Raw genomic sequence first — 72,089 nt, 5'->3', positions numbered from 1 at the left:
CAGCTGGAGGCTCTCTGGTTGGGAAACACTGGTAAAGTATATGGTGTAACATTCCGGGAGTTGAAGGATTGGTTGGATAAATACCGTCCATGCTAAATACTGGCAGGGTGGCCAAATTACCGTCTATGCCGGTAAAATACCGGCCAGGTGGCAACCCTAGGCAGCGCTAGAGAGTCCACATAAGTCAAAGTCATATTCTTTCTCAGAGTCAAAGAACAAGTCAGTCTTTACTTTAATCAGGGAGAAATTCTTGTCCTGGGATAGACACGGCTGCTGAGTCCAAAAAACTTCTGTCTGCTTCAATGGGTGGAGGGATCGCTTGGTGGGAGGGAGATCAATCTGCAACTAATGCAACAGCTGGAGGCACCCTGATTGAAAACCACAGGTCTTTTGAATGGATGCAGCTCATTTATATTTCAATGGGTGGGGTGGCTGATCTGTGGGAGGGAAATGGAATTTTAGGATTTGTAGTCAAAAAAAGAAAAGTCAAACAGGAAATACCAGTTCACAAAAAGCTAGCCACAGTGTTATGGTAATCTCACAACATAGCCATTCAGCCCCAGGTACCTACTAAAATCACCTTATGGTGGATAACCCCTTTAAGTTTTCAAAGTAAGGGTAGGATCATACGTAATAGATCCGCAGTAAGTAGGCCAGGGGATGGGTTGGATTCGGCAACAGGTGGAGGCACAATATGGATCGAGTCTGCGGCTGATCCGCAGCGTAAAATACACTGCGGATTAATTACGTGTGATCCTACCCTAAAACTGCGTTGCACAGCCCATGTCATTTCACCATATAGTAGCAAAGTAATATGCAATATCCAAAATAATACTTATTTGAAGACCTTATAACACTGCCAAATGGTTTTCACATATTACTGAAATTCGAAATTTTAAAAAACTAAAATGCTGCCATCTATCACTAAATGAGGCTGGGTAATGAGATAGTAGCAGCAGTATACAGATAGAGCTGGGGTCTGTGAGCAGCCAGAAGGGATCTGGTAGAAGATAATGTCATCCTGTAGTTCATATGAAGTCAGCTGACACCTTAAAGGGGTACTCCCATGCCCCTGACTTCTGAACTTCCGGTTCAGAAGGCTTGGAGCAGCGGCCGCGGTCGCAATGTCGCAGCCATGTTCCCTCATGATGTCACGCTTCGCACCCTCCATTGATGTCTATCAATGGACATTGATAGACATAGACATCAATGGGGTGTTTATAAGGCTGGGGCATGTGAGTACCCCTTTAAACTGTGATTATCTATGGGTCAAGCTGGTGATCACATGACTCAGTTACAGTAATGTAATGCATGGAACAAATGATGCTGTATGACTAGCGATGGTGAGTGTGTATGATATGGGCAAAAGAAATAAAAATAAAACATAACCTGGAGTGCTTCTTTAAAGGGGTACTCCGGTGGAAAACTGGTCATCTGGTGCCAGAAAGTTAAACAGATTTGTAAATGACTTCTATTAAAAAATCTTAATCCTTCCAGTACTTATCTGCTGCTGTATAACACAGAGGAAGTTCTTTTCTTTTTTAATTTCTTTTGTCTGTCCACGGTGTTCTCTGCTGACCCCTCTGTCCATGTCAGGAACTGTCCAGAGCAGGAGAGGTTTGCTATAGGGAATTGTTCCTGCTCTGGACAGTTCCTGACATGGACAGAGGTGTTAGCAGAGAGCACTGTGGTCAGACAGAAAATAAATTCAAAAATAAATGAACTTCCTCTGCATTATAGAGCAGCTGATAAGTACTGGAAGGATTAAGATTTTTAAATAGAAGTAATTTACAAATCTTAAGCCACTAGAAAGGGAGAGAGCACACCGTGCAGCTAAACATGCAGATATACGATACCGCTGGTGTACACTGGCAGCCTCCGGACCCGATAAGTAACAACGCAGCACCTGCGGGGTGCACACACTAGATAAAGTATCAAACAATACAATGTAAAGAGGTAGCGTGCACTCACCGTGGGTTAACAGCTGCAAGCCCGAGGTCCGGGATCACCACGACATAGACGGAGACAGTAAGGGGCGCTCAGAGGCTACGCCGGCTGTTTCGGACGTAGGAACGTCCTTCTTCCAGCCGGAAGAAGGACGTTCCTACGTCCGAAACAGCCGGCGTAGCCTCTGAGCGCCCCTTACCGTCTCCGTCTATGTCGTGGTGATCCCGGACCTCGGGCTTGCAGCTGTTTACCCGCGGTGAGTGCACGCTACCTCTTTACATTGTATAATTTACAAATCTGTTTAACTTTCTGGCACCAGTTAATAAAAAAAAAAAATCAATAAATAATGTTTTCCACCGGAGTACCCCTTTAAGGCTATGTTCTCACTTCATTTCTTGTACCCACTTTCTGAACCATTTTACAGATTAAAAAACAGGCACAAGATGTATTTTTTACTGTTCAGCTTTATTGAACCGTTTCATACACATTAATTTTTGTAGCCGTACAGTGTTGGGTCCTTTTTTGGGACTGTCTTCACCCTTATTTTGACACATATTTTGGGTTGTTAATAGGTCAACATACCGTATTTTTCGCCCTATAAGACGCACCGGCATATAAGACGCACCCAATTTTAAAGGTGCAAAATCTAGAAAAAAAATATTCTGAACCCAACAGTGATCTTCAACCTGCGGACCTCCAGATGTTGCAAAACTACAACTCCCAGCATGCCCGGACAGCCGTTGGCTGTCCAGGCATGCTGGGAGTTGTAGTTTTGCAACATCTGGAGGTCCGCAGGTTGAAGACCACTGGTATAGGAGGTAATACTCACGTGTCCCCGCCGCTCCGGACCCGTCACTGCTCGTCTCCGCTGCCCTGGATGTCGCTCCATCGCTGTCGACGCGTCCCCGTAGTGTCCCCAACACTCCGGACGTCTTCTTCCCCGGGATCCACACTCTCTGTCGCCGTCACCATGTCGCTACGCACGCTGCTACTATTGGATGACAGGACGGCGTACGCGACGACGTCGAAGGAGAGCGCCGGCCATGCAGGGGATCCCGGCACAGAGCAGACACCAAGGAGGCAGGTAAGGTCCCTCCCGATGTCCTGTAAGCTGTTCGGGACGCCGCAATTTCACCGCGGCGGCCCCGAACAGCCCGACTGAGCCGGGTTAGTGTCACTTTCACTTCAGACGCGGCGGTCAGCTTTGATCGCCACGTCTGAAGGGTTAATACAGGGCATCACCGCGATCGGTGATGTCCTGTATTAGCCACGGGTCCCGGCCGTTGAAGGCCGCAGGGACCACGGCGATAGGTGTGCATTTGCCGTATAAGACGCACCAACTTTCCCCCCCCCAGTTTTGGGGAAGAAAAAGTGCGTCTTATACGGCGAAAAATACGGTAAGTATTGAATAAAAAAAAATAATATATATATATATATATAAACATTTTTTAGGCTAAAGCTTTTGCAAATACATCTGTAATTTCCATTTTTTTTAATTAAAATAACAGCTGTCTTCTGAGATTTATAACTACGTCTCAAAAAATGGTGGTTGAGCAAAACATTAGGGGGTCAACAGATTCATGGGCATTTGTCTAGTTGTCTCCCCCCCCACTAAAATATCTCAAAAAGTTGCATTGTAACCCAAAGTATCTTATGAGCGTCCATCCTTCATTTCCTATGGCTGGAAATGTGATTGGTTGCTAGGGGCAGCCGTGAAACTTTTTGTCTGCACCGGGCCAAAAGTTTGCATAGCCAGAAACTACTACGAACTAGTAAAATTGTAGTTTTGGGAAGGAACGGCCATAAAGCTTTATAAATAAACTTAATAGTATGTAATTGTTGTCTGCAAGGGAAAAGAGACAGGTTGGTGCCCCTTCTATTACCATTCCCCCTGTCTCCACTATTATCCACCACATCCCTCACTCCGATTATCACCAGCAAATCACACCGATAAACATATTATTTAGTCCTAAGACTCAGACGTAAAACACAGACTTCCCGCCTGTATCAAAGTCATAGAACGGCCACAGCCTTTAAGGAAAGAACCCGAGGAGCTGACTCTCGCCTGTAATCAGGAACACTCGCTGGATGGTTATCTGGTAACTAGAACCTTCTATTACTGATCTCAGACCTCTGACTTCTCTATCCAGGAACGACCATAATTCATCTGAGCCGTATCTAGTACAGGGGGAGAAAAGAAAGAAAAATGTATGGAATATCTTAAAGGGACAGTAAGGCTAATATGGTACAAACCCTCATCAGGATAGATTCTAAGAACTTCCTTTCCCCGGTACTGGAGTTCAAAGACATACCCAAAACAAGACAAGTCCTTTTATAGATGCCCTAGTCAGAAGGGTTGTTCCCCCCTTACCCTCTTCTTATAACCTCTGTGCCTGTCTACCTTTTATTTTTTAAAGTTTGTCTGGCTAAGGTTCTCACTTGAGATGAGCGAACTTACAGTAAATTCGATTCGTCACGAATTTCTCGGCTCGGCGGTTGCTGACTTTTCCTGCATAAATTAGTTCAGCTTTCAGGTGCTCCCGTGGGCTGGAAAAGGTGGATACAGTCCTAGGAGACTCTTTCCTAGGACTGTATCCACCTTTTCCAGCCCAACGGAGCACCTGAAAGCTGAACTAATTTATGCAGGATAAGTCATCCACTGCCGAGCCGAGAAGTTTGTGACGAATCGAATTTACTGTAAGTTCGCTCATCTCTAATTCTCACCAGGGGCCCAATAAAGCCCCATAGTCTGCTTCTTCTGTTACCTTTTCCCCTTCTAAAAGAAATTCTATTTCATTTCTTCAAATTACTATATAAAACACTTGTACTGATTCAGATTGATAGCCTGTGTTATAGTCCAGAGCTGCAGTCACAATTCTGCAGGTTGCAGAACTGGAATCTCCCATCAGATCCTGGTGGTTTGATGTCTTCAATAGATAAACGTTTAGATGCCCCCTTACACATGACCATTTGGCACAGCTGAACATTCATGTGTTCACAGTGAAGGTAACTTATTCTAGAATTGTTCCTTCTGTTGATAAAAGCAAGAGAATTTTTAGGGTACCGTATATATGCGAGTATAAGCCGACCCGAATATAAGCCGAGGCCCCTAATTTTACCCCAAAAACCCAGGAAAAGTTTTTGACTCGACTATAAGCCTAGGGTGGGATATACATCATCCCCCCATGTAATCATCCCCCCCTTCATCATCACCGCCTGTCAATCCCTTCATCAGTGGTCTTCAACCTGCGGACCTCTAGATGTTGCAAAACTACAACTTCCAGCATGCCCAAAAAGCCATCGGCTGTCCGGGCATGCTGGGTGTTGTAGTTTTGAAACCTCTGGAGGTCCGCAGGTTGAAGACCACTGCCAGGCCATCTATGCTGCAGGGGCCGTCCAGTGGGGATGGCTAGTCGTTCCGGGCTGTCCATTTTCACCGGGGGGCCTCTTCTCCACGCTTGGGGCCCGGACTATTGACGTTGCTTTGACGACGACGCACAGGGACGTTGCGCATGAACGTCCCTGTGCGTCGTCGTCAAGGCAACGTCACTATTCCGGGGCCGAAGCGCGGAGAAGAGGCCCCCCCCCAGTGAAAATGGACAGCCCGGAACGACTAACCATCCCCATCGAACGGTCCCTGCAGCATAGATGGCCCGGACCAGCTCACCCTAACTTCCCGCCGAGGGGGGGGCTGGATGATGACAAAGGCCGCAGTGGTCTTCAACCTGCGGACCTCCAGAGGTTTCAAAACTACAACACCCAGCATGCCCGGACAGCCGATGGTTGTCTGGAGTTGTAGTTTTCCAACATCTGGAGGTTCGCAGGTTGAAGACCACTGATGAAGGGATTGACAGGCCAGAGAGTTCACTCGAGTATAAGCCGAGGGGGGCGTTTTCAGCACGAAAAATCGTGCTGAAAAACTCGGCTTATACTCGAGTATATACAGTATACAAGATATTTTCTATAAAAAAATAAAAATGTGCTCAGGCTCTTGTTAAATAGGAAAAAAAGAAATATTTGTCTTCTTCACTACCCCACCGCCACTTCTGTCACCATGTAGGTTTCCACTGCACAGTACTTCCTTGTGTTGATGTTGGTACAATGACCTGCCTGCTCAGCCAATCATTGGCTGAGGTGGGACACCACTGCAGCCAGTGATTGGCTGAGCAGACAGGTCCTTGTGCTGCCACAGACTAAAGGAATTACTGTACATGACAGTGCCGGCGGGAGGTGAGCAGGGAAGGTAAGTATATGTTGTTTTTCTATTTGACAGGAGCCTGATTCTTTAGAAAAAAAATATCTGGGAAAACCCCTTTAAAGTGGCTAATATAAAAAAAAAAAAATAAATAAATAAATAAATAAAAAAAGTTCATACAGTTCACAGGGAAATTAACAGCAGCGGTCTCTGTACTAACCTGCTGGTACTGGCGAATAGTGCGGGTGACGCTGATCACAATGGGCCTTTTCCTTTTTCTCCCACGTTGCATGGTTCTCTTTGGTGCCCTGGGGGGCATTCCATAGCCCCATGGTGCACTCCTATGCCCACCCGGCTGGTCCCTGATGAATGCCCTCCAATTAATATCCATAACGTTCTTCTGCTGCACATAGCAGCTACGCGCTCCCTAGGAAAGTTCTACATATTTATTACAGACTCATTTACATGTTAGGAGTTTTGGGGGATATTTTGGGAATGGCGCAACATAGGAGAAAAAGTTAAAGACCCTTGTGATCTGCATCACCCACCCTATTGGGCACTACCAGCAGGTTAGTGCTGGTGATGCGGCTGTCCATTTTTAACTTTACTTGTTTGTTTCTTCAGACACACTGCTCAAAAATATAAAGGGAACACTTAAACAACACAATGTAACTCCAAGTCAATGACACTTCTGTGAAATCCCACTGTCCACTCAGGAAGAACACTGATTGACAATCAATTTCACATGCTGTTGTGCAAATGGACCAGACAACAGGTGGAAATTGTAGGCAATTAGCAAGACACCCCCAATAAAGGAGTGGTTCTGCAGGTGGTGACCACAGACCACTTCTCAGTTCCTATGCTTGCTGGCTGATGTTTTGGTCACTTTTGAATACTGGCGGTGCTTTCACTCTAGTGGCAGCATAAGACGGAGTCTACAACCCACACAAGTGGCTCAGGTAGTGCAGCTCATTCAGGATGGCACATCAATGCGAGCTCTGGCCAGAAGGTTTGCTGTGTCTGTCAGCAGAGCATGGAGGCGCTACCAGGAGACATGCCAGTACATCAGGAGACGCGGAGGAGGCTGTAGGAGGGCAACAACCCAGCAGCAGGGCCGCTACCTCCACCTTTGTGCAAGGAGGAGCACTGCCAGAGCCCTGCAAAATGACCTCCAGCATGCCACAAATGTGCATGTGTCCACTCTATCGGTCAGAAACAGACTCCATGAGCGTGGAATGAGAGCCCAATGTCCACAGGTGGGGTTGTGCTTACAGCCCAACACCGTGCACTTCACAGATGAAAGCAGGTTCACACTGAGCACATGTGACAGACGTGACAGAGTCTGGAGACGCTGTGGAGAACGTTCTGCTGCCTGCAGCATCCTCCAGCATGACCTGTTTCCAGTGTGACCAGTTTGGCGGTGGGTCAGTAATGGTGTGGGGTGGCATTTCTTTGGGGGGCCACACAGCCCTCCATGTGCTTGCCAGAGGTAGCCTGACTGCCATTAGGTACCGAGATGAGATCCTCAGACCCCTTGTGAGACCATATGCAGTTGGCCCTGGGTTCCTCTTAATGCAAGAGTGTCCAGGAGTTGGCGGATGCTTTAGTCCAGGTCTGGGAGGACAACCCTCAGGAGACCATCCTCCACCTCATCAGGAGAATACCCAGGCATTGTAGGGAGGTCATACGGGCGCGTGGAGGCCACACACACTACTGAGCCTCATTGTGACTTGTATTAAGGACATTACATAAAGTTGGATCAGCCTATAATGTGGTTTTCCACTGTGATTTTGAGTGTGACTCCATATCCAGACCTCCATGGGTTGATACATTTGATTTCCATTGATAATTTTTGTGTGATTTTGTTGTCAGCGCATTCAACTGTAAAGACAGAATATTAGTTTTTATTATTAGTTCATTCATTCATTCAGATCTATGATATGTTATCTTAGTGTTCCCTTTATTTTTTTGAGCAGTGTACATTGGCACAGATAGCTGAAAGGGAATCTGTCAGCTGTATTTACTGCTAAATGCTGATGACTCCATTGTACAGCTGTTAGGGTATAAAAACATATATTACCTTTTGTAGCCCATACGTCATTCAAGGAAGGGCTGAATGGTGAGTTCAAGAGCCAGGCTGTGGTGCTTGAGCAGCTTAGTCCCGCCGCCTAGACACTTGGCTGTGAAATAAAAAGGTAATCTTGTAAGTTTGCAAAAGGAAGAGAGGATATAGGGTCCCACTTACCAGCCTTATCCCCCCACCCAAAAAAAATCTTTTGTCCTGAAGAATCACCCCCCCCCCCCTTTTCAGCGTCTGAAAAAAAATGAATAAATATCTTTGCAATTTAGTTATTCTATAAACAAAGTAAAGAGTATGACGAGTACGAGACAACGATCACTAACACAGTAGGACCATCCAAATCCAGCCAACCATGGTTCCCTTCCATGTTTTCAGAAAATGATTCCATTCCTTGTGACTTCCTTGTCTGGCGCCCTTTCCATTTCCTTCCACTGCTCAGTGTCTTGGGGTTGAAGACAGAGTCCTTCTATCCCACCCAATGTTGACTGACTCCATGTTTTATGTCACGCAGGTAACGTGTAATTAGATTGGAGGTTCATGCTCCTTTTTCTCAATGGAGGATTATGAGTGGAATCTGAATTGTCAATGAGTAGAACATATTTTTCACATTAATGCCATACAAGGTTCCAACCTGAGTTTCCTGGAATCGGTCTAGAAGTTTCTGCTCCGATGTGGACAACTCCTCATTATCTAACGTCTACTACCTGGATGACGTCTGAAGCGTGACACGTGAAGCCTAGGAAGTCTTGTATGAAAACAGAGCTGCTTCATTCAGCAGTACTTCCACCTCCGGGAATATGCCAGCTTTAAGCTTCTAGGTCTTACATTGTAAAATGGAGAATATTTTATCCAGATGTTCTTTCGGGAGCAGCTTCTGAGACAAAATAAACCTTTCTCACAGCAACTGGACGATCAAACACATCTGCAAGACAAAATGAAATGTCTTCATTCTCTGGAAAGCCTGTAAATCCAATGTGACGTGATATCTGAATGGAGAAGTCACATGAAAACAATTAGAAAAAAACTATTATGCTTCCTGGTCTTACAGTAGAGCTTCACAAAAAGTGTCTTCAAGATGCCATCTATAGAAGCCTGCATTGTGTTAGTGTACAAAGACTGATTTAAGGGAGGGAGCATGGGTACCCATTACTGGAAACCATCATGACCCCTAATTATACTCCCTGGTAGGCTTTTGGAGACCAGGCCCAACCAAGAAGATCCAACAACAAAGAAGACGTAGGAAACGGCACTCACCTTCCAGGTAGATGCTTTAATCATGGTAAGTAGGCATCACAAGTACAGGCAGGTACAAGAGCATGAGCGAGGATGGGGGCACTTACCGTAATTAAAGCATCTTCCTGGATGGTGAGTGCCGTCTCCTACGTCTTCTTTGTTGTTGGATCATTGCACTTCACTTGACCGAGCACCACCGTACCTGAGTATTCCCGGTCGGTTGGGACTGTCCCCTACACCACGCTCATCTACACTTAGTTACGTATGTGCCAGAGTTGCTTTTCTATACAGCTACCAACCAAGAAGATGTTTATCTCACTGGCTCAGCCATTCACATCACTTCCATAGACTTTATTGGAGAGGACTGTGAGTGAGGCCATGTTCACATGTCTGGAATTTATGTGCGGAATTCCACATTGGAATTCTGTCGGAGATTCCGCAGCAGCAGAGTCCCATTGTATTCAATGGAATTCAATACAATCTGCGCTGTGCACACAGTGGAATTTCCGTATCCACAGAAAGAATGAACCTGTCCATTCTTTCTGCAGAATCCACATGGAATACATTGCTGTATATGAGACGGTGCATTCCCATGCAGCCCTAGCACTGTCATATTATGCCGACACCCGCAATCTGCGGAATGTCCGCGCAGGGACCTGTGCGGACATTCCCCAGACTGCAGGTGCCGGCATAATATTCTGGATGTGGGAACATAGCCTAACTCTTCTGCGTGTAGCTACCAAATGGCGGTAAATAGGATCTAAGTTCCAGAGGTGGTATGAGGGGCCCCCAAATTTTTGCCCAGAGACTTCCACCAACCTTAAAGGGGTACTCCACCCCTAGACATCTTATCCCCTGCGATAAGATGTCTGATCCCCTGTGATAAGATGTCTGATCGCAGGGGTCCCACCGCTGGGAACCCCCACGATCTCCCGGCTGCAACCGGTGTTCGTTTAGAGCATCAGGTGCAGCGTCGAAGGCTCGTGACATCACGGCTGCACCCCCCCCCCCTTGTGATGTCACGGCCACGCCCCCTAAATGCAAGTTTATGGGAGGGGGTGTGACGTCCATCACGCCCCCTCCCATAGATTTGAATTGAGGGACCATGGCTGTGATGTCACGAGCAGGGCGTGACGTCACAAGCCTCCACCCTGCATCGCCAGTCATCCGGCATGGTGCAAAGTTCGCTTCATGCACCGGATATCTGAGGTGCTTCAGCCGAGACCGCGGGGGTCCCCAGTGGCAGGGGTACTCCGCCCCTAGACATCTTATCCCCTACTGGGATAAAATGTCTAGGGGCGGAGTACCCCTTTAATCCAGTCTTCTTGGCATATAATGAGAACTGTTGGAGGTTGTCTATGTTTGGTGTAAATGTGGCCAACCCCGCAGCTTGCAGCAGGATTGCCATCAAATGTGTATGGTGGCTTTCTGATGGCAGATGTTGGGTTAGAGAACACATGTTCGATTTTAACATGCTAGATCAGTTTGTTCTTGGGGAGATAAGCCACCCCCGGAGGTGCTTGGCAGTGACTTTCTCCCCTCTTCCTATTCAGAACACATACATGCTCAGATATGATAAGGGAAAACTGCTATCTGAGCAATCATTCAGCCAAGTGCATCACCAGTTTACTTCATGGCTCTAGGGAAATAGAAGGAGAGTGACGACCCAGCTTATTAGAGTAGGTACTCACTCAGTGGTTAAGGGGGTGTAAGTTTTTCCTGTCATTTGGGGCCTTATCGACCTTCAGCAGCAGGGGTGTAGCTACAGGGGGTACAGAGTATAAACCATTACAACCAAACCAGGTGTATGATACAAATTTTGCATTGTGGCCCAGAAGATTCAAGTTATGGCACTGGGTAAAGATCAGCTGCCTCTATTTCTAACATTAAATAGGTGTACTGGCAAATTTACCCACACAAATAACATCTTAAATTAAAATGCATAAAGTTTTATTTCTGTGATCAATTTTATTTTGTTTTTCAGATTTGACTTGGGGTGTGTTAGAAATTAAAAAAGAACCGTACTCATCTGCCCGGATCCCCCTTCACTGCGGTTCTGACGGGTTCTGGTTCCCGCTCCTCTATGCTTCTTCTTCTGATGTGGTGTCCATACAGGAACTACCTGCTCAGCCAATCACTGACCACTGCAGTGACCTCCTTGATGGGCTCAGTGGGGAGGTCCTGCAGGGTCAACACAAGTGCAGCAGAGATTGGGAGCCATCGGAGGGGCAGTCGCAGGGAAATGTGGCAGGTGCATATGGCTGTATCTCTATTTGAAAGCATCTCAATCCAAATGTTTTTAAAGCATCCCGATCCAAAATATATATATATATAAAAAAAAATAATAATTTCTAGATCAACCCTTTGAATCTCCAACTGGCACTCTCACCCAGCTTTTCCAGACACCTGAACATTAAATCCGTACTGATGATTCTTTGTATTTCAGCCAGTATCATAATGTTGCCATATTGAATGGCAGAATTTTAAATAACTAGAGTCCTCCTTAATGTACCATGGCAAACCTATATCTGCTTGTTCCCTGCAATAATGGAAAGCCCCACGGCACTGTGTAAAGCAATCATCCGAAAAGTAAATGAACCACTGTGTACAAAGAAGGACACCGACGGAGAACAATTTGGAAGACGTGTCGGCAGGATGCAGCTGTGTGTTCCTTCAGGATTTTCCTGATGTTTTTTCTTCGCTGTTAGAGGAATGTTAAGTTCATTTTATAGAACCAGCTCCAGTTATAGACTAATGCGTCAATATTATACAGTTGCTAATTGTGTTTCCAATTTCATGACTGTCAGCCTTAGAATTTCCTTTGTTCGATCCAATTTTGTTAGAAGGGTTAAATAAGATGATCACAGGGACCTTCAGCGATCGTTGTGATCTGTGAAGGAATCGGGCAACAAGTGTTCAATTTCCTCACTCTGCCACCACAGGAGAACTGAAGTACTACAGGCGATCACAGAAAATACAGCGGGTCCCACAAAATCTGCACATTAGGATGATGAAATGGCACGGGGGGCTGATGAACTAGCATGGGGGGGGGGGGGGGGTAAAGAAATGGCACAGAGGGCTGATGAAATAGCACAGAGGGTGATGAAATGGCACAGGGGTAAAGAAATCACACAAGGGGTGATGAAATGAGAGAGGGGCTGATTAAATGGCACAGGGGGGAGGTAAAGAAATGGTACAGGAGGCTGATGAAATGGAACAGGGGGCTGATGAAATAGCACAGGGGGGGGGGGGGGGTAAAGAAATGGCACAGATAGCTGATGAAAAGGCACCGGGGGAAAAGAAATGGCACAGGGGGCTGATGAAATGGCACAGGGGGAAATAAATGGTACAGGGAGCTAAGAAAATGGCAAAGAGGGGGGTTAATAAATGGCACAGGGGTAAAGAAATGGTACAGGGGGCTGATGAAATGGCACAGGGGGTAAAGAAATGGTACAGGGGGCTGATAAAACGGCACAGGGAGTAAAGAAATGGTACAGGGGGCTGATAAAATGTCACAGGGAGCTGATGAAATGTCACAGGGGGCTGATGAAATGTCACAGGGGGCTGATGAAATGGCATGGGGGGGGGCAAAGGAATTGTACAGGAGGCTGAAGAAATGGCACAGGAGGGTAAAGATATGGTACAGGGGCTGATGAAATGGCACAGTGGGGTAGAGAAATGGTACATAGGGGTTATGAAATGTCAAAGGGGGCTGATTAGCTAGCACGGGGGTAAAGAAATGGCACAAGCAGATGATGAAATTGCACAGGGGGTGATAAAATGGCATAACAGGGCTGATGAAATAGCACAAAGGGTGAGCTATCTCTAAAAGCTATGACAGATTGTTTGCGGGAGTGGGCAGGATTGAATACGATGCAGGAGCGGGGGGTAATGGTTAAAAATCCAGTGGAAGCAGAATTAAAAACAGTCCCATGCTGGGCTCTATCCGTTTTCCCTATTCCCAATTTGAATTCCATAGAGACACATATCTCTTTTTTTTTCCAAAAAAATTTCAAACTGAAGTAAGCTGACATGGAGGAGTGATATATATAAATTTTTTTTTTTATTTTTATTTTTTTTTTGCATTTCATCCAATATTCTCAGGAATTTCTTATTCTGAATATGTGTTCCTAAGAATTATTTCTAAACACACAGCCAAAAAAATTAACCATCGCTAAAGTCCTGAACAATGTCTTTACTTCCTAAAAATAATAATGGCCGTGTAGCTATATGCAGAACCCCATCTGTGAGTATAGTTAGTAAAGTTGCTATCCTGCCTTATCTAGGTCTCCCACAGTAAAATAGTAGTATCATCTATCGTTAAATCCTGGTAATGAGATGACTCTGCCGACCCTGTTCCAGTATGTACAGCAAAGCTGAAAAGAAAGCTGTACAGGACAGGAAGTGTCAGAGTTAAAATCACAGCATTGTAGGATTTTCCTTTTAGTGAATGGTTACAGACACAAAAAAAAACAGCTAGTCTGCTAAACACTAAAATAGAGAAAAGAAAAATAAAATCTTGATTTTAACCCCTTAAGGACACAGCCCATTTGGGCCTTAAAGGGGTACTCCGGTGAAAACCTTTTTTCTTTTAAATCAACTGGTGGCAGAAAGTTAAACATCTTTGTAAATTAGTTCTATTAAAAAATCTTAATCCTTCCAGTACTTATTAGCTGCTGAATGCTACAGAGGAAATTCCTTTCTTTTTGGAACACTGATGACATCACGAACACAGTGCTCTCTGCTGACATCTCTGTCCATTTTAGCAACCATGCATAGCAGATGCATAGCAGATGCATAGCAGATGCATGTTAAGGGCAGCATGGTGGCTCAGTGGTGAGCACTGCTGCCTTGCAGTGCTGAGGACTTGGGTTCAAATCCCACTAAGGACAACAATAAATAAAGCATTATTATTATAATAACATCAGCAGAGAGAACTGTGCTCGTGATGTCATCAGAGAGCATTCCAAAAAGAAAAGAATTTCCTCTGTAGTATTCAGCAGCTAATAAATACAGGAAGGATTAAGATTTTTGAATAGAAGTAATTTACAAATATGTTTAACTTTCTGCCACCAGTTGATTTAAAAGAAAAAAGGTTTTCACCGGAGTACCCCTTTAAGGACGCAGACAATTACATTTTTACGTTTTAGTTTTTTCCTCCTCGCCTTCAAAAAATCATAACTCTTTAAAATTTTCTTCCACAGACTAGTATGAGGGCTTGTTTTTTGCGTGACCAGTTGTCCGTTATAATGCCATCACTCACTTTACCATAAAATGTATGGCGCAACCAACAAAATACTATTTGTGTGGTGAAATTAAAAAGAAAACCGCAATTTTGCTAATTTTGGAAGTTTTTTTTTTCACACCGTACAATTTACGGTAAAAATGACATGTGTTCTTTATTCTTTGGGTCAATACGATTAAAATGATACCCATAATAACATAATTTTCTATTACTGTTGCGCTTAAAGAAAATCGCAAACTTTTTAACCAAATTAGTACGTTTAAAATCCCCCTATTTTGAAGACCTATAACTTAACGTATATATACTTAACGTATAAGCGGCAGTATGGGGCTCATTTTTGCACCGTGATCTGTACTTTTTTATTGATACCATATTTGCTTATATAGAACTTTTCATAAATTTTTATTAATTTTTGGGGGAATAAAGGGGAATAAAATGTTATAAAAAAGCATCTATTTTGGAATTTTTTTTATTTTTACGTTCACGCCGTTCACCGTACGTCATCATTAACATTTTATTTTAATAGTCCAGATATTTACGCACATGGCGATACCAAATATGTATATGGGACAATTTACGTTTTTATTGGGGAGGGGGTTTTTCAAAATTTTTTAAACTTTTTTTTTTTAACTTTTATTTTTACACTTTAATAGTCCCCATAGGGGACTATTTATAGCAATCACTCGATTGCTAATAATGTTCAGTGCTATGTATAGGACACAGCACTGATCAGCATTATCGGTCATCTTCTGCTCTGGTCTGCGGGAAGGCAGATCAGAGCAGAAGACGCTGGGAACTCAGCGGAGGCAGGTGAGGGGACCTCCGTCTGCCGTGCTGGTTGATCGGATCGCCGCGGCAGTGCTGCGGGCGATCCAATCATTCATTTTAGTGACCGTGATGCTGCAGATGTCGTGATCTGTATTGATCACGACATCTGAGGGGTTAATGGCGGACATCCGCGGCATTGCGGATGTCCGCCATTACGGGCGGGTCACTGGGTGCGATCAGCAGCCGGGATCTGCCGCACATGATCCGGACATCGCTCCGATGCTTGCGGTTATGCTTAGGACGTAAATGTACGTCCTGTGGCGTTAAGAACCATCTCCCCAGGACGTACATTTATGTTCTCCGTCGTTAAGGGGTTAATTTTTTTTATTATGCTTATTTACTTAGTCATGTTTTCATTATTATTATGACTGTATCCAATGACTGTATCCTGCTTTTAATGCCCCTGCGGTGGGCTTCATTTTTATTTGTTATGTTATTTTGTTAAAATAAAAGAAAAAAATTAATGAGAAATAAAAAACAATTATAAAAAAATTCAACAATTTCCTAAGGTTACATTTTATTTAGACGTTGAGGTCTCCATTTTCTGTAAAAGACATGGACACAAAAAGCTTCTCTCTGGTAATTCATAATAATCATAATAAATCAAAGCACATTTATACAAAAAAATAAAATAATAATATATAAAAAATTATTTATTCAGATTAAATTATTAGTGTTAAGAAATGTGTTACGAAATAAGAAATCTTGATTTTTTTTCCCTCAGAAAAAAAATTTGTAGAAAAAGAACTGATATACAGTATGTTCAAATGACAGGTAAAGTAACAAAAAAATAAAATAAAATAGATTAAAAAGAGACAAAAAAAATTCATTTTGTGAAACTATATAAAAAGAGACAATTCTTGTGTTTACCTGGCATATAGACTAGTTATAAATGTTTGAATTTTTTACCACAATTCTAGATGCTATTTTGTGCAATTTTGTTTTCTTTTAGTTTTTTAAGTCAGGTGACAAAATGTCCTTATCTAAAGTATTCATTAGAATTTAAATTTTAATTTAGTTTTAATAATTTTTTTTTTTTTAAGTAATTTAATTATTTAATTTCTTCCTACGTATTTTTTGTTTTTGTTTTGCTGAAAAGTTGGGGCATTTATCATCTTTCAAGATAATTAAACAAAAACATTTTTAGAAAAAGACATCCATTTTGAGTAAAGACAAATTACAGAGTAAAGCAAAAAGTTAAAACAAAAGTTAAAATAACCTACATTTGTGAAAGCTAAAATTATTACTCAATTGTTTGTTGAATTTCAAAGTTTCTTAGGCTGAACATGAGGGAGCTATGGGTTTGCCGCCAAAATAAACAATTTAGTAGTTCCTCTCTTCCTCATAGTCTTTATAATGAAATTACATAAACTAATCAGCCATAAAATGAATATTGTGCAGGTCTCCCTCCTGTCACCAAAACAACTGTGACCATTTGAGGCCTGGACTCTTCAAGCCCTGTGAAGGTGTCCTGTGGTATCTGGCACCAAGGCGTCAGCAGCAGATCCTGAGGTGCGGGCGGCCTCCATGGATCAGACTTTGTTCCGGTTGAGATCTGGGGACTTTAAAGGACGTGTCACGACCTTTGTCATGTTCATAATTCCTGAACAATGTTTGGAGTGTCACCAGGGTACTATCTTGCGAAAAGAGGCTCCTTCCATTAGAGGATCCCACTGCCATGAATAGGTGGACTTGGTTACTACAATGTTTAGGTAGGGGGTAGGTGGCACATTAACATCCACATGATGCCAGGACCCAAGGTTTCCAGCAGAATATTGCCCATCACATTGCCTCTGCTGACTTGCCTTCTTCCCATAGTCCATGTTGATGCCATCTTTTCCCCAGGTAAGTAATGCAGCCCAGGCCACCTTCTTGGTCCAATCCTGATGCTCACAAGCCCATTTCAGGAACTTTGGCAGTGGACAGGGGTCAGGACAGGGGTCAGCACAGGCTCTGTGTCTGGTCTGTGGCTATGCAGGCCCATATACATATACGAGCTGTGATGTCTTGTTTGCTCTACAGCAGCTCTGTGAGATCAGACCGGATGGACTTGCCTTCACTCCCCACACACATGAAGGACCTAGGACGGCCATGACACTGATTGTATGTCGTTGGAGCTAACTGCTACATATCAGGAACAGCCCAGACCGGCCATTCTGGAGATGCTTAGACCCAGTCGTCTAACTAGCCCAATATGGCCCTGATCACAGTTGCTCAGATCCTTACACTTGTCCTTTTTTTGCAGCTTCCAATGTTAAAGGGGTACTCCGCCCCTAGACATCTTATCCCCTATCCAAAGGATAGGGGATAAGATGTCTGATCACAGGGGTCCCGCCGCTGGGGACCCCCGCGATCTCCCTGCTGCACCCGGCATTCGTTTAGAGTGTCAGGTACAGCGGCAGAGGCTTGTGATGTCACGGCCACGCCCCGCTCTTGATGTCATGGCCATGCCCCCTCAATGCAAGTCTATACTTGCATTGAGGGGGCATGGCCATGACATCACGAGCGGGGCACGGCTTTGACGTCACGAGCCTCCGCCCTGCATCGCCAGTCATCCGGCACGGAGCAAAGTTAGCTCCGTGCTCTGGATGTCTGGGGTGATGCAGCTGAGATTGTGGGGGTCCTCAGCGGCAGGACCCCCGCGATCAGACTTCTTATCCCTATCCTTTGGATAGGGGATAAGATGTCTAGGGGCGGAGTACCCCTTTAATTTCCACTAACTGTTCCCCTGCTGCCTTGTATATAATCCCCACTCACCTGACAGACACCATTGTCACCAGAAAATTCATGTAATTCACTTCTCTTCGCGGTGGTTTTAATGTTATGGCTGATCTCAGTACATTGCCATAATTGACTAAAACCTTGAACAGGTTCACACTTAGCTTCCTGGGATTTGCCTGCAGCTTGCACATAAGAAACATTGACATTCCAATCGCCCTTTCCAGGATGAGCCTCCGCTTCGCTTGGGAGCCGGGCCAAGCAGACAAATACGCAACTGGAGTTAGTCGGTCCAAGTCCATCCTTCGAGAGTTGACACCTGTTGAAATGTGGACCATGACCCACAGTAGAAGATTAGGAGACAGACAAGCTGTGAAGAACCGAATACCATACATACAATTCAAGTCAACAGTGTCATAAAGAATTTACTTCCTTGGCCGGAGGACAGGCCCGCAACACATTTTTGCACTCAGAGAGTTTTCTATGACATTAGCACATAAAGCCAGCATTCCTTCTAAAATGATATCCCATCCATGGGCTATAACTGGGGGACCGCAACGGGTCTCTGAAATAAGGGGAATGGCCTAGTGACCCTAGGTTGGGTTGCCCCCTATTGGTCATAAATAACCTAAGAAGGGTTGTTTGGACACTATAAAGAATGTTTTCCCAAAAACATAAAAAAATCATAAAAATCACCACTAAATATATATTGACCCCTTTACTAACGTGTATTGGGCACAATTTCTGTACAGGATGCCAGCAAAGCTGGTCAGGAAATCAAAACTTGGTCATGCAAGTTGCCTGACCGAGACAAATGGTATCATTACAACAAAAGAGACTCTTTGGGCCCATTCAAGTTCCTGGCCCCAGGAGAGCAACTGAATCTACTTCTCCCCCGATAGTTATACCCCTGTGTAAAGGTACACAGGTATACACATTAGTCAAAAGTTGGGTGAACCAGCTGTCTATGATGCCCATGAAGAGTAAAGGTGTCCAGTCTTTTTGGCAAAGTCCTTTATAGTATCATGTGTGACAGGGGAGTCTTGACAACCAGATGGGTCCCCCAATAAGCATCTGCAAATGTCACGATTCGGTTGGCTGGAGGTGGATCCTCTGTGCCAGAGAGGGATTGGCGTGGACCGTGTCGGTGGACCAGTTCGAAGTTGCTACTGGTATTCACCAGAGCCCGCCGCAAAGTGGGATGGTCTTGCAGCGGCGGTTGCAACCAGGTCGTATCCACCGGCAACGGCTCAACCTCTCTGACTGCTGAGATAAGCGCGGTAAAAGGGAGTAGACAAGAGCAAGGTCGGACGTAGCAGAAGGTCAGGGCAGGCAGCAAGGATCGTAGTCAGGGGCAACGGCAAGAGGTCAGGAACACTGGCTAGGAACACACAAGGAAACGCTTTCACTGGCACAATGGCAACAAGATCCGGCCAGGGAGTGCAGGGGAAGTGAGGTATAAGTAGGGAGTGCACAGGTGAGGATACTGATTAGGCCTGCTGCGCCAATCAGTGGCGCAGTGGCCCTTTAAATCGCAGAGACCCGGCGCGCGCGCGCCGTAAGGAGCGGGGCTGCGCGCGCCGGGACAACACAGACGGGGAACGGGTCAGGTACGGGAGCCGAGATGCGCATCGCGAGCGGGCGCGTCCCGCATCGCGAATCGCATCCCGGCTGGGAGTAATATCGCAGCGCACCCGGTCAGCAGGTCTGACCGGGGCGCTGCGAATGAGAGAACGCTGCGAGCGCTCCGGGGAGGAGCGGGGACCCGGAGCGCTCGGCGTAACAGCAACTTTTGTTATTGGGGTCTAGTGCACACAGTCTTTGACTCCAGGGTACACTTGAGGTTGTGTCTGGGGTTGTTTCTTTGACTCCATATTTTTGGTCATATTTTTTTGTAGCTGAGACATGGGGACACTGTGGGGGAGATTTATCACAACCTGTCCAGAGGAAAAGTTGCTGAGTTGCCCATAGCAACCAATCAGATCGCTTCTTTCATTTTTCAGAGACCTATTCAAAAGCGAAAGTAGCGATCTGATTGGTTGCTATGGGCAACTCAGCAACTTTTCCTCTGGACAGGTTTTGATAAATCTCCACTTGTATGTTTAATGTATATAGCAGCTTCCAGATACAGTAGATGATGTTAAGAGAGAGAAGGAGCAGACATGTTACATTTCAATTAACTAAACCCTTAAGTTCTCAGATTGATAAACTGCAGGCAGAAGAGTCATGTGACTCAAGATAAGTCCCGCCCACATAGGTCTAACAATTGTCACTGTTCAGTTTACTGTCCCTTTAACCCCTTAAGGACGCAGGACGTAAATGTACGTCCTGGTGAGGTGGTACTTAACGCACCAGGACGTACATTTACGTCCTAAGCATAACCGCGGGCATCGGAGCGATGCCCGTGTCATGCGCGGCTGATCCCGGCTGCTAATCGCAGCCAGGGACCCGCCGGCAATGGCCGACGCCCGCGATCTCGCGGGCGTCCGCCATTAACCCCTCAGGTGCCGGGATCAATACAGATCCCGGCATCTGCGGGAGTTCGCGATTAAAATGAACGATCGGATCGCCCGCAGCGCTGCTGCGGGGATCCGATCATTCATAACGCCGCACGGAGGTCCCCTCTCCTTCCTCCGTGCGGCTCCCGGCGTCTCCTGCTCTGGTCTGTGATCGAGCAGACCAGAGCAGGAGATGACCGATAATACTGATCTGTTCTATGTCCTATACATAGAACAGATCAGTATTAGCAATCATGGTATTGCTATGAATAGTCCCCTATGGGGACTATTCAAGTGTAAAAAAAAATGTAAAAAAATGTAAAAGTAAAAGTAAAAAAAAAGTGAAAAATCCCCTCCCCCAATAAAAAAGTAAAACGTCCGTTTTTTCCTATTTTACCCCCAAAAAGCGTAAAAAACATTTTTTATAGACATATTTGGTATCGCCGCGTGCGTAAATGTCCGAACTATTAAAATAAAATGTTAATGATCCCGTACGGTGAACGGCGTGAACGAAAAAATTTTTAAAAAGTCCAAAATTCCTACTTTTTTAATACATTTTATTAAAAAAAAAATTATAAAAAATGTATTAAAAGTTTTTTATATACAAATGTGGTATCAAAAAAAAGTACAGATCATGGCGCATAAAATGAGCCCCCATACCGCCGCTTATACTGAAAAATAAAAAAGTTATAGGTCATCAAAATAAAGGGATTATAAACGTACTAATTTGGTTAAAAAGTTTGTGATTTTTTTTAAGCGCAATAATAATATAAAAGTATATAATAATGGGTATCATTTTAATCGTATTGACCCTCAGAATAAAGAACACATGTCATTTTTACCAGAAATTGTACGGCGTGAAAACAAAACCTTCCAAAATTAGCAAAATTGCGTTTTTCGTTTTAATTTCCCCACAAAAATAGTGTTTTTTGGTTGCGCCATACATTTTATGATATAATGAGTGATGTCATTACAAAGGACAACTGGTCACGCAAAAAATAAGCCCTCATACTAGTCTGTGGATGAAAATATAAAAGAGTTATGATTTTTAGAAGGCGAGGAGGAAAAAATGAAAACGTAAAAATTAAATTGTCTGAGTCCTTAAGGCCAAAATGGGCTGAGTCCTTAAGGGGTTAAATAATAAATTGTATAGCGCTCCCCCTTAATCTAATCAGTCTAGTGCAGTGGTCTCAAACTGTGGCCCTCCAGATGTTGCATGCTGGGAGTTGAAGTCTTGCAACATCTGGAGGGCCACAGTTAGAAGCCACTGGTCTAATGCATCCAATCAGGTGAGAACCCGTTGTCCCAGGACTGGATCCAGAAATCAGGACTTACGTAATGAATTGTAATAGAAAACAATGCAGCCAATTTCATCTTGAAGTAATAATAACCCCAAGTGTGTACGAATAAAACAAAAACCATTATAACTATTTCTTCCTTGTCATTCGGTCTCTCTCCAAATTAATGGAACATTACGTCGAAGTTGAAGTTTCCTAGATTTGTTTTCCAAGAAACATAAAACAAATGAGAATCTTAATTTCCAGGTTATTAGCGGAAAGTTCTACCCAACAAATGATCACCCGGCCGGATATTTTCCACCTATGAGAACATTCTTCGGTGGCCATATTTGCTTACAGAAATATCTTGTATTTTTGGGTTACATTGTGGCTATTTGTAGTCATTTGATTATGACCAGTGCAATTCTTATACACGTTATGTATTATAGAAATAACCTTTCCTCTACAAACTATCTATCATCTATCTATCTATCTATCTATCTAATATCTATCTATCTATCTCATATCTATCTATCTCATATCTATCTCATATCTATCTCATATCTATCTCATATCTATCTATCTATCTCATATCTATCTATCTATCTATCTCATATCTATCTATATCTATCTATCTCATATCTATCTATCTATCTAGCAAAAAGAGATCTTGTCCACAGCACCAATTCCAAAAAAGTGAAAATTTTATTCCATAACAGGTGTCAATACAGCAGCGACGTTTCAGTCAGCTCAACCTGACCTTTCTCAAGCAGCTTGAGAAAGGTCAGGTTGAGCTGACTGAAACGTCGCTGCTGTATTGACACCTGTTATGGAATAAAATTTTCACTTTTTTGGAATTGGTGCTGTGGACAAGATCTCTTTTTGCTGTTTAAACAATTTGGTCCTCTAACCAAGGATCCAGGATCTGCGAGCCCCTCCATACGGATATTTTTTAATTGGATGTGCTGTTCTTCTATCTTCTTCTGTATCTATCTATCTATCTATCTATCTATCTATCTATCTCATATCTATCTATCTATCTATCTCATATCTATCTCATATCTATCTCATATCTATCTCATATCTATCTATCTATCTATCTATCTCATATCTATCTATCTATCTATCTCATATCTATCTCATATCTATCTATCTATCTCATATCTATCTATCTATCTATCTATCTCATATCTATCTCATATCTATCTATCTCATATCTATCTATCTATCTATCTATCTCATATCTATCTATCTATCTATCTCATATCTATCTCATATCTATCTATCTATCTCATATCTATCTATCTATCTCATATCTATCTCATATCTATCTATCTATCTTATATCTATCTATCTCATATCTATATATCTCATATCTATCTATCTATCTCATATCTATCTCATATCTATCTATCTATCTTATATCTATCTATCTCATATCTATATATCTCATATCTATCTATATATCTCATATCTATCTAGCTTTCTCATATGTATCTTTCTCATGTCAATCTTTGGAAACAGGGTGTGATGAGGGCAGATGGAATTACCCTAGGGGCAGATGGCATTATCCCATTGTGTTTGTGACGCCAGGGTGTGGTTTATCCTTAATACAACCTGAAGGTATACAGCTGTATCCTGGGCTAGGTGCGGGGGCAATAATGACTCCGACCCCAAGTTACGGATAACGGTAGCTTTACTGAGGTTAGACAGATGGTAAAGTCTATACAGTTCAGCCAGAGCCCACAGAGATGACCAGTGACTCAGGGCTTGCTAGGACTTATAGTAGGACTGGACAATTTAATTCAGGCCACGCTGACATGACAGTTGCTGACAGACTGACTGTGACTGACGACTGACAAAGCTATGACTGTAACTTACTTGCAATTGACTGTGGCTGCAGACTGGACTTTGAGGCCTCCAATGACTCTGGACACACACACTAGGCACGACTTGACCTCAGAAAAGATTTGTAAGGAAAGAAAGAGAGCTAGCTCCACCCAGGGCTTATATGGGGAGACTAGCAGGGAGCCCATAGGTCACCCCTGGGATCACCTGGTTACTGGTACCTCCTGGGTAACAATCACATGGTACACTTCTTAAAGTGACAACACATTATATATTATAATACATAGCAAAACATATATACAGGGGGGGAAACAAGCACAAGGGGCCCAGGGGACAGTGAAGGGAGGCTGCCGGACAGGGCAGCAAAGGTACGGGGTAACACCTCCTGTACTGGGCCACCACAAATCTATCTATCTCATATCTATCTATCTATCTATCTATCTATCTCATATCTATTTATCTCAAATCTATCTACCTGTCTGTCTGTCTATCTTTTCATCTATCTATCTCATATCTATCTCATATCTATCTATCATCTATCTATCTATCTCATATCTATCTATCTATCTATCTATCTATCTATCTATCTCATATCTATCTATCTCATATCTATATATTTAACTCATATATATCTATCTCATATCTATTTATCTTTCTATCTCATCTATCTATCTCATATCTATCTATATATCTAACTCCTTTCTATCTATCTATCTCATATCTATCTGATACCTATCTATCTAACTCATATCTATCTATCTCATATCTATATATCTAACTCATATCTATCTATCTCATATCTATCGATCTAACTCATATCTATCTACCTGTCTGTCTATCTGTATCTATCTATCTATCTATCTATCCATTCCAATGTTTTCCAACCAGGGTGCCTCCTGGTTAGAAAATACTGATCTAACCAGACACATTTGCTGGTTATAACAAGTCCTGTTGGTCTTGTAACGAAATCCATCTTGGTTGTCATCAAGTATAGTCAAGAAACAGCTGGATACATTGTATCCCCAAGTGGGGTGGGTGTGGGTTTATTATCGTATTGTATATTTTAGGTGGAGTTCCTCTTTAAGAGTCCATTGTCGATGGTTTAACCTCTTGAGTGCAGGGTTGCGGCCATTATTTGTCCTGTGCTGTACACAAGCTTGGTCTTGATACGTCTGAGAGACGTCTGGACAGCTGCGGCAGCCACAACATTCTGGTCTCCCCACCGCCTTTCTCAGCTGTTCGGAGTCTTCAGAGAACAGAAGGTGGAGCTCTGTCACACAGCTGCTGCTACAAGGAGAAAAAAAAAAGTCACCCCGGCTGCCTTTCCACTCTCAGCTATTGAATGATTCGAGGAAGGAATGGGAAAAAACATACCTGGTGGCAGCCAGAGACGTCTGCAAGTCATTGCTAAGACACCTGTAAGGGATTAGAGCCGGTTCCTTTTAGACATAGTATCCTGCATACTTCAGCTACAGCAACACATTGTTTCATGGACACCGTCCTGGTATCATAAAGTCCTACAGAAATGTTATCTAGGGATCCAGACATCAGTTAAGGTCGCCGCGAGCTGCCTGCCATCTACCCTGCTGTACGCCGTGTCCTGGAACGCCTATATCAGCCATTATTCCTCCAAGTCGGGGAGAATTAAGGAGAGACCAACTGAAGAGAGACAGGCACTGGGTTTTAGGAGACAGACCACGAAAGAGGATGTCTGCTCCTACACCGGGTCTGTCCAATGTTTTTCAAGATAAACTTGATTTTAAAACAATCCTACCGTTCGGTGTATACAACCTATCCTACCTGTGTGTCTTCTCGGTTACAGATTATGAATCAATTTTTGGGATTATGTATTAAATGGGCACTGTCAGATACAAAAACTTTTGATATGTTGTAAAGCATGTGTAACGATCCGGACAGGTAACTGAAGGTGGATCCACTGGACCAGAGGAGTGATGACGTGGGCCGTACCCAGGGAACGGAATCTAAGGAGCTACTGGTCTTCACCAGGGCCCGCCGCAAAGCGGGATGGTCTTGTTGCGGCAGGTAGCCCCCAGGTCGTTCCACCAGATAGCGACTCGACTCCTCTGGTTGCTGAGATATGCGCGGTATAGGAGGAACAGGCAGAAGCGTAGTCAGACGTAGCGAAGGTCAGGGCAGGCGGCACAGGATCAGAAGCGGTAGTCACTAGCAACAGGTCAAGGCAGGCAGCACAGGTTCAGAGGCGGAGGTCACAGGCAAGGGTTGGCAACAGGCAGGGAACACTATAATGATATGGAACGCTTTCTCTCGGCACGAGGCACAAAGATCCGTGAGGGCCAGGCACCAATCAATGGTGCGCTGGCCCTTTAAATTTCATGAAGCCGACCCACGCGTGCCCTAAGGAGCGGGTGCCGCGCGTGCCGGGAGGCAGAGGCAGTGTATGAGGACGGGGCCGCGGGTAAGTGGACATGGGATGCGGCGTGTGTGCGGGGACCGGCCGCCACACTAACCGCATCCTGCACTCCCGGTCAGCGTGTCTGACCGGGACGCGCAGGGACACCGTGGACCAGGGCAGAGACGATCCAGAGGAGGAGACCGGAGCGCTCACTGTTACAGCATGTATAGCCAATATGTTTTGCAATTGCTTTCATTAGAAAATTTTCAGTATTTCATACAGAAAAAGCCAGTCAAACAACTTCTGACCCCCCCCCCCCCCCCCCGCCTGCTTGGACACATACCAGTCCTGCTGTGTCCATCCATCATCATGTATGTCATGGACACACTTCTTTGATTGACAGCTGTGAGTGCAGGGCTCAGAGCTGGAGAAAAAATCCTCCCACTGTCAGCTTGTGTCCGGCTACTGTCAGTGAGGACAAGCTCTGGAAGTGGTAGTTTTGCTAATGCTAGGGGAGATGTGAGCAGACAGCATACTGAGTGAGGGGGCGGAGACCTGCACAGTGAGGCCACGCCCCCTCCCTTTAGGAGGAATTCAGACTAAAGAGCTAAATTTAAAGTGTAATAAGAAATATATAAAGGTGCTAGACACATAAAAATTTGATGTAAATGGTCAGGATTAGGTACCGAGTGATATATAAAAAAAAAATGTTTTTTTGTTGGATGTGATGGGTACGCTTTAAATGGGAGAACACTTGGGACGACTGATGTGGAAAAGGACTTAGGAGTCTTAGTTAACAGTAAATTTAGCTGTAGTGACCAGTGTCGGGCAGCTGCTGCCAAGGCTAATAAAATCAATAGGGGCATAGATGCCCACGACAAGGAAATAATTCTACCGCTGTACAAATCACTAGTCAGACCACACATAGAATACTGTGTACAGTACTTGTCAGACCACACATAGAATACTGTGTACAGTACTGGTCAGACCACACATAGAATACTGTGTACAGTACTTGTCAGACCACACATAGAATACTGTGTACAGTACTTGTCAGACCACACATAGAATACTGTGTACAGTACTGGTCAGACCACACATAGAATACTGTGTACAGTACTTGTCAGACCACACATAGAATACTGTGTACAGTACTGGTCAGACCACATATAGAATACTGTGTACAGTACTGGTCAGACCACACATAGAATACTGTGTACAGTACTGGTCAGACCACACATGGAATACTGTGTACAGTACTGGTCAGACCACATATAGAATACTGTGTACAGTACTGATCAGACCACACATAGAATACTGTGTACAGTACTGGTCAGACCACATATAGAATACTGTGTACAGTACTGGTCAGACCACACATAGAATACTGTGTACAGTACTGGTCAGACCACATATAGAATACTGTGTACAGTACTGGTCAGACCACACATGGAATACTGTGTACAGTACTGGTCAGACCACACATAGAATTCTGTGTACAGTACTGGTCAGACCACACATAGAATACTGTGTACAGTACTGGTCAGACCACACATAGAATACTGTGTATAGTACTGGTCAGACCACACATAAAATACTGTGTACAGTACTGGTCAGACCACACATAGAATACTGTGTACAGTACTGGTCAGACCACACATAGAATACTGTGTACAGTACTGGTCAGACCACACATAGAATACTGTGTACAGTACTGGTCAGACCACACATAGAATACTGTGTACAGTACTGGGCACCAGGGTACAAGAAAGATATAGTGGAGCTGGAGAGGGTTCAAAGACGGGCAACCAAAGTAATACGGGGAATGGGAGGACTACAGTACCCAGAAAGATTATCAGAGTTGGGGTTATTTAGATTAGAAAAAAAGAAGGCTTGGGGGAGACCTAATAACTATGTATAAATATATCAGGGGCCATACAGAGATCTCTCCCATGATCTATTTATACCCAGGACTGTATCTATAACAAGGGGGCATCCTCTACGTCTAGAGGAAAGAAGGTTTCTACACCAGCACAGACTGGGGTTCTTTACTGTAAGAGCAGTGAGACTGTGGAATTCTCTGCCAGAGGAGGTGGTCATGGCGAACTCTGTATAAGAATTTCAAAGGGGCCTGGATGCATTTTTGGAGAATAATAGCATTACAGGTTATGTATATTAGATTTATAGGGACAGAACGTTGATCCAGGGATTTATTCTGAGGTGATATTTGCAGTCGGGAAGGAATTTTTACCTCTAGTATGAGGGTTTTTTGCCTTCCTCTGGATCAACTCAGTAGGGACTCATTAGGGTTATAGGTTGAACTTGATGGACTCTGGTCTTTTTTCAACCTTATGAACTATGTTACTATGTTACTAGTCTGATCTTGCAATCATCTGTTAAAGGGGTACTCCACCCCTAGACAAAGGATAAGGGTGAAGATGTCTGATCGCAGGGGTCCCGCCGCTGGGGACCCCTGCAATCTCTGCTGCAGCACCCCAGGCATCCGGTCCACGGAGCAAACTTCGCTCTGTGCCGGATGGCTGGCGATGCGGGGGCGGACACTCATGACATCACAGTCACACCCCTCTCATGACGTCAGGGCCATGCCCCCTCAACGCAAGTCTATGGGAGGGGGCTTGACGGCCATCACACCCCCTCCCATAGACTTGCGTTGAGGGGGCGTGGCCGTGACATCATGAGTGGGGCGTGACCATGACATCAGGAGCCTCCGGCGCTGAACCTGACACTCTAAACAAATGCCGGGTGCAGCACGGAGATTGCGGGGGTCCCCAATGCCGGGACCCCCCGCGATCAGACATGTTATCCCCTATCCTTTGGATAAGGGATAAGATGTCTAGGGGCAGAGTACCCCTTTAAGGTCCTTGTACCTGGCCAACAGGGGGGTGATAGTGAGCACCAATCGCTGTAATCGGTGCTCGATTACTGAGCCTTTACACAACTTCATTAATCTTCAACTTCATCGGTGAAGTGCGGCCGATAATGATTTTTAATGGCCGCACAAAAGATACAATCGGCCGACAGAGGAGCATTTGCTTGTCACAAGATCAGCGGCCTTTTTGCACAGGCCAGTTATTGGGAACAGGTGTCCCTAGGAACGTTCATTTGCCCAAATATCGGCCTATGCTTTTAGTAATTTCCATGAGACCCCTCTTTTACTGTTAAAAAGAAGAGGTTATGAAGAAGAGGGGTCACAGGAAATGGAGTTTTGTAAATTCAAAGTATTGGCAAATTTGCCAATTTTTTTTCTTATTGCTACAAACTATTGATTGCAAAAGTGTAAAATGTCAATAAGACTTCTCCTGTGCTGCACATTTGCCATGGAGCTCCCTTCTCTGAAACATAAGGCTGACATAAGGCTCCTAGCATTCAGTTTGAAAACGTGGCCTTTGAAACCCATTTCTTCAAAAGCCCATACACAGAGGGGTAACTAGAAGGAGGGGAGAGGAGGTGGAGCCCCTGGTCTACTTACATGATGGGGCCCACTCACTGTGCACAAGGACTGAGGAGCCCCCGATGGTGGAACAAGGAGCCATGACACTTTAGACTTCAACACGGGCCGGGAAGATGCATTGACGTCACATGCAGTGCTGACCATAGGCCAAGAGAGGACAGTCCTCTTAGCGGACTGGGCGATATGGAGATGTCAGGAGAAAGAGACAAAAAAAAAAAACATTTGAGGACAGCGCCTCGTGTAATTCTGCGGGTCCAAGTGTCTGTCTGTGAGGGTCTGTGATGGGACTCTCACCTGGATAAAACCTTGAGGGTACTTGGGGTCCGACCAGTGCCAAGTGCAATTGGCTGGTATAGGAATATGCAGAGAAGAGAGGATAAAAAGGACTTTGTCTACTAGGCGCTATCTCCAAATGGTGAATAAAAGATGAGGAGGTCCCTCTTTCTTCAATAAGAACTTGTTTATTGAATAAAACAAAATAAAATAATGGATTACATCAAAGCAAGTCGCGTTTCGGGTGTTGTACCACCCTTCCTCAGTTGCAGATGAAATCTGCAACTGAAAAAGGGTGGTACAACACCCGAAACATGTCTTTCTTTGATGTAATCCGTTATTTTATTTTGTTTTATTCAATAAACAAGTTCTTATTGAAGAAAGAGGAACCTCCTCATCTTTTATTCACCATTTGGTGATAGCGCCTAGTGGAGACAGTCCTTTTGGAAGACTTAACAATAAAGACCATTTTAATACTGTAAGAAGGTGAAAGGGATAGTAGTGGACGGTCGATATGTGTCACCAAGGCTCCTGGCCTTGGTAAAGTAAGAGCCAGTATCTATTCAGTGTCTGTGCCGCAATGAAGACTGACACTGTGGCCGTAGTATGACTGGAAGGCCAATCCGGGACGGCTCTTACTGGGAATGGTCAAGTGTAAGGTGGGGGCCATTTCCCACAATCCAGGCCGTCTTTTGTAGGCCGTAAAGCTAGGCTGCCTCACCAGCTGAGGGGGATTTTGCTAGTTGCAGTTCACACTGCCAGAGAGAGCTGAGTTTAAAGATCTTCCCTGAGAGGTTGGAAGCTGGTCAGCAGACTGCCTGGCGGCTTGGAAAAGACTTGCTTGATGCCGTATGGCATGGACTCAGGTGTGAACAAACACCTAAGGAATACAGGTGGACTTTTGTTACGTTTTCCTTTGTTCTGCATTTAAAGACTGTTTGCTATTTGCCAAGTGTGAATAAAACACTGATCTTTGAGTTGAAAGTACTGTTTCCATGCCTCTATACTGCAACCGCACCTGTCTGCAAGAGCGAATCATCACAATACCTAAAAAGTATATGTAGGGGCAAAAAATAAGAAAGATTCCCATGAGGAAAGGAAACAGATAAAACTAAAGAAGAGAAAAGAAGAAAAAGGCCATCGCGTCTGACACTAGATCAACAAGATCCCAGGGTGGCCCACTCCTGATAAGAATCCCTCCGGGACAATACGAATCAAATTGCTCCAATTGCTTATAAACACAGGTAGAAAGGTATTCTATAATCCGGATCTCCCCAATTTGTTCCTCGAGGGCTATAGTCTCAGGTATCTCGGTACGCTTCCACCACAAAGCTATCAAGCATTTGGCTGGTGTAAGTAGATATAAGGTCAAACCTTTTAGGCAGGGCATTGAGGAGATACACTATTTGGTCTAAGGCAGTGTTCTCAAACTGTGGCCCTCCAGATGTTGCAAAACTTCAAAAATATAAAATTTTTTAACCAATGTATATTGCAAATATACATATAATGGTATGATCTACATTATATGAAATGTTTTTGTTAACAACAGGTACGCTTTAAAGGGGTACTCCGGTGGAAAACAATTTATTTTAAATCAACTGGTTCCAGAAAGTTTTAAACTGATTTGCAAATCTTAACCCTTCCAGTACTTATCAGCTGCTGTATACTACAGAGAAAGTTCTTTTCTTTTTGAATTTCCTTTCTGTCTGTCCACAGTGCTCTCTGCTGACACCTCTGTCCATGTCAGAAACTGTCCAGAGCAGGAGAGGTTTGCTATGGGGATTTGCTCCTACTCTGGACAGTTCCTGAAATGGACAGAGGTGTCAGCAGAGAGCACTGTGGACAGACAGAAAGGAAATTCAAAAAGAAAAGAACTTTCTCTGTAGTATACAGCAGCTGATAAGTACTGGAAGGATTGAGATTTTTTTAATAGAATTAATTTACAAATCTGTATAACTTTCTGGCACTAGTTGATTTAAAATATTTTTTTTTCCCACCGGAGTACCCCTTTAAGGAATTGTATGGTAGAAGGTAGTTGGGCTGTAGCTGAAGCAAAGTCTTATATCCCTCAATGTCATGTTTCCTTGCCTAAAAAGTCTGAAGCATTCCTATGTTCCAAGTAATGTCCTGTACAAGAATGAGGAGGGAACTGGAAGAGATCTCAGACGACTCAATGACTTGTCTGGTGACTTTATGTGCTGACAATGATAACAGAAGTATTGTACAGGACTGGACATATCATTAACTAATGCAGTGTTTCCCAAGCAGGGTGCCTCCAGCTGTTGCAAAACTACAACTCCCAGCATGCCCGGACAGCCGTTGGCTGTCTGGGCATGCTGGGAGTTGTAGTTTTGCAACAGCTGGAGGCACCCTGCTTGGGAAACACTGAACTAATGTGAGGGTAGAAGAGGAAACATTATAGAAACTCAAAACCGAAGTCTAGACCTCCAAAAATGTATAATGTCGTGTAAAACCTTTTTGATTGAAAACTTTCCGTCCTCATAATTATTGACCATTTCGATTACGGCCATAATAAAGGGGAACCAGTTTATGGCCACAAAATCATTTCCAGTGAGGACTCATACATGATGGTAAATGCAGTGAGAAGATGACCGCCGGTCACAGGTGACCTGTCCTCCCTCTTCTTATACAGGATCCTCAAACCACTTGCTGACTGCAATGAATTTGTGGGGTCAGACTGGACATTTTTGTACAGTATTTGGTGGTTTCGAGTACATTGAGTGGTTGAAGGAACTTGTTTCTCCTGTACTTTCTCCAATCACGTTAGATATGTTTGATGGTACAAGTATTCAACTACTACTATACCGCCCCCTATATACAAGAATATAACTACTACTATACCGCCCCCTATGTACAAGAATAGAACTACTATAATACCGCCCCTATATACAAGAATATTGCTAGTGATACTGACTCCCATGTTTAAGAATATAACTGCTATAATACTGCTTCTATGCACAAGAATATAACTAATATAATACTGCTCCTATATACAAGAATATATCTACTATAATACTGCTCCTATATACAAGAATATAACTTCTATAATACTGCTCCTATATACAAGAATATAACTACTATAACACTGCCCTCTATATACCAGAATACAACTACTATAATACTGTCCTCTATATACAAGAATATAACTACTATAATACTGCTCCTATATACAAGAATATAACTACTATAATACTGCTCCTATGTACAAGAATATAATTACCATAATACTGCTCCTATGTACAAGAATATATCTACTAGAATACTGCTCCTATGTACATGAATAAAACTTCAAAACTACTATAATACTGCCCCATATATACAAGAATATAACTGCTATAATACCGCCCCCTATGTACAAGAATATTGCTAGTGATACTGACTCCTATGTTTAAGAATATAACTGCTATAATACTGTCTCCTATGCACAAGATTATAACTACTATAATACTGTCTCCTATGTACAAGAATATAACTGCTATAATACTGTCTCCTATGTACAAGAATATAACTACTATAATATTGCCTGCTATGTGCAAGAATATAAGTAGTATAATACTGCTCCTATATACAAGAATATAACTACTATAATACTGCTCCTATATCCAAGAATATAACTACTATAATACTGCCTCCTATGTACAAAAATATAACTACTATAATACTGCCTCCTATGTACAAAAATATAACTACTATAATACTGCTCCTATATACAAGAATATTACTACTATAATACTGCTCATATATACAAGAATATAACTACTATAATACTGCTCCCATGTACAAGAATATAACTACTATAATACTGCTCATATGTACAAGAATATAACTACTATAATACTGCTCCTATGTACTAGAATATAACTCCTTTAATACTGTCTCCTATGTACAAGAATATAACTACTATAATACTACTCCTATATACAAGAATATAACTATTATAATACTGCTCCTATACACAAGAATATAACTACTATAATACTGCTCCTATGTACAAGAATATAACTACTATAATACTGCTCCTATATACAAGAATATAACTACGATAATACTGCTCCTATGTAAAAGAATATAACTCCTATAATACTGTCTCATATATACAATAATATAACTACTATAATACTGCTCCTATGTACAAGAATATAACTACTATAATACTGTCTCCTATATACAAGAATATAACTACTATAATACTGCTCCTATATACAAGAATATAACTACTATAATACTGCTCCTATATACAAGAATATAACTACTATAATACTGCTCCTATATACAAGAATATAACTACTATAATACTGCTCCTATATACAAGAATATAACTACTATAATACTGCCTTCTATATACAAGAATATAACTACTATAATACTGCCTCCTATATACAAGAATATAACTACTATAATACTGCTCCTATATACAAGAATATAACTACTATAATACTGCTCCTATATACAAGAATATAACTACTATAATACTGCTCCTATATACAAGAATATAACTACTATAATACTGCCTCCTATATACAAGAATATAACTACTATAATACTGCTCCTATATACAAGAATATAACTACTATAATACTGCTCCTATATACAAGAATATAATTACTATAATACTGTCTCCTATATACAAGAATATAACTACTATAATACTGTCTCCTATGTACAAGAATATAACTACTATAGTGTCCCAGAGCCAGGGGCTTGGTCGGGCAGCAGTGGAGCTGCCTGGCCATTGGGTCGTCCCCCCTGTGAGCTTGGTGTCTCAGAGGCAGTGGTCACCAGTGTTAGGTTAGGGACCCACTCTGACTAGGTGGCCTTGACGTGGCGAGTGGGCTTGTACTTTTTGATCAAAATGTAAAATAACAACCTGTTAGTTTTTCAAATTATGAAGAAGAAGAAGCAAGTAGATCATAATTCAAATGGTGGATGTGCGGCTGTGTTTCTCTATTCTGTTGTATAATTACTATAATACTGCCCCTATGTACAATAATATAACTTCTATAATACTGCCCCTATGTACAGTGATATAACTACTATAATACTGCCCCTATGTACAATAATATAACTACTATAATACTGCCCCTATGTACAATAATATAACTTCTATAATACTGCCCCTATGTACAGTGATATAACTACTATAATACTGCCCCTATGTACAATAATATAACTACTATAATACTGCCCCTATGTACAATAATATAACTACTATAATACTGCCCCTATGTACAATAATATAACTGGTATCATATCAGTGAGAATCACTCTCACACTTCCCTTAAGAGCAGAACATATTAGGAGACTTCTAGCCTGAGCTTCTGAGAATGCTGTAGAGCAGAACAGGCAGCTGGCCGCGCAGAAGACAAGAAGATGAGACAACTGTCCCCGGGGGATGGAGAGCGCAAAACGCTATGACAGTGAGATGAAGTACATTGCTAGCATACGTGAAGTATACCGTACTGGGGGCGCTAGCATATATGCTGAAAACATACCAGCACAACATTCCATACAGCGCACTACATTTATTTATGATATACACAGTGATTCACATGTAGCATGTATAAAATGTGTGAATTCGGGTAGAAAAACAGACATGGTGCACATCTACAATCTTGTATAATGATCTGATTGCTTCTCAGCATAATATCAAAAACTAACAGGTTGTTAGTATACATTTTTGATCAAAAAGTACAAGCCCACTCGCCACGTCAAGGCCACCTATTTAGAGTGGGTCCCTAACGTCCCTAGCATAAAATGGCGCAGCACCGAGCGGCGACCACCACCGCCGCGACACCAATGCCCACAGGGGGGAACGACCCACCGGCAGAGCGGCCCCAATGCCACTCAAACCTGTCTATGGGCCGCACCCCCCCGCAGACACGGCGCCACGGCAGTAACGGACACCGCACAGCACCACACCAGTGTGAACAAGGTGTAATGGCTCACTTACCATGCTCTCCCAGTCAGACTGGGAGGCTGCTAGGAAAGAAATGACCCATGTGTAGCTAACATGTGTATAAAATGTGTGTATACCTACAGTATAGAGGAGACAAGAGGGAGGGTACACAGCAGAGGATGACTGGGTGCTGTATGGCGATGTAAGATGGACACAGTATGACGCTGTCATTTCAGCATAGTATGTGAGCATTGTTTATCATTATGATGTTTGGTATCATTTATGGTGTTTGTGTAGTCTATAATACCGATGTTCGCGCTCTTTTTGATGCTGGTGTTTTGGGTCTGTATGGCGATATTATTTTGGCATTAGGTTACTGCTGTTTTTACATTTACGGTGCTTTTATTCAGCCATTTTAATGTAGTTATTTAGGTGCGATGTGCTATTTATTCAACTTATTGCAGTTATTTAGGCAATGTATGGTGCTGTTATTTAGATACCGTAGGTGCTGTTGTTTGGAGAAGTTATTTGGTCTATGCCTGGCACTATCATTTAGCATTATGGTATTATTTGGGCATTATTTGGCAATATTATTTTACTAACAGTATGGCGCTATAATTTGACTGACATTATGGTTTTATTATTTTGCTGACAGTATGGAGCTATTATTTTGCTGACAGTATGGCGCTATTATTTTGCTGACAGTATGGCGCTATTATTTTGCTGACAGTATGGCGCTATTATTTTGCTGACAGTATGGCGCTATTTTGCTGACAGTATGGCGCTATTTTGCTGACAGTATGGCGCTATTATTTTGCTGACAGTATGATGCTGTTATTTTGTTGAGAGTTTAGCACTATCATTTTGCTGACCATATGGTGCTGTTACTTTGCTGTCAGTTTGGTGCCGTTATTTTGTCATGTGTATAAACTAAACATCATGAGTCTAACATGTATGACTTTTCTATGTCACATTGCCACCTCTGCATATACTGTCACATTAAGGAAGTGCAAGGGTTAACATTCTGCTCTCTATTGCCACCACTGGTGGATTACACATGTAAGGATATACCAGGCTGTCGAGGCATGCTGGGAGTTGTAGTTTTGAAACAGCTGGAGGCACCCTGGTTGGGAAACAGTGCTGTAGGGCATATTTAGATATCATAAAGTGACTAACCAAGCCACAAGGTGAGTGCTCTAAAAAGCGTTCAATACCAATTTATGGGCAGAAAAAAGGAAAACAGATTTTTAAAAAAAATGGAAAAAGAGTTTAGGGCATTGAGCCACATTTTGAGAAGCCATTGACTACACATCCTATTGGTATAAATGTTCCTGATGCTCCTCCTTGACCAAGGCAGATCAGTCACTTCTCCATTCTAGGCGAGAATGCACCTCCGCAGCGTTCCATGTCCTCCCTATGAGTCAGGTACTCATATCCATGACTGACATGTGGTAAGATTCTTCACTAATCTCCATAAATCCTATGGAATGGAATGTGGAGCACCGCGCATAAGTATGGTTGCCACCGATGTAGCAGAGCTGAACTTGTCATTTCACAGTTATGGCGGTGCACCATGTGATGGTATGATATCACCGTATCCAATTTAGCTCTGCTATATCTTCATCAAGTGGAATAGAAATTCTACTGATGCCAGAAATAAATTCTTTCCTCCTGTTGCGCTAAATATTTACTTTGAGGTTGTCACCGAAGAGCCCTGAATGCAATAGAAGGGACTTGCAATACAACATGTATGCCGGGATTGTAGGCAGGGAGAGTGTTGGCAAAGCAACTGGACCAACTTCTGTGGTTGGGTCAACCTGAAGTGATGGTGCCACTTGTGCCCGAGCAGCGTACACGCCATCACCTCCTTGTTATAAAAAACTCATAGATGTGTGAAATGTCTCAATATATCACTGTACCAATACGGCAAATCCACTAGAGAAGCAAATGTTGTGCCTACTGATGGCCTAATGTGTTGGCGGGGGCGGGGGTCCATTTAGAATTGTCCCTGATCACTAGTGCCCATTGCATATTTGTGCCATCATTTGTGTCTAGCAATGACTGGGACCTCTTCTTTGTTCATCTAATAGATAGGTATGGACGGGGGACCAAAGCCCCATTGATTATCATGGGAACAAGTTACATATCAGCAATGGCTAATGAAATATACAAGACTACAAAACAAGAAGCCGTATCCTATAATAACCCTATGATCAAAATGTCTGTGGTTGTAATAGTTAACCCTCCTCGGTGTGAGGGGCTTTAAAATAGCACAAATCAGCTGTCATGGCACACACCACCCTGCTGCATGGCACCTGTTCCTGCCACATGTGTAGGACATTTAACTTTTTAAATGTCCTTAGTATCAGCTGTGCCTCAGTCCTGCCCACAGCCTCTAGGGCAGCAGTCTTCTCAGTATCTACAAGCAGTCCACCAGAAGTCTTCAAAACCTCTACAGTCAACCAGAAGTCTTCAAAACATCTACAGTCAACCAGAAGTCTTCTAGCCATCTACAAGCAGTCCACCAGCAGTTCTTGACTCATCTACAAGCAGTCCACCATAAGTCTTCTAGAGATCTACAAGCAGTATACCAGAAGTCTTCCAGTTATCTACAAGGAGTCCACTAGCAGTTCTTGAGTCATCTACAAGCAGTCCACCATAAGTCTTCAAGAGATCTACAAGCATTCCACCAGAAGTCTTCTAGCCATCTACAAGCAGTCCACCAGCAGTTCTTGAGTCATCTACAAGCAGACCACCAGCAGTCTTCTAGCCATCTACAAGCAGACCACCAGCAGTTGTCTAACCATTTACACACAGTCCACCAGCAGTCCTCTAGCCATTTACAAGCAGTCCACCACTAGAATTCTAGCCATCTACAAGCAGACCACCCGCAGTCCTCTAGCCATTTACAAGCAGTCTTCTAGCCCTCTACAAGCATTCCACCAGTAGTCCTCTAGGCATCTACAAGAAGTCCACCAGTGGTCTTCTAGCCATCTACAAGCAGTCACCAGAAGTCCTCTAGGCATCTACAAGCAGTCCAACAGCCTCTACAAGCAGTCCACCACTAGTCTTCTAGCCATCTACAAGCAGACCACCAGCAATTGTCTAACTATCTACACGCAGTCCACCAGTAGTCCTCTAGCCATTTACAAGAAGTCCACCACTAGTCTTCTAGCCATCTACAAGCAGTCTACCAGCAGTCTTCAAGCCATCTACTAGCAGACCACCAGCAGTCCTCTAGCCATTTACAAGCAGTCCACCAGCAGTCTTCTAGCCCTCTACAAGCAGTCCACCACTAGTCTTCTAGCCATCTACAAGTAGTCCACCAGTAGTCTTCTAGCCATCTACAAGTAGTCCTCTAGGCATCTACAAGCAGTCCACCAGCAGTCTTCTAGCCCTCTACAAGCAGTCCACCAGCAGTCTTCTAGCCATCTACAAGCAGTCCACCAGCAGTCTTCTAGCCATCTACAAGTAGTCCACCAGCAGTCTTCTAGCCATCTACAAACAGTCCATCAGCAGTCCTCTAGTAGTCTACCATCAGTTCTCCATCAAGGTCACCAGCAGACCATCAGCAGTCCTCTAGTAGTCTACCATCAGTCCTTCTGCAGGTCACCAGCAGACCATCAGCAGTCCTCTAGTAGTCTTCCATCAGTCCTTTTTCAGGTCACCATCAGCAGTCCACCAGTACTGAGGACAACCTAGATCATACCACAGACCCCTCCTGAAATGGGTTCCATAGTGGCGAAGCTCCTATTACCCACTGTCAGCAGCCTTGCCTTCGTGCCGACCATCAGTATAGCTGCCAAAAGGAAGTTCCACATGGAGGCAATGGTTTACTTCTTCACCATGTTTTTCATTGCGGTAAGTCACTTTTTATGTACAGTACCTTCTTTTTCATTGTAGAAATCATCCAATCAGCTCTTTTCCTAAAGGAAACATTATCTATAGAGATACTGTAATTTGAATGTGTATTCTTATGTGGCTTTTGGACCCCCTTTATAACATAGAGCAGTGTTTCCCAACCAGGGTGCCTCCAGCTGTTGCAAAACTACAACTCCCAGCATGCCCGGACAGCCGAAGGCTGTCCGGGCCTGCTGGGAGTTGTAGTTTTGCAACAGCTGGAGGCACCCTGGTTGGGAAACACTGACAGGGATCCAACAGTGTGCGCAACAGTTGTCACTGGGTCCTAGAGAATAACATGTGTTGTGCATGTCAGCTGTGGTCACCCCTATGACCTGGCCTATCTCTTTAAGCAAACACCACCTGTCGCCATTGCACCCTTTCACTGCCAGTTTTTTTTATTTTTTTCGGAGCATGCCCCTTGACGGCCTTTCCTCTCTTGTCTTTGTAGATGTTTCATGCCTGTGAAGGTCCCGGCCTATCCTTCATATGTTTCATGGGATATGATCTTCTGGAATACTTCAGTATCTATGGGACAGCATTGTCTATGTGGGTGTCGTTAATAGGTAAGTGTGCCCATCATAGTTTTTGGGGCTCTCCATTTTATGAGCTGTGTAAGAAACACCTGACAACTCTTAAGAAGGAACACCGGAAAACCCCTGAAAAAGTGATGTCTATGTGAGGGGCCATATTCGAATTTGCGATATTTTGCGAATATATGGACGAATATTTCTATGTCCGTTCCCTTTTTTTTTCCATGCGAAAATTTGTAATGAAATTCGCATAGTGTGCATGACCTGTTATATCTTTCACGTAAAAGAAGGGAGGGATCAGTGTCCTCTGGAAGTGCCAATATTCGTGAATATTTGCATTTTCGTAATATTCACACTCCTCCCCCGACTCACACAGTAAATAATATTGGATCCTGGAAGCAGGGAGGGATGATTTCTTTTTTTTCACACAGTACACATCATTGTTGTGATGTGTACTGTGAAGAAAAACAAAAACAAATATTCGTCATTACGAATATATAGCGCCATATTCTAAATATTCGCAAAATCGCGAAGTGCCGATATTCGTGGTAAAAATTTGCATTTCGAATATTCTCGCTCAACGCTAATGTCTAAGGCAGCACAAAATGCTTTTTCAAATTTATATAGAATATAGCCCTAGGCTATGGAAATTGATATTTCTTACATATTACACCCTTCATGGTACCCCAAAATTATTTCAGCCCCCCCCCCCCCAGATCAGAACCATTAAATAAATGCAGCCCCTTCCACCTAAACTCAGTAAATACTGTACATATCCCCAGATCAAAATCCCTAAATATAAACCAGAGACCAGAACCCTAAATACAGACCACAGACCAGACGGCATTAACTAAAGCATGCCCCAGACCAGACCCCCTAAACTAAAAAATACCAAAGACCAGACCTTTAAAACTAAAGCATACCCCTGACCAGACCTACTTAACTAATGTATACCAAAGACCTGACCCCCTAAACTAAAGTATACCCTTGACCAGACCTACTTAACTAAAGTATACCAAAGACCCGACCCCCTAAACTAAAGCATACCCCAGACCGGACCACCCAAAACTAAAGCATACCTTAGACCAGACCTCTAAACTAAAGAATGCCAAAGACCAGACCTTTAAAACTAAAGCATACCCCAGACCCCTAAACTAAAGCATACCCCAGACCAGACCCCTAAACTAAAGAATACCAAAGACCAGACCTTTAAAACTAAAGCATACCCCAGACCAGACCCCTAAACTAAAGAATACCAAAGACCAGACCTTTAAAACTAAAGCATACCCCAGACCAGACCCCTAAACTAAAGAATACCAAATACCAGACATTTAAAACTAAAGCATACCCCTGGCCAGACCCACTTAACTAAAGCATACCAAAGACCTGACCCCCTCTAAAGCATACCCCGGACCTTACCACCCAAAACTAAAGTATACCCCAGACTAGACCCCCTAAACTAAAGCATACCCCAGACCAGATCCCCTAAACCCAAGCATACCAAAGACCCCCTAAACTAAAGCATACTCCAGACCAGACCCTCTAAACTAAAGCATAGCCCAGACCAGACTCCCTAAATACAGACCCTTTAAATAAATACAGACCCAACCAGACCGATTAAACACCAAACCACTCATCCAATACATACCGTAAGCTAGACCCTTAAAATGAATACAGATCCGAGACTAGTCTCCCTAAATACAGACCCTATACCAGACCCCTTAAACCAATACAAGCTCCAGAACAGACTCCCCTAAATATATACAAATCCTGAACCAGTACCTCTAGATACTGACACCAGACCCCCTAAATAAATACAGGCCCAGGACAGACTCCGAATACAGATAAACCAGACATGCAGATACCTACTGTACTCCTAGGAAACCATCCTAATCTAATGTGTAACAGCCAATGATGTAATGGTCTTCAGTGTATGATGATGTCATACTGTATGGGATCTATATGTAACCGAAAAATGGGGTCTGTATGTCTCTCCAGTATTACCATGAATTTTATCATTAGCTATATCAATGATGGTTTTTTTTTGGTTCTGCTCTTGTACCTTTCTAGTCACCTCAATAGTATCTGGAACATCTGTGTACCCAACCCCCCCCCCCCCACACACACAATAATCTATATAGAGAACATGCAAGTTCTAGATCTAGATAGGTCAAGTGTAATACTACAGCCTAGACTAGTGTTTTCCAACCAGGGTGCCTCCAGCTGTTGCAAAATTACAATTCCCAGCAAGTTGGGAGTTGTAGTTTTGCAACAGCTGGAGGCACCCCAATTGGAAAACACTGGCCTAGACCACAGTCATGGTCTTATTTTACCTACATATGACTTGCCAGAACACATAGCTAGACAGATGGTCCAAGGGCACCCATACATGAAGGGAGGAGATATCTGGCTAGGGTTGCCACCTTTCTTGCAAAAAAAATACCGGCCATGTTCATTTGCATAATTAATTATATATGCGTGACATCAGAGGATACACACATGTTGGCTAAATTTTGTCCTATTCTGACCCCTGTAACTTTTTTTATTTCTTTTTTATATGGGCCTGTATGAGGGTCATTTTTTGCTAATATAGGTTATGGTGTAACATTATGGGAGTTGGAGGACTCGTTGGATAAATACCGGCCATTGCATGGCCGGTATTTTTAATATAAAAATACCGGCAGGGTGGCCATTTAAAAATACCAGCCAGGTGGCGACCCTATATCCGGCCCACCTTTCTCTGTGACTTCAGCTACTTACAGTTGTGCTCTAAAGCTCCTGGTCCCAAATGAAAAATCTGTAACAACCACCCCTCCCCGCCTACCCGAGCCCCAATGGGCACAAGGACCTGAGTGTATCTTCTGCACCTTCTGTAGCTACACTCTTGCTTCCTTAGATCTTCCTTAAAGGGGAACTCCACTGGCCAGCGTTCGGAACAAAATGTTTTGAACGCTGGGTCAGCCACGCCCCTCGCAACATCACGGCCACACCCCCCTCAATGCAAGTCAATGCAATTCCCATAGACTTGCATTGAGGGGGCATGGCCGTGATGTAATGAGGGGCGTGGCCAACCCCGCAGCGCGAAAACAGCATTCACAACATTTAGTTCCGAATGCTGGCCAGTGGAGAACCCCTTTAAGGAAGATCTAAGGAAGCAAGAGTGTAGCTACAGAAGGTGCAGAAGATACACTCAGGTCCTTGTGCCCATTGGGGCTCGGGTAGGCGGGGAGGGGTGGTTGTTACAGATTTTTCATTTGGGACCAGGAGCTTTAGTGCACAACTCTGTAAGTAGCTGAAGTCACAGGGAAAGGTGGGTCAGATACAGGGTTGCCACCTGGTTGGTATTTTACCAGCACAGCAGGTATTTTGGCCACCCTGCCGGTATTTTTATATTAAAAATGCCGGCAATGCAATTGCTGGTATTTATCCAACCAGTCCTCCAACTCCTATGGCGTACCCCTTTAAATTTCCCTGTCTTCCCTGATAACCTCAGATGATGTCTATTATTTCTCCAGCACTTGGTGACTTTGATGAACCCAAGAGGTCGACCATTGTCATGTTTGGTGTCCTCACCATTGCAGTAAGGATATATCAGGATCGTCTGGGATATGGTGTCTACTCTGGGCCTATTGGATCGGCGGTATTGATGATTTCTGTGAAATGGGTAAGTCCATGCTTGTTGTAGTTGTGTCCCTCATATTCTATACATTTGAGTATATTTGCATATGTGTTTACTTTTCTCTAGTTGACAATAATGAAGGAGAAGAGAGGCCTATATCCAGAGAAAAGTGTCTACACGCAGCAGATAGGACCAGGGTTCTGCTTTGGAGCACTGGCATTAATGCTCCGCTTCTTCTTTGAGGTATGTTCCCCATCATTCGCTAGGAGTTATGAGTTATCTAGACCTTATGTTCTCTACCTGTGGTGTTTGCACCCCATTTCTTTAAAAGTCAGCATATGATCTAGATTTGGTCTAGTACCTCTCGTGGTAGTCCATCTATTTCAGATGGACCCTAAATATTCCATGAAAACTCCCAGTGTCATGGTGCTATGGCTCTGGTACACAGTGGGTCATTGCATCACTAGATCCTTATCTTTGTGTCCTCTTTAAAGCATCGGATTTGTTCTGGAACCCAAAGGATCCTGGCCTTCACTGCACCCCCCTGCAGCAGCCCCCCCTGTATGTCCGCCGGGCACATCATTTCCCAACCCCCCCCTCGAGCCACTTTTTTCCCCCTGTGCCAACTAATCCCCCTTTATTACCCCCTGTGCCACATCATTTTCTCTTGATCCCCCCTGTGCCATTTCATTCCCCTTTTAATACCCTCTGTGCAAATTCATCACCTCTCTACCACCACCTGTGCCATTTCATCCCCCCCTTTATCCCCCTGTGTCACTTAATACCCCCTGTGCCAAATCATCCCTCCTTACTCCTTGTGCCACATAACTTCTCCCCTTCCCTCCTTCCCTTGTTGTTCTTCCTACTTGGCCAGCAGGCTCAGGTACAGGGGCTTTCAGTGGGTTTGACGATATCCTGACGCCCGCTGTGCTTATTGAGAGCAGCAGTGGGGTTGCAGGCACTGACAAGTGACGTCAGGAGCATCCCTCGTCCCTGCTGGCAGCCACCACAGCTCACAGCCTCTCAGTGAGGGCAGAGCAGGGGATGTCAGAATAACATCAAACCCGCTGAGAGCCCCTGGACCTGTTGGCCAGGTAAGAAGAGGGAGGAGGGGAGGAGGAATGGGGAAAAGTGATGCGGCACAAGGCGTAAGGGAGGGATGATTTGATACAGTGGGAATAAAGTGGCACACGGAGATAAAGGGAATGAAATGGCACAGGTAATAAAAGAGGGAATGCAATGGTACAGGGGGTGGTAAAGAGAGGGGTAATGAATATGCACAAAGGGTAATAATAGGGAGAATGAAAAGACACAGAGGGAGATCAAGGGAAAATAATGTGGCACAGGGGGTAAGGGGGGATTATTTGACACAGGGGGAATAAAGTGGTACTGGGGGTTCAAGTGGGGAGGAATAAAGTGGCATGGGAGGGATCAAGAGGGGGAATAATAATGGCGGGGGGGGGGGGGGAGGGGATGAAATGGCACAGGGAGGGGGGGGGGTTTGTAGCCACTTTTGTAAAGCTGATACATACTGGTACAGTACTATAATACTGTACTGCTTTTTTCATGATTTATAGGTTATAACACAAGTGAGTACAGCTCAGTATTTGGTCATTAAAGGGGTACTCCACCCCTAGACATCTTATCCCCTATCCAAAGGGGCACCCCCGGGATCTACCATGCAGCACCCACCTTTAGCCGTTTCCGGAACCGCTGAAGGTCCTCAGTTTGAGTCCATCTCGACCACGAGGACGGAGCATAGTGACGTCACGACTCCGCCCCCGTGTGACGTCACGCTCCGCCCCCTCAATGCAAGTCTATTGGAGGGGCGTGACAGCTGTCATGCCTCTTCCTATAGGCTTGCATTGAGGGGGCGGAGTGTGACGTCACACGGGGGCGGAGCCTTGACATCACTATGCTCTGTCCCCGTGATCGCCAGTAATCAGACCCGGAGCGAACACGCTCCGGGGACTGATTTTATCGGGGTGCGGCATGGAAGATCACGGGGGTCCCCAGCGGCGGGACCCCCGCGATCAGGCATCTTATCCCCTATCCTTTGGATAGGGGATAAGATGTCTAAGCGCCGGAGTACCCCTTTAAGGAAGATTTTTGAGCGTTTTTCCCCAATAACGAACATGTCCTAATAGCGGACAGTTTTGTTTTCCCCTTGAGTGTCCGCTATTGGGAGATTCTACTAAGCCACTGTTCTAAAAACCACAAATGGTATGATTTCATTGTTTTGGGTCATTAAGTAACACTATATCATTATTTGTAAACACAGGTAGTAGTGTACCACCTTTCTGGATCCCCAAATACCATTGAGCTATTGTTCTGTAACCATAAGTACCGATGTGGGGATCTAGAACCCAGGGAATACCCGTATGTCATTCCAGAGAATACCAAGGTTTCAGTGAATTGTTAGTCTCAGTTTTGTTGTTCCATTGTGTCATTGTTCTGAAAACACAAGTGGTAATGTGCGATTGTTCTAGATCTCCACGTATCAACGCATTATTGTTCTAGACCTATTACTTTAAACATATGAAGCCAGTATACTATTCTACTGGAAAGTCAGGAGCCTGATCTACAAAAAGCACAAGAAGTTTTCATTTACAAAACAAACTCACACAAATGCTAAAAATGTTTGCCCAATGTTGTCATTAACATACATGTTCTCATCTCTCCAGGAATGGGACTACACCTACGTGCACAGCTTCTACCACTGCGCGTTGTCCATGTCCTTCGTCCTCCTGCTTCCTAAGGTCAACAAAAAAGCAGGGAATGGAGGAGATCCAGCCAAGATGAACTGGTCCACTTTTTGCTGCTGTTCGTGTTAGAGCTTTCCTCATGAGACCATCGCTAGTCCTCAATGGCACCTCCATGGGCTCACCTGCCAAGTGGCCACCTTATTGGGATCATAGATGTTCTCCTATGTGAATTCTAAAAAGACAAGGACAGCTTATGAAGTTGGGCTTTAGGTATATCCTGTCCAGGACGAGTCAAAGAAGCCCAATGGAGCAAACTTCCGACTCAATTTCTTGGACAAAATATTCAACAACAAAAAAGCAGCAGTGTTTTAGTAACGCATCTATTTTGTACGTTTTTTTTTTTTTTTACTTGATTAATGCAATTTGTACATTTTAATTTTATATATATATAATGTTATGATGTGTAGAATACAAAGATGGGTGATATTTAATGGAATGTTTTTTTTTATTTGTTATTAAAAAAAATGTAATTGTATCCTATTCCTATCTTCATTATCTCTAATAACAAGCAGTCTGGTCGAGATCAGTGAATGTATTTTTCTATGGGGCCTCCTGCTTTTCAGCAGCTGTCAGTGGACAGTATGGAGAAGGAAGGTATACATCCGTCCTTTGCCTGTCAGCAGCCATTGTCAAGGCTATGCTCGTTGAAAAACTCTCTAGCCAATACAGGAAAGGTCATCTTCACCTTAAAGGGTAGCTCCCACCATCATGATTTTTTTTTTCTGTCCCTGCCTATTGCCCTTCTATCCCTAACACCATCCCTGCCTTTATTTATTTTTTTTACTATTTTTAAAATGGCATTTAGTCTGCCTGGTAGTGTGCTCACTACCAGGCAGACTTCCCCAGCAGGCACCACGTCACTGATGCCTGCTGGGGGGGACTTCCGCCCTTAGTTCTCCTGACAGGGTGCCTCCAGCTGTTTCACCACTACAACTCCCAGCATGCCCTGACATCTATTGGCTGTCAGGGCATGCTGGGAGTTGTAGTGGTAAAACAACTGGAGGCACCCAGGACAGGAGTTTCATGGGGGAAGGAGTGAGCCAGGAGCCGATGCGGGAGGGACGGGTGCGGGGGAGACTCTTCCTGCCGCTCGGTAAGTAAACCCAAACAGGTACATACTAAAATCACCTTATGGTGGATAACCCATTTAACCCTGTGGGGCAAGGTGTTATTAACCCCTGATTTGTCGTGACGCCAAGGTGCGGTTGTTTTCTGTAGTAGGCCCTGCCGACAACCGGCCCAAAAACGGCAGGAAATAATGGAATGTCCACAGCAGGAATTGTGCAAATAACTGGAACTTTTACTTAAACTTCTTATGGAACAGTCTTTACAGTTATACAGTTTCTCAAGAGGCAACCAGGATGCAGGGTACCTCACAGGCTTGCTGGGACTTGTAGTCTTGAGATTTATGCAGGCCACTGTGCTACTAATTATATGCTTGAGTTGAATAGTAGTCACTAGGAATTGTAGATTGAGCTTGGTAACTCACGGTTTTAGTGGCTGCGGATTCCTTAGGCTTTGGCCTAAATTAGATGAATTGAGTAGTATATATGCTGATTGTGATTGCTTGAGTGCCAGGAACTAAGAGAGTGAATTTACAGACTACAGCCCCTTATATACTAGGGAGGCTGGACTAATCCCATTGGTTGCAAGTAGAGATGAGCGAACTTACAGTAAATTCGATTCCTCGCAAACTTCTCGGCTCGGCAGTTGATGACTTTTCCTGCATAAATGAGTTCAGCTTTCAGGTGCTCCGGTGGGCTGGAAAAGCTGGATACAGTCCTAGGAGACTCTTTCCTAGGAATGTATTCACCTTTTCCAGCCCACCGGAGCACCTGAAGGCTGAACTAATTTACGCAGGAAAAGTCATCAACTGCCGAGCCGAGAAGTTTGTGACGAATCGAATTTACTGTAAGTTCGCTCATCTCTAGTTGCAAGGCCTGGAGGTCCTGTACCCAGGAAACTCTGGGCACATCACATGACAGTATCACATGACCCAGGAAGGTCCTATACATTTGTTCAACTTTATATACAATGATCAATACGCACAATACATTTACAATGCATTAATATGAGGCAGTAACTGAAGAGCAAGGGGGGAAACCCTGCAGAAGAGCCCTATGGACTGCAGGGACTCTTCCTGAGGGGACTTAGGCCAGGAACAGGACAAGGTCCTGTACCGGGACACCACAATAGAAAGTAAAAAAAAGGGCACTCACCATCCATGCAGTAAAATCTTCCATCTTTATTTCGTCATTAAAATATGATATTTCATGCCGGCAGGCTAGCCTGCCGGCATGAAATATCATATTTTAATGCCGAAATAAAGATGGAAGATTTTACTGCATGGATGGTGAGTGCCCCTTTTTTTACTTTCTATGAATATTGATGTTTCGAACAAGTGTATTTCTCACACACTGGACCGTATACTGAATCTAAACAGAGCACCACATCCGGCATCTTTGGCAGCTCCACACTTCCAACAACAAGGTCTTGGTAGTAGCCGTTTCTTCCACCACTATAACATGAAATCTAGAGAGAGGGAGGAAGGCGCCTCATGTGCGGGATCAGTAGATCTTGCAGGTGGGGGTAGGGGACGGTAATTCCCAAGCCGCTTACCAAAGTTGGTTGTGCGCCCACACACAACAAGGTTAAGAGCAGAAGAGATATAGAAGAAGGTCCACTGCAGCCCTCCTGGGTAAGGCTGGGTTCACACTACGTTTTCTCCCATACGGGAGCGCATACGGCAGGGGGGAGCTAAAAGCTCGCGCTCCCGTATGTCACCGTATGCGCTCCCGTATGTCATTCATTTCAATGAGCCGACCGGAGTGAAACGTTCGGTCCGGTCGGCTCATTTTTGCGTCGTATGCGCTTTTACAACCGGACCTAAAACTGTGGTCAACCACGGCTTTAGGTCCGGTTGTAAAAGCGCATACGGCGCAAAAATGAGCCGACCGGACCGAACGTTTCACTCCGGTCGGCTCATTGAAATGAACGACATACGGGAGCGCATACGGTGACATACGGGAGCGCGAGGTTTTAGCTCCCCCCTGCCGTATGCGCTCCCGTATGGGACAAAACGTAGTGTGAACCCAGCCTAAGACGTGTTGCATCTAATAAATCCATTGATTTTACTTGGCTGCCTGATGGTTCCTCTCTGCGCCAGACAAACTCCTGACTCCCTGGTCATTCGGTTTTGATACCACTATAACATAGACACTTTCAGAGGTAGCGACGACCTGGTGGCCCCCAGCAGCAACTACCAGATCCTCATAGAAGAGGGTTAGAAGTTAAAAACCTAGCAGCTACTTACAATACCCACAGTGATTCACAGTCAAAGCCTTTGAGCGGCACAGTGGATCCGCATCCATTGCCCGTTATAGGATATGAGGCCCACCATGTTTCAGTGAGGTGTAGAAGACCCACCAAGCCAACATTATGTTTCTGACATCTTGCAGATCCCATGTGTTGCATTGTCTCGCGTGCTTCTCAGACCACTCCATGTCACGGCTTGTGGATTACTGAGTAAACATGAACACTGACTCATTACTCATCTCCGATCTGGTTCTTATAAACATGACAGCACATTGCGCTGAAGGTATCTGCTAACCCTTCCAGACAGGATTCTTTGGGCGAAGGGAAATGTGTCAAATATACCAAACTGCCAATGTTAATATAGTTATTAAAGGGGTCCTCCGGTGGAAAACAAGTGAAAAACAAATGTTTTCAAATCGACTGGTGACAGGAAGTTAAACAGATTTGTAAATCCTTCTGTTTGAAAATCTTAATCCTTCCAGTACTTATCAGCTGCTGTATGCTTCAGAGGAAGTTGTGTAGTTCTTTCCAGTCTGACCACAGTGCTCTCTGCTGCCACCTCTGTCCATGTCAGGAACTGTCCAGAGCAGGAACAAATCGAACCTCTCCTGCTCCGTGTCTCCGGTGGTTTACGCCTGCCCCTCAGGCCTTGATAGATAGATCTCTACCTATACCCATTCAGGGAGAGACCTATCAATAAATGGGTTGGCCACCTTTAAAGGGGTACTCCCCTGGAAAAAATTATTATTATTATTATTTGCTGTATGCTTCAGAGGAAGTTCTTTTCTTTTTGAATTTCTTTTCTGTCTGACCACAGTTCTCTCTGCTGACACCTCTGTCCATGTCAGGAACTGTCCAGAGCAGGACAGGTTTCTATAAGGATTTGCAGAGAGCACTGTGGTCAGACAGAAAGGAAATTCAAAAAGAAAAGAACTTCCTCTGGAGCATACAGCAGCTGAGAAGTACTGGAAGGATAGAGATTTTTAAATAGAAGTAATTTACAAATCTGTTTAACATGTGTCGTGTCCCGGTACGGTATTGCATACCGTACCTAGTGTGGTAGTCCCCAAAGTCAGAGTGACTACGCTCAGGTAGGGTCCCCCAGGTGGGACAGCCCCTAGTCGCCTCTTCTCTACTCTAATTCTATAATGTTGATATATGTATATATTTCATAATAGCGTATATTTAATATAATGTATAGTACTTACCTTGTTTAGCGCCGCAGGACCTTTGGTTATGTGACATGTTAATATCCTCTATGGTATGTTGGAGGACCTTTGGAGGTCCTTGGGTCACGTTACCCATAATCCTTTGTAATGGTGATTGACACAAGTATGGACCAATTAGCACTAGTCCAGCCCACTGCCCATATAAGGGAGCTGTAGCCAATTATCGCTCTCTTGGGTTGCTGCTCTCATGGATGCCGGACTAGCAGGACAGATCTGCACAACTTGCAAAGACACGCTAGGCCTGAAAACCTACCGGCCTCAGCGGAACTTAAACCGTGAGTTCTAAACTACCCCCGCTAAAGCTAATGTGACTACTGGACCGCAACTAAATCTCCTAAATCCAGTGGAACAGCGCATATTAACCTAAAGACTCTAAACTGCTAAAGTCCCAACCTTTGTCAATCTCCAATGAAAGCTTGCATGTATAGCAACTGTTGCGGTTATGAAGCTTGCATAAAATCTTCAGTAAAAGTTACAACTGTTTCAGAAAACTTTCTGGTTGTGGACATTCCCTTATTATCTACCTCCCTATCGCTCTTGGGAAGGGTGGCGGTAGGACAAGCATTACTGAGGAGCCCTCACCCTGGCGTCACGAATAGCAAGGGTTAACAAGCACCCTTTAGTCACCGCACAGCTACACTCCCCCAGGCTATCACACATGTTTAAAAAAAAATTTTCCAGTGGAGAACCCATTGGACATAACCCTGCTGTGAGTATAATGTATAACTTCCATACACTCCGAGGCTTCTATGTGGCTCCCTTTATGTCACATCGCCAGGTCTGCTCCTGCCCAGTCTTCGGTCCCTGCCTGCAGCTGGATGCTTATCGTCCATAGGTGGCTGCCTATTAGTGTTGCTCACGAATATTAGCAATTCGAATATTATTCGCGAATATCGCATATTCGCGAATTCGCAAATTTCGCGAATATAGCGCTATATATTCGTAATTACGAATATTCGTTTTTTTTGTTTTTTTTTACACAGTACACATCACAGTGATCACCCCTCTCTGCTTCCAGCTTGTGTGGTGTAAAGAAGGCTGTAATACTACTGTGTGAGACTGACGTGCGAAAATTCGCATTTGCGAAAATTCGCATATGCGAATTTTCGCACGTTAATTTTAGCATATGCGAATATTCACATATGTTAATTTTCGCATGCGCGAATTTTCGCAGATGCGAAAATAAAACAAAAATATAACAAATATGCGAATATTCGCAAATATATGACGAATATTCGTCCATATATTCGCGAATATTCGCGAATTCGAATATGGCCTATGCCGCTCAACACTGCTGCCTATGGAGGAGCACGGGATGTTACAAGTCACCTATCCTCCATCATACTGGTACGCTGCGCTCAAGCAAGTAGCGCAGACACGGGGGGAGGAGGCACAATGAAGTGTATCCAGAGGCCTAACTTGTGGGCCCCAATGCAAAATCTCTAACAGGATGCCATGTCTTATTTATTTTACTGGTGTCTTCTCAAAGGGGTACTCCGGTGGAAAACTTTTTTTTATTTTTTTATTTTTTATCAACTGATGCCAGAAAGTTAAACAGATTTGTAAATTACTTCTATTAAAAACTCTCAATCCTTCCAGTACTTATTAGCTGCTGTATACTCCAGAGGAAATTTTTTTCTTTTTAGAGCACAGTGCTCTCTGCTGACATCATGACCACAGTGCTCTTTGCTGACATCTCTGGCCATTTTACGAACTGTCCAGAGCAGCATATATGTTTTCTATGGGGATTTTCTCCTACCCTGGATAGTTCTCAAAATGGACAGAGGTGTCAGCAGAGAGCACTGTGCTCGTGATGTCAGCAGAGAGCTCTGTGTTCCAAAAAGAAAAGAATTTCCTCTGTAGATTTTTTAATAGAAGTAATTTACAAATCTGTTTAACGTTCTGGCACCAGTTTATTAACCCCTTAAGGACTCAGCCCATTTTGGCCTTAAGGACTCAGACAATTTAATTTTTACGTTTTCATTTTTTCCTCCTCGCCTTCTAAAAATCATAACTCTTTTATATTTTCATCCACAGACTAGTATGAGGGCTTGTTTTTTGCGCGACCAGTTGTCCTTTGTAATGACATCACTCATTATATCATAAAATGTATGGCGCAACCAAAAAACACTATTTTTGTGGGGAAATTAAAACGAAAAACGCAATTTTGCTAATTTTGGAAGGTTTCGTTTTCACGCCGTACAATTTATGGTAAAAATGACATGTGTTCTTTATTCTGAGGGTCAATACGATTAAAATGATACCCATTATTATATACTTTTATATTATTGTTGCGCTTAAAAAAAATCACAAACTTTTTAACCAAATTAGTACGTTTATAATCCCTTTATTTTGATGACTTATAACTTTTTTATTTTTCCGTATAAGCGGCGGTATGGGGGCTCATTTTTTGCGCCATGATCTGTACTTTTTTTGATACCACATTTGCATATAAAAAACTTTTAATACATTTTTTATAATTTTTTTTTTAATAAAATGTATTAAAAAAGTAGGAATTTTGGACTTTTAAAAATTTTTTTCGTTCACGCCGTTCACCGTACGGGATCATTAACATTTTATTTTAATAGTTCGGACATTTACGCACGCGGCGATACCAAATATGTCTATAAAAAATGTTTTTTACGCTTTTTGGGGGAAAAATAGGAAAAAACGGACGTTTTACTTTTTTATTGGGGGAGGGGATTTTTCACTTTTTTTTTACTTTTACTTTTACATTTTTTTACATTTTTTTTTACACTTGAATAGTCCCCATAGGGGACTATTCATAGCAATACCATGATTGCTAATACTGATCTGTTCTATGTATAGGACATAGAACAGATCAGTATTATCGGTCATCTCCTGCTCTGGTCTGCTCGATCACAGACCAGAGCAGGAGACGCCGGGAGCCGCACGGAGGAAGGTGAGGGGACCTCCGTGCGGCGTTATGAATGATCGGATCCACGCAGCAGCGCTGCGGGCGATCCGATCGTTCATTTTAATCGCGAACTGCCGCAGATGCCGGGATCTGTATTGATCCCGGCACCTGAGGGGTTAATGGCGGACGCCCGCGAGATCGCGGGCGTCAGCCATTGCCGGCGGGTCCCTGGCTGCGATCAGCAGCCGGGATCAGCCGCGCATGACACGGGCATCGCTCCGATGCCCGCGGTTATGCTTAGGACGTAAATGTACGTCCTGGTGCGTTAAGTACCACCTCACCAGGACGTACATTTACGTCCTGCGTCCTTAAGGGGTTAAGAAAAAAAAAAGTTTTCCACCAAAGTACCCCTTTAAAGGGGAAAGGTGCCTTGGGGCCCTTTCAGTCACAGGGTCCTGGTGCGACTGCTACATCTACACCCCCTATGGTTACTCCCCAGCGGGTATCATCACATGCTCCTCCATAGGCAACCATGTATGTAAGGAAGCGCCTGCTCTGGAGCACTCAATGCTACCATATATGTCACAAGATCACCCATGTATTAGCTATGGCTGGAAACACCTTAATCCAGTAGTCTCCAAACTGCGGCCCCTCCAGATGTTGCAAAACTACAACTCCCAGCATGCCCGGACAGCCAACGCTGACGGGCCGCAGTTTTGAGACCATAGATTGTGTCTATGACCAGCATGTCTGTAAGCCGGAAATATTTCCATCAACTGACAGCAAGCAGTGATAATGAAGCACATTACCCACATTCCATTGCAATGGATACTGGGGGAGATTTATTGAAACACGAGCAGAGGGAAAGTTGCCCAGTTGCCCATAGCAACCAATCAGATCGCTTCTTTCATTTTGCAGAGGCCTTGTTAAAAAATGAAAGAAGCGAGCTGATTGGTTGCTATGGGCAACTGGGCAACTTTTCCTCCGCACAGGTTTTGATACATCTCCTCCAATTACAGTGGTCCTTCAACATACGATGGTAATCCGTTCCAAACGGACCATCGTTTGTTGAAACCATCGCATGTTGAGGGATCTGTGCAATGTTAAGTATAGGACAGTGGTCTACAACCTGCGAACCTCCAGACGTTGCAAAACTACAACACCCAGCATGCCCGGACAGCCGTTGGCTGTCCGGGCATGCTGGGTGTTGTAGTTTTGCAACATCTGGAGGTCCGCAGGTTGTAGACCACTGGTTTAGGAAGTTGTACTCACCTGTCCCCGCCGCTCCGGACCGTCACCGCTCGTCACCGCTGCCCGGGATATCACCGTCCATTGCTGTCGTCGCGTCGCCGGGGTGTCCCCGCCGCTCTGGACCGTCACCGCTGCCCGGGATGTCGCCGTCCATCGCTGTCCCCGTGGTGTCCCCGACGCTCCGGCAAGGCCTCTGCTTCCCCGGCATCCTCGCTCTCCGTCGCCGCCATCACGTCGCTACGCACGGTGCTCCTATTGGATGACGGGACGGCGTACGCAGCGACGTGATGACGTCGATGGAGAGCGCTGACGATGCAGGGGATCCCGAAGAGGACGCGCCGGAGCCCCGAGGACAGGTAAGTGACCATCACCGGAGCACACGGGGCACCGTAAACACCTATCCGGTGGCAGCTGAAGCAGTCTGCGCTGCCGGATAGCCGTTTATGCGATGGCCCCGACATAAAAAAGCATCGTATGTTGCTGCTGCCTCTGAGAGACCATCGTATGTTGAAATGATCATATGTCGGGCCATCGTAGGTCGAGGGGTCACTGTATTCATATATTAATAAATAACCTAAAATTAAGATGTTTTAGAAGTAAATGCAGTCACGTAGTCATAGAATATTGGCCAAATTGTGAATTTTTTTCTCGACAAGACCGAAGCCCCGAGGGCTAGTACGAAGCCAAACAATAGCTTGGATCATTCTCTGGCTAGCCGGCCCACGGATGACCATTATCTGTCTGTGTGTACTGCCGTCTGCCAATCGTCCTGCCTTCATTTTATTCATTCGCACGCTCGGTTTTTGCCAAAATAACTCGCAATTTGAGAGCAAGACCTGTTATTGTGAGCGGCAGCCAAGCCGCAGGGTCGTCCATTGTGTGCGATGTAACGTTCAGTACTGAGAATTCTGATTAATGGTTCTGTCCTGGCCCCGTGTTAGTTCTCATTGTCATAAGGCGTATCAGTAGTATTAGAAATTTTATACAGCTTTTAGAGCAGTGGTCTCCAACCTGCGGACCTCCAGATGTTGCAAAACTACAACTCCCAGCATGCCCGGACAGCCAACGGCTGTCCGGGCATGCTGGGAGTTGTAGTTTTGCAACATCTGGAGGTCTCCAGGTTGGAGACCACTGTTTTAGAGGAAAGCATTATCTTCCTTGTTTAAAAATAAAAATAAAAAAATTAAAAAATTTCATCTCCCAAAAATCCATCTTGTGTAAAAAAGTATATACTAGAAAGGGAGGAGGGGAGAGGAAGGGGTGCTGCTGCAGTATCTCTCCTTTAAAAGGTATCTGTCATATCACAGAAAAAAAATAATGCTTCTATATGTTACCCACTAGGTCATGCAGATGCTTAAGATTTTCTTTGTGTCTAGCTTCTGTATTTGGCTTACAAATCCCGCCGTTCTGCTGCTCACTCATTCTGACATCCACTGCTCAGGAAGGGGCGTGTCCGAGGCAAGCACTGAGCCCGCCCTTACCCACCATGCATTCACTTCCTTCCTGAGTCTGCTGTACTGTGCTGGGTCTCTTCATCCAATCACTGCAGGCTGCTCTGTAACCCCTTCCTCTCTGTTTTCATGCTACAGTCGTATAGGACAGGAGTGAGCACAGAGGATTACTAGTCCCACCCTAACTTTGTAGACTTTGTCCCTGCCTGTGCTTCAGCTGGGACAAAGATGATGCTGCAGCCAGAAAGGATTATGTTCTTTATAAGGATTATGGCTTATAAAGGAGTGTATTAGAAAGGGTAATTACAAAGTGTTTTTAAGCTTGTTTTTGGCCACCTAACTACAAACCTGTTTATAGGACTACTGTACATTCAACTTAGGTGACAGATGTGCTTTAAAGGGGTACTCTGGCCAAATCTTTATTTATCCTATATGCCCGGGTGCCGCCATTAAAATAAGAAACTTTAACTTCCACTCCCCCCCCCCCCCCCCCCCCCCCCGGTGCCAATGATATCGGTCTCCTATTGAATGAAGAGCTCAGTGTGAGCTGTAGTGTGGAGAGGAGTCAGCAGGAGTGTGAGGTGATTCAAGGGAAGCCTAAAGAAAATCTTCAAGTAAGCAACCATGCCATTCTGCAAGTGTTCCCAGCCCAGGAGGAGTCAGAAATTCCTAGTTGTGGACACAGAAGACAGTGAGTCGACCAGCCACACAGTGCTAGCAGGGGATAGATAGAGTAGAAAGCCTCCGGCAGCTGGATCCCCAAGGCCATTTCATACCCTGGCGGTGTAGCTTTAATTGGAGACTATCAGAAACCAAGTCAGCGTGGGAAGCCTCATCCTAGGTCTGCAACAAGTAAAGCCAAGTAGATGTAAAATACTACAAGTCCCAGCAAGTCTACAGGGCTCCCAAGGGTTACTCTGCATTTCCTCTTCTCTAATCTGCATTGTGAGGATTGTAAAAACTACTCCTGCCTCAGTAAAGACAGTAATCTGTAACCTGGCATCTGTGTTATTATTATCACACGCCTGGCCCAGGAGAAGCTGTTGGATCCTTGGACCGTGTAGGTTAACGGTGCCCTGGCATCATGTAGTGAGACATCTAACCAACCTGAGTCACGTACCACAGTCTGTCTAACTCCCCGTGGCCACCACAAAATCTTGAGCGTCACACTTAGGAACTATACACCCTACACCTCAGTCAGTAGCACTAGTGTGCCACAATATTTGGCATCACAAACATGATCCATATACCCTGCACCTCAGTCAGTAGCACTAGTGCGCCACAAATAAATTAAGTCCACCATAAGGGTAGCTGCTCATAGAAGGTGGTTCTCTGTTCTGACTCATAGAAGGTGGTTGTCCGACCATGAAGGATACTTTGTGACCATATTGTTGTCTATATAGCATTTACCTGCTTCTGTAAAACTCTACTTAGCTATCTCTGGCAGCTCCCATAGACAATCAGTAGATCACTGGGAAACCAAGCAGGAAGCCCCCCACGACTGTACACTTATCCCCTATAACTAAAGACAACCTCGTGACAGGTGTAGTTGGCCACAGTCCATAGACTGAAGATATTTTATGGAGAATTATGAAGAATCCTGTTGTTACCATTGGCTGGGTTCTCTGGGTCATGTTTGAGCTGATTTCAGACCAAAAATAATACGTCTCAGCTTTCGCCTTTGCAGTGTTAGGGCTGGCTGATCCATCCATACAGCTTCCTCTACATGAACGACACTGGAAGTCTGAGTCCATGTATTATGTTTGCAGCTGGAACATCAGGTAGATATTTGGAAGGGGAGACCGAAATCCAGACTTCACATGGTACATGGTGATGGGTACAGCAAGCTCCAATCAACTTCTGGAGGGTAACATGTGGTACCCTGGGGAAGACATGGCTGGCACTATTAAGGAAACTAGACCAGCTGTACGTACACTATGATTGGTACTCTACTGTATTGGTACTGTCTGTGGGTACTGTTGCAGGTTTCAGGCCATAGCCATATTATACAGATTTGTGGTACAACACCCATAATCTGTTAGGGGCTAATACTGTACCTTAGTGTGCCTAATGTGATTGAAAGCCTCAGGCAACTCAGGTCCAAATAGGTTCATCCTGGCCGGTAAGCCCTAACCCTAAAGCCCCTGTGTAGAAAGTCTAAGCCGGTGGCAGCCATCTCTTTTGTCTCTAAGTCAATATCTTCTATGTCTTCTTCAATCAAGAGTAAAGTCTAGTCAAACTCACCTAAATCAATTCAGCAAGTCAGTCAATCTGTCCAATTCAAGTTCAGACCAGTCTCAGCTAAATCTAAGTCACAAGTTAATCTGCAAGGACTTCAAGTCCCATAGTGCCCAGAAACAAGTGAGCTGTTCTTGTCTGTATAACATTGAAAATTCCGTAACCTGGCATTTGAGGTGTTTCTTCGCCCGGCACCTGGCAAAGGCGATGGCTTATCCTTGATAGTGGGGTGGTTAACACTCCTGGTGTCAAAAACTCTAGTCTAACTATACAGCACCCCTTAGGCCACCACAGTATCACGTGGCTTGAGTGGACTACACCTGGCTCCAGAAAATTAAACAGATTTGTAAATGACTTCCTTTAAAAAAAATATCTTAATCCTACCAGTACTTATCAGCTGCTGAAGTAGATTTTTTCTTTTCTGTCTGCCCACAGTGCTCTCTGTTGAAACCTCTGTCTGTCTCCGGAACTGTCCAGAGTAGGAGAATATTCCCATAGCAAACCTCTCCTGCTCTGGACAGTTCCTGAGACAGACAGAGGTGTCAGCAGAGAGCACTGTGGCCAGACTGGAAAGAACTACAGAACTTTAACATCTGATAACTACTGGTAGGATTAAGATTTTTTTTTTTTTTTTTTTTTTATAGAAGTGATTTACAAATCAGTTTAACTATCTGGAGCCAGTTGATATGAAAAAAAAAATTTCACCGGAATTCCCCTTTATGGATGTAGACTGGCATGGGCATTGCAATAGCTTATGTCCTATTTATCTGAGCAAACTGTGAAAGGTCTTCATGGGGGTGATCCATGGAGAATGTACAAGGATTCCTTTCCCCTTACAGTTATGGGCTGTGACACGACTCTGATGGCGTATCCAGAAGGTGACCCCCATATGTGGTCTGTCACAAACTAGGCCTTAGGATAATGCGACTAGTTCTTCATTGCAATAAGGTCCTCAGAATTTTCCTCCCTTCAATTATACCTTTTTCTACCCCTTCCAGCGGGTCTAGCTAGGCAGGAAATTCTAGATAAAGGTCACTTTCTCATGTAAGAGCATGGGTGCTCACTGTATGGAGTCTAGGCTCACACTGACTAGAATCTGGGCTTTGCACTCCTTATCCTGGGAAAAGGGGTGGAACCTTATTACTCTTAGCATTAATTGACTATGAGGTTAACATGTGGCAAGATAGTGATCAGATTCTTCTCTGTACATGATGCATTAGACTTATGGGTAAGCAATTGTTAACCCCTAATACTCTGCTTAAAGGGGTACTCCCGTGGAAAACTTTTTTTTTTTTTTAAATCAACTGGTGTCAGAAAGTTAAACAGATTTGTAAATTAATTCTATAAAAAAATCTTAATCCTTCCAGTATGTTTTAGGGGCTGTATACTACAGAGGAAATGCTTATCTTTTTAGATTTCTCTGATGTCATGACCACAGTGCTCTCTGCTGACCTCTGCTGTCCATTTTAGGAACTGTCCCGAGCAGCATATGTTTGCTATGAGGATTTTTTTCCTTCTCTGGACAGTTCTTAAAATGGACAGCAGAGGTCAGCAGAGAGCACTGGGGTCATGACATCAGAGAAATCTAAAAAGATAAGCATTTCCTCTGTAGTATATAGCCCCTAAAAAGTACTGGAAGGATTAAGATTTTTTAATAGAAGTAATTTACAAATCTGTTTAACTTTCTGGCACCAGCTGATTTAAAAAAAAAAAAAAAAAAAAAAAAAAGGTTTTCCACGGGAGTACCCCTTTAAGACTCAGTGCATGCATGTACTACACAGAAACACCGAAGATACATTCGCAATTTGATAAACACAGAGATAAAGGCCTTAGCATTTAAAAAAAAAGACTTTTGAATGTTCATCAAACTTTTTAAAGGGGTACCCCGCCCCTAGACATCTTATCCCCTATCCAAAGGATAGGGGATAAGATGTCTGATCACATGGGTCCCGCCACTGGGGACCCCCGCGATCTTGGCTGCGTCACGCCCCCTTCCATAGACTTGCATTGAGGGGGCGTGACCGTAACGTCACAAGCGGGGCATGGCCGTGACGTCACGAGCCTCCGGCGCTGCACCCAACGCGCCAAAGGAACTCCGGGTGCAACAGGGAGATCGTGGGGGTCCCCAGCGGCAGGACCCCCTAGATCAGACATCTTATCCCCTATCCTTTGGCTAGGGGATAGGATGTCTAGGGACGGAGTACCCCTTTAAGGCTATAGCCACCTGAGTTTGGAGTAATAACTGGTACTTCTGTGCTGGGCTACCACCCTTCTCTGATGATCCAGAATGTTTGATATTCTGTGCCGTTCACCATTGTCCTTATCTGATCAATATTCAATGAATACAGTGACCCCTCAACCTACGATGGCCCCGACATACGATAATTTCAACATGCATAAACGGCTATCCGGCAGCACAGACTGCTTCAGCTGCCACCGGATAGCCGTTTACGGCGCCCCGTGTGGTCCGCTGACGATCACTTACCTGTCCTCGGGGCTCCGGCGCGTCCTCTTCGGGATCCCCTGCATCGTCGGCGCTCTCCATCGACGTCATCACGTCGCTGCGCACGCCGTCCCGTCATCCAATAGGAGCGTCGTGCGTAGCAACGTGATGGCAGCGACGGAGCGCGCGGATGCCAGAGGCCTTGCCGGAGCGTCGGGGACACCTCGGGGACGCGGCGACAGCGATGGACAGCGACATCCCGGGCAGCGGTGACGAGCGGTGACGGTCCGGAGAGGCGGGGACAGGTGAGTACAACTTTCTCTAACAGTGGTCTTCAACCTGCGGACCTCCAGATGTTGCAAAACTACAACACCCAGCATGCCCGGACAGCCAACGGCTGTCCGGGCATGCTGGGTGTTGTAGTTTTGCAACATCTGAAGGTCCGTAGGTTGTAGACCACTGTCCTATACTTTACATTGCACGGATCCCTCAACATGCGATGGTTTCAACAAACGATGGTCCGTTTGGAACGGATTACCATCGTATGTTGAGGGACCACTGTATCATGTATCTGGCAGCAACAGGGTCATCACTGTGAGCAGGAATTCACCAGAGCGGCTGAGGCTTTGTAAAGAAATAGGTGAAGGAATCTATAAAATGCTCCAAAATGACTAAAAGTGACCGGTCGGAGGCCTCCAGGAAGCAGCAGGCGGGTTGTGCGAGGCAGAACATGCACCTGACGTCTCTCCATGGTGTTACTGAACAAATTTATAGGTCTATTGAATACTAATAAAAGAGAAATTACTGGCAGTTCTGTCTGAGGCCACGTATGCTGCAAAATCACCGCCTATAACTCACTGCAGTCAATACCAGATGGGCTGAAATCATTACACAGGCCAGGTAGAGGAGGAGGAAGAACTATCAAGAAAATCCCTGGGACTGAAAAGAACAAGGCAAGAATTTAAAGGGGTACTCCGCCCCTATCCAAAGGATAGGGGATAAGATGTCAGATCGCCGCGGTCCCGCTGCTGGGGACCCCCGGGATCCCCGCTGCGGCACCCCGCTGTCATTACTGCACAGAGCGAGTTCGCTCTGCACGTAATGACGGACGATACAGGAGCCGGAGCATCGTTACGTCACGGCTCCGCCCCTCGTGATGTCACGGCCCGCCCCTTTCAATACAAGTCTATGGGAGGGGGCATGGCGGTCGTCACGCCCCCTCCCATAGACTTGCATTAAGGGGACGGGCCGTGATGTCACGAGAGGCGGCGCCATGACGTCACGCTGCTCCGTCCCCCGTATCGCCCGTCATTACGCACAGAGCGAACTCGCTCTGTGCTGTAATGATAGCGCGGTGCCGCAGCGGGGATCCCCAGCAGCGGGACCGCGGCGATCTGACATCTTATCCACTATCCTTTGGATAGGGGATAAGATGTCTGGGGGCGGAATACCCCTTTAAGAAGAATATGTATGGGACAGAGCCAATGAGGCTAAGAAGTGATGACTACCATAAGTGGCCAATTTGTGGTGGAAAAAAATGAGACTTAAAGGGGTACTCCTGTGGAAAACGTTTTTTTTTTTCCTTTTTTTTTTAAATCAACTGGTGCCAGAAAGTTAAACAGATTTCTAAATTACTTCTATTTAAAAATCTTAATCCTTCCAGGACGACGTATAAGCTACTGTATGCTGAAAGTTGTGTAGTTCTTTCCAGTCTGACCCTTGTGATCTCCATGCTGCACCCGGCGTTCGTTAAGAGAATCGGGTGCAGCGCCAGAGGCTCGTGACATGCGTGACGTCACGAGCCAATAGAATATAGAAAATTAAATAGTTTGATGAGATGGAAAGGATGGGCTATGAGTTTAGTTCCCTGGAGTACCCCTTTAATGTTAGCGCAGTAAAGGGGGGCTGCACAGATGTAAGTTATGTGTTATGTGCAGTGTCCTTGTCGTTCAGTGCAGAGAACAAAACAAACACAGGTATGATGTGAACTTAAAACACCTTTTACTGAAGAAAAACACTTCGAGGTTATGGAGGCTCAGGATCTTTTAAATTCACAATTCTGGATGGAGCAAGGGGACTGGTGCCTGAAGCAGGTAAGTAGGCTGTTTGGTCCCTAAAACTACATAACTCCACTCTGGCTACGCAATTGTAGCACCCGGAAAAGACACATTTAAAGGGGTACTCCTGTGGAAAACTTTTTTTTTTTTTCAGGTCAGAAAGTTAAACAGATTTGTAAATCACTTCTATTAAAAAATCTTAATCCTTCCAGTACTTTTTAGGGGCTGTATACTAAAGAGAAATCCAAAAAAGAAATGCATTTCCTCTGATGTCATGATCACAGTGCTCTCTGCTGACCTCTGCTGTCCATTTTAGGAACTGTCCAGAGCAGGAGAAAATCCCCAAAGCAAACATATGCTGCTCTGGACAGTTCCTAAAATGGACAGCAGAGGTCAGCAGAGAGCACTGTGATCATGACATCAGAGGAAATGCATTTCTTTTTTGGATTTCTCTTTAGTATACAGCCCCAAAAAAGTACTGGAAGGATTAAGATTTTTTAATAGAAGTGATTTACAAATCTGTTTAACTTTCTGACACCAGTTGATTTAAAAAAAAAGTTTTCCACGGGAGTACCCCTTTAAGGTACAAGGTTCACCGTTGTTTGTAGTCCCTCTCACTGTACTCTTGGTGACGGTTACAGATGTCACAGGTGGCTAGAGAGGTGAAGAACTTCAAGTGTCCTCTAGAGTCACTATACAATTGTCAAGTGTGAGGGACTACACTGATAATATATAATCTATATCCTCTAGGGACCTTCTTAGTGATGATGTCCTAGCTGGTGGCGTGTAGAAGGCCCTTGATGTTATGTGCATTGTAAACCAAGACACTGGGACTTAAAAGGGTACTCCGACCCTAGACATCGTATCCCCTATACAAAGAATAGGGGGACCCCGGCAATCTCGGCTGCGGCACCCCCAGACATCTGGTGCACAGAGCAAACTTGCTGGATGACTGGCGATGCGGGACGGAGGCTTGTGACGTCACGGCCACGCCCCACTCATGACATCAAGTCTATGGGAGGGGCGTGGTGGTGATGTCACGAGCCTCCGGCGCTGCACTCGAAGCTCTAAATGAACGCTGGGTGCAGCAGGGAGATTGTGGGACCCCCACAATCAGACATCTTATCCCCTATCCTTTGCATAGGGGATAAGATGTCTAGGGGCGGAGTACCCCTTTAAGGAGCATCTAACAAAATTTTAATCTCCATAATATAAGTGATGTCCCAGTACAGGACATGGTCCTGCACTACACTTAGGCCCTGTCAGGTTGAGTCCCTCGGTGATCTGGGGGCTCTCCTGCAGTGTTTCCCCTGCTGTTATTATAGTGTTTTTTAATAGGATTATAGTCAGTATGTCAATGTATAGTCAGTACTGTATAAAGGACCTTTGGAGGACTCCAGTAAATGTCTAAAGGACCTGTGGAATGTCACATGTTATGTTTATGTTATCACATGTTACCCAGAGGGCACCAGTTTAACACCTGACCAGCAGCTTGACCAATGGGCTTTGGCTCAGCCCTCCCTCTATATAAGGGGGCACTACAATTCTCTCTCTTGTACCATCATCACTTTACTGAGACCAGCAAACACCAGAGATCTCAGTGCTAGTGTCCAGTACCTGGAAGGCCTCAAATCTACAGTCATTCCAGTAAGTCAGGTCTATGTCTGCTGTCACTATCTACAGTCTAGTTGAGCCTAAAGTCAATTATCTAAAGTCCATTACAAGTCTAATTGGTCCCAGCAAGCTGCGAGGTCCTTCTGTGTTCCTGGCCACCTCTCTGGGATTCTGGCCTAGCTGTGAAGATAATAACACCTGTCTGACCTCAGTAAAGCCTCCTTTAAACCATAACTGGTTGTGGAATCTCATTTTCACTGCCCAGCCATTGGGATAGCGGAGATACCGTTTGGGTGGTTCTGGTACCCAAAAACCACTCTGGCATCACGAACATTAGGGGTTAATATCACCTTGCCCCTGGGGTTAATACCATCTTGCCGCATCCACCTACACCCCGTGGTCCCGCCATCACCGTGGGTCCCCACATATAGTATAGTATCTGAGAAGGACTAGCGCAGAGCTGCCTGGTAGTCAGAATTCCAGCCCTTTTCAGTACAGCATAGCAGACAATATAGTCTGGTATACGTCCAACATCCCCACCCCCCTTTAATGCTGACGAGTGCCGTGCCTGGAGGGACACCGAAATCTGCGCCAGAAATCTTGCTGTTTTCAATAAAGTAGGTGTTTTTGTCTCAGTTAAAGTCTGGAGTGCTGACCTTTGTCAAGTCTGCTACCGAAATTTCCTGCTTCTGTTATTCTCCTCTTCTGTAAGATGATCTGAAATCCTATACCTTTATTGCCCCTGTTAAATGGTCTGCACAGTTCTCCGCCTGCTTCCTAGTGTGTCTTATTTGCTCCCTGCTATATCACTTAACGGATTCCCGATTTAACCTTTTACAGTCTGACGCAGATCTTGCCGGCGCTTCACGACCCTCAATGCTTTGTCGCCCCCCACGAGCCCAAACTGATTGATTTCTCACATGTTCCCCTACAGTCCGCCTGTGGTTTGCGGTCGTTTTTCTTTCGTGTGTACTCACTGAGGTACAGTAAAAGTCAGCGTATCGTATGTTCGCTTTGTTCGGACTGTCGGCCATAGCTATAGATGGAAAATTTTTATATATACAGAGCTACTGAGGGGAACAGGGGACGTTTTGTCAGTTCAGTTTCTGTCAAAGTTGCCAGTAGCCAACTTCTATCAATGCAATCTACAAAGATCATAAAATTATAATAAGAATTAAAAAAGGGTATACAAACCTTTGCCCACCTGCCCTAAAAAGCAAAAATAATAGGTATAGAGAAGGGGTAAAGAGACTGCCAAGGACTTGTTCATTCAGTTCTTTTCTATCAAAAGATAGATAGATTCTTGTATAAGAATTTTAAAGGGATTTTGCCACTTGTCCACAGGAAAGGTGATATATAGTGATAGATTATGTTGCCTTTAACCCCTTAAAGCGTACCTGTCAGATCCCTGGTATATGTAAGGCTGGGTTCACATATGTCCGGCATCCGGTATAGGTGAACTCAGCCTAAATCTTGATGCAACTGATGACAATGTACATCAGTTGTCATCAGTTGTATGGCATCCGGCATCCACTGTTTCTGGCACCGGACAGGGGAATGCAGCAAGCTGCGTTCTCCTGTCCGATGCTGTCCGGTGTCAAAATTGGGACGCTGGATGATTGTAAACTGTTTCATTGAAATGAATGGGATCAGTTCTAGCATCAGCGGTTCCTTCCTTCCGTTGCACGCCCGAAGAAAACTATGTTGGACAACTAATATATGTGAACCCAGCCTTACTCAGTACCTAATCCTGATCATGTGCACATCATTTTTATACCTCTATTGACCATATTTCACTTAAAAATAGCATATTACAGCTGCTTACTGTCTTTTTCATCCTCTCTTGTGGAAGGGGCATGTCCCTCTCTTGCCTGCACTGTGTATGACTCTTGTCTTTCTCACTCTGCTCTGACCCACTGCTTTAGGAGCGAGCCTGGCAGTCAGCCAATCACTGCACTCTGCTCTGTAACCCATTCCTCTCTGGTTATATGCTGTTCTTGTTACACAGAGAGGAGGAATGATTATTGGACTCGTACAATGGGAGGTCGGTCATCATGGGGAGGCAGATGTCCAACTGGGATCTGGAGCTGTTCATGGACACTTCTGGTAGCCAGGGATTGGCGCTTATTTGCAGGGGCAGTGGTGTGTGGGTCTGTGGCCAGAGTCTTGGAGGGCCTCGGGTTTCGTTCGGAACCTTGCTCTCTTGGAACTCTTTCCTTTCTTAGTGGCGGTGGAAATTTGGGGAGAGAGGCTACAGGATCAGAAGGTATGCTTCCGCTGTGACAGCGGCCTCCCAATCACCTGCAGTCTGCAAGACTGCTAAACCCCCAACAAATCCTCTTACTCCTTCCAGCATCTACTATATCCAGCCCAAGTACTTGCACAGACAGACCACCTGACAAGGGCAAAGGCCGCTGTCAAACCACTCTCCACAGTTCCTCCGGGCAGGGGATCCCACAGACGTCTGCTTCCGGCACCAATTCTCGAAACCGCTCCCACTGGAAACGAGAAAGGGAGTCATGGATCTTATTCTGGACCCCAGGGACATGCAACGCAATAAACTGAGCATTAAGGCGCAACCCAACCGCCGCAATAAGAGCACCACCGGCAGCGAATTCGCAGTTTGCGGGTTGATCGCCTGCACCACCCCAAGGTTGTCACAGCCGAAGCACACCTTCCGATCCTGTAGCCTCTCTCCCCAAATTTCCACCGCCACCAAGAAAGGAAAGAGTTCAAAGAGAGCAAGGTTCCGAACTAAACCTGAGGCCCTCCAAGACTCCGGCCACAGACCCACGCGCCAAAACCCTGGCTACCAGAAGCGTCCGTGAACAGCTCCAGATCCCAGTTGGACATCTGCCTCCCCATGATGACCGACCTCCCATTGTACGAGTCCAAAAACTTCAACCACACCGCCAAATCAGCCCGAAGCTCAGTTGTCAAACGAACATAATGCCTTGGCTGGTGTACCCCCACCGTCGCCAGTCTACGGCAAAACACCCGCCCCATCGGCATGATGCAAAATTAAGCCATCCCAACAACGACTGCAGATCCCGAAGCTGTATCTTTCTTGCCCTAGCTGCAGTAGCCACCGCCGCCCGCAGTTCAAACAGCTTGTCCTCGGGAAGCCGACACTCCATGGCCACCGTTTCTATTACAATGCCCAAAAACTTCAACTGGGTGGCAGGCTCCTCCATCTTGTTGGGTGCCAGAGGCCCCCTAAAGCAGGCCGCCACTCTCTCCATAGTCTATAGCAACACCGGACACACTGCCGACCCCTTAGGACCAATGAACAGGAGGTCATCCAGGTAATGCAGCACGGAGTCCACCTGGGACTCCGACCGCACCACCCACTCCAAAAAGGTACTAAAACGCTCAAACAAAGCACAAGAAACAGAACACCCCATGGGAAAACAAACGGTCAACAAAAAACTCCTCTGCCCAACAACACCCCAAAAAAACAAAACTATCCGGGTGCACTGGCAAGAGCCCGAAAGCCGAATCTATGTAAGTTTTCGCCAAAAGAGCCCCCTGCCCATACCTGAGCACCCAAGCCAAGGTCGCATCAAACGAGGTATATGACACGGCACAGAGGGCCTGGTCAATCCCATCATTCACCGGCCCCCCAATCGGATGGGAGAGGTGGTGAATGAGCCGGCTCCTTCTTAGGCACCAGTCCCAAAGGCGACAGTCGCAATTCCGGCATTGGAAGAACCACAAAAGGGCCCGCCATCAGGCCCAGCGCTACCTCCTTAAGCAACTTCTCGCGCACCACATCCGGATGCCGCAATGCCGAACCTCGCCTGGAGGGCCAACACTGGAACACGGAATACGAAAACCTAATTCAAAACCCTACCGCAACAACATCGCATCCCGCCTATTTGAATACCAGTCTAAGAACGGCACCATCCTTGCCACCGTCACCGGCGTTGCCCCCTTTGTGGTCAACCCCTTCCCTTTCTTAAAATAGCGGGACAAACTGTGGGTGTCACGATGCCGGCTGGCAGGAGGTGGATCCTCTGTGCCAGAGAGGGATTGGCGTGGACCGTGCTAGTGGACCGGTTCTAAGTCACTACTGGTTTTCACCAGAGCCCGCCGCAAAGCGGGATGGTCTTGCTGCGGCGGTAGTGACCAGGTCGTATCCACTAGCAACGGCTCAACCTCTCTGACTGCTGAAGATAGGCGCGGTACAAGGGAGTAGACAGAAGCAAGGTCGGACGTAGCAGAAGGTCGGGGCAGGCAGCAAGGATCGTAGTCAGGGGCAACGGCAGGAGGTCTGGAACACAGGCTAGGAACACACAAGGAAACGCTTTCACTGGCACAATGGCAACAAGATCCGGCGAGGGAGTGCAAGGGAAGTGAGGTATACATAGGGAGTGCACAGGTGAACACACTAATTAGAACCACTTGCGCCAATCAGCGGCGCAGTGGCCCTTTAAATCGCAGAGACCCGGCGCGCGCGCGCCCTAGGGAGCGGGGCCGCGCGCGCCGGGACAGGACCGACGGAGAGCGAGTCAGGTACGGGAGCCGGGGTGCGCATCGCGAGCGGGCGCCACCCGCATCGCGAATCGCATCCCGGCTGCCGTACCTGACTCGCTCTCCGTCGGTCCTGTCCCGGCGCGCGCGGCCCCGCTCCCTAGGGCGCGCGCGCGCCGGGTCTCTGCGATTTAAAGGGCCACTGCGCCGCTGATTGGCGCAAGTGGTTCTAATTAGTGTGTTCACCTGTGCACTCCCTACTTATACCTCACTTCCCCTGCACTCCCTCGCCGGATCTTGTTGCCATTGTGCCAGTGAAAGCGTTTCCTTGTGTGTTCCTAGCCTGTGTTCCAGACCTCCTGCCGTTGCCCCTGACTACGATCCTTGCTGCCTGCCCCGACCTTCTGCTACGTCCGACCTTGCTTCTGTCTACTCCCTTGTACGGCGCCTATCTTCAGCAGTCAGAGAGGTTGAGCCGTTGCTAGTGGATACGACCTGGTCACTACCGCCGCAGCAAGACCATCCCGCTTTGCGGCGGGCTCTGGTGAAAACCAGTAGTGACTTAGAACCGGTCCACTAGCACGGTCCACGCCAATCCCTCTCTGGCACAGAGGAACCACCTCCTGCCAGCCGGCATCGTGACAGTAGATCCGGCGACAACTGGATGCAATTCGCGATGCGGGTGGCGCCCGCTCGCGAATCGCATCCCGGCTGGGGGCGGTATCGCAGCGCCCCGGGTCAGTGGATCTGACCGGAGCGCTGCAGTAGCGAGAGTGTAGCGAGCGCTCCGGGGAGGAGCGGGGACCCGGAGCGCTCGGCGTAACAGTGGGCACCACCGCAACAGGAGCATTCATGCTTAAATGGCACCCGTCTCCAAATCGGTACTGACCCTCATTAAATTGCCAACAGCAACCCTTTCCTGCCACTGCCGGCTGACAGGACCCAGATCAGGACGGGCCAGCTCTGTCCCAAAAGGACTGCCCACTCCCCCGTGGTGCGGCCATCAAGTGCATCCAAAGACCAATGTCTTTGTGGTCCCAGCACAACAAAGGCCGGACAGCCTTCCTCTGCCGAAACTGTTCATCGTACTGCAGCCATGCGGTACCCCCATATACCCTGTAAGCCTCCCCCACAGAATCCAAGGATCTGAGAGCTAGTAGGAGGGATCTGGTAGGTGATGATGTCATCTTGTAGTCCACAGGAAGTCAGAATCCAGAACTGACATCCTGATCTGACACATAAATCACCGGAAATTTTGGCGAGTACAACTGGTGATCACATGACTTAGTTACTGTAAGGAAACATAGATGCAGCTGTGCTTGAAAGGAACAGATGGCAATGGCACTGTACAACTAGCAATTGAGTGTGCATGATGTGGGCAAAAAAAAAATCTGCAGGTATCATGCTGTAGAGCAGGAGGAGCTGAGCAGATGATATATACAATACAGTACAATCTGCAGGTATCATGTTATAGAGCAGGAGAAGCTGAGCAGATGATATATACAATACAGTACAATCTGCAGGTATCATGTTATAGAGCAGGAGGAGATGAGCAGATGATATATACAATACAGTACAATCTGCAGGTATTATGTTATAGAGCAGGAGGAGCCGAGCAGATGATATATACAATACAGTACAATCTGCAGGTATCATGTTATAGAGCTGGAGGAGCTGAACAGATGATATACACAATACAGTACAATCTGCAGGTATCATGTTATAGAGCAGCAGGAGCTGAGCAGATGATATATATAATACAGTACAATCTGCAGGTATCATGTTACAGAGCAGGAGGAGCTGAGCAGATGATATATACAACACAGTACAATCTGCAGGTATCATGTGATAGAGCAGGAGGAGCTGAGCAGACGATATATACAATACAGTACAATCTGCAGGTATCATGTTATAGAGCAGCAGGAGCTGAGCAGATGATATATATAATACAGTACAATCTGCAGGTACCATGTTATAGAGCAGGAGGAGCTGAGCAGATGAGATATACAATACAGTACAATCTGCAGGTATCATTTTATAGAGCAGGAGGAGCTCAGCAGATGATATATAATACAGTACAATCTGCAGGTATCATGTTATGGAGCAGGAGGAGCTGAGCAGATGATATATACAATACAGTACAATCTGCAGGTGTTCTGTTATAGAGCAGGAGGAACTGAGCAGATGATATATACAATACAGTACAATCTGCAGGTATTATGTTATAGAGCAGGAGGAGCTGAGCAGATGATATATACAATACAGTACAATCTGCAGGTATTATGTTATAGAGCAGGAGGAGCTGAGCAGATGATATATACAATACAGTACAATCTGCAGGTATCATGTTATAGAGCAGGAGGAGCTGAGCAGATGATATATACAGTACAGTACAATCTGCAGGTATCATGTTATAGA

General features: G+C 44.9%; 1 protein-coding gene and 1 long non-coding RNA gene across 2 annotated transcripts; one reads left to right on the top strand and one right to left on the bottom strand.

Annotated features, from left to right (window-relative positions):
- Nucleotides 1-24,915: 24,915 nt before the first annotated feature.
- On the bottom strand, nt 24,916-54,989 carry LOC130290762 (uncharacterized). Its single transcript, XR_008847687.1, has 3 exons — nt 54,958-54,989; nt 46,660-46,894; nt 24,916-25,156 (listed from the first exon to the last, which is right to left on the bottom strand). It is a non-coding gene; the product is annotated as an uncharacterized LOC130290762 (long non-coding RNA).
- On the top strand, nt 39,472-47,136 carry MYMK (myomaker, myoblast fusion factor). Its single transcript, XM_056538820.1, has 5 exons — nt 39,472-39,766; nt 40,257-40,371; nt 43,854-44,002; nt 44,084-44,200; nt 46,642-47,136. The coding sequence occupies exons 1-5, from the start codon at nt 39,632-39,634 to the stop codon at nt 46,789-46,791; spliced, it is 666 nt and encodes a 221-aa protein (XP_056394795.1). The 5' UTR covers nt 39,472-39,631; the 3' UTR covers nt 46,792-47,136.
- Nucleotides 54,990-72,089: the final 17,100 nt, after the last annotated feature.

The sequence above is a fragment of the Hyla sarda genome, chromosome 9, assembly GCF_029499605.1.
Source record: "Hyla sarda isolate aHylSar1 chromosome 9, aHylSar1.hap1, whole genome shotgun sequence".
Taxonomy (NCBI): domain Eukaryota; kingdom Metazoa; phylum Chordata; class Amphibia; order Anura; family Hylidae; genus Hyla; species Hyla sarda.
The sequence above is the reverse complement of the archived record's forward strand: the minus strand, read 5'-3'. Positions and strand labels throughout refer to the sequence as shown.

Excerpts from the sequence above, each read along its gene's own strand:
- MYMK (XM_056538820.1), top strand. The coding sequence starts at position 39,632 with ATGGGTTCCATAGTGGCGAAGCTCCTATTACCCACTGTCAGCAGCCTT. Across the intron at positions 40,372-43,853 it reads TATGTGGGTGTCGTTAATAG|CACTTGGTGACTTTGATGAA; the intron begins GTAAGTGTGCCC and ends TTATTTCTCCAG. Across the intron at positions 44,003-44,083 it reads TGATGATTTCTGTGAAATGG|TTGACAATAATGAAGGAGAA; the intron begins GTAAGTCCATGC and ends ACTTTTCTCTAG.